The 70,640-nt window shown below is 50.8% G+C and overlaps 1 protein-coding gene across 1 annotated transcript; it reads left to right on the plus strand.

The window, feature by feature from the left end:
* Positions 1-5,416: 5,416 nt before the first annotated feature.
* Positions 5,417-49,276, plus strand: PKP1 (plakophilin 1). The gene is made up of 13 exons (XM_041489536.1): positions 5,417-5,618; positions 13,263-13,363; positions 24,080-24,501; positions 32,644-32,788; positions 34,675-34,882; positions 35,569-35,746; positions 37,864-37,978; positions 39,084-39,239; positions 39,343-39,519; positions 41,857-42,010; positions 42,452-42,638; positions 47,678-47,762; positions 49,205-49,276. Exons 1-13 carry the CDS (start codon positions 5,417-5,419, stop codon positions 49,274-49,276), a joined length of 2,202 nt encoding a protein of 733 aa, XP_041345470.1.
* Positions 49,277-70,640: the final 21,364 nt, after the last annotated feature.

Consider the following 70,640-nt stretch of genomic DNA (forward strand, 5'->3'; position numbering starts at 1 on the left):
GACAAGCAAGGAGCTTCCCTTACATCCAAGGGGGTGTCCAAGCATCCAAGTCATTCCTGCACAATTGGTGCTGATTTTGCAAGTCCCTTTTGCCAGGTCTGTCCTTGCAAAATTCCCTCTGGATTGGAAATATGCTTAAGTACCAGGCTGAACTTCTGCAGTTTCTGTGTGTGAGGGGAGGTTGGGCTGCTCTGGGAAGTTGAGCACTGCCAGTGCAGCCCCTCTCCCTGTGGCTCCACATTCCAGGGAGTGAGCACAGATACCCCAGGCTGGGACAGCCTGCCCGGGCTCCGACCCCTGGCCGGAGGAGCGCGGGGCAGGGCAGGTGTGACCTCCCCTAAGCCTTTCTTTAGGGATTTATTCCACCTCCCAGGCACTTGGCTGAGCTCCTGCTCCACATCCCAGCAGCCCCAGGCACCGCAGAGGGAGCTGGTGACACTCGCTGGCAAATCCAAAGGGGAGCCAGAAGCAGAGAAGGCATTTGATCCTCAGGCAGGGTCTGGTGTTTGACCATGGCACAAAAGCCAAGGAGAAGAGGAGGAGGCTGATGCTCCAGAGTGCATCCCTGCCCTCCTGCCACACATCTCTGGTTGGAATGGAGGAGACTGATCAAGTCATCTGTGCAGAAATGTCCCACACAGCCTTGTCCTGGGGCAGGGAAAGCAGGTGGTGCTTGGGCCATGCTCAGCTCCAGGCTGCCAAAGCCAAGGAAGAATTGTCACTGTTAGGGAACATCTCCCTCTCTTGTGTTTCCTGCAGGACACAACAAGTTCCACGTATAGGAACTGCCCTTCAGGTCAGGGAAACCAGGAGAGTTTGGAAGGACTCCGGGAGGACCTGAGCCCCAGGTCATGTTCAAAGCAGGACTCAGTGCAAGGCCAGCTCAAGTGACTCCAGTCCTTGCCCCAGTGAATTCTCAGAGAAGATCCCATCCCAAAGCTGCACAGCTCTCATGGGAAAAGCTTTTTCCTTATGGACTGTTGGAATTGTCCTTGTTGCAGCTGCTGCACGGTGTCACTCGTCCTTTTCCAGAGCATCCTGTGGGGCTCTGGGCCTTCCCCAGAGGGACAAGGAAACCTCTGAGGAATCTCTGAGGCACTTTTGAGGAACCTCTGCTTCTCCAGGCTGGAGTCACCTCCTCACTCAGCCCTGGGTTTGGGTTCCTCTGGCACCAAAGGTCTTCCCTGAGAAGGGAAAAAGGGGGTTTTAAGCAAATTAACCAATAACTCCATAGACTTAGAGCTTACATGCACAGACCAGGAGTGAACATTATGCAACCAAAACTGGCCAAGCAGAACCATTTTAAATTCCAAACTCACAACATCCAGGGGACTGCAAACCTCAATTTGAGAGGGGGGATTTAGGGGTCTGACAGCAAAACATGGGTGATTTGGGGACTTACTGTGTTTTTTTGCCATTTCTACAAACTCAAGGCTCCTGCTGGGCAGTGGAAGCTGCCAGAGGAGGCTCACCCCTTCTGTGGCATCAAGGAGCTTTACAGACACTGCAGCTGCTGATGTTGGAATACACAGGTAATTCCATCAAAATCAATAGGGACTGCTCTGCTTCCCCATCCCTGGCTACGGCCAAGTTGGATGGGGCCTGGAGCAACCTGAGATAGTGGAAGGTGTCCCTGCCTGTGGCAGGAGGTGGAACAGGATGAGCTTTGAGGTCAGTTCCAAGTCAATCAATCTATTCTGGGATTCTGTGAAGGTGGAGTCACACCTTCTGAGGTGCATGGGGAGAGGAGAGGCAACGGGAACAAGCTGGGACATGGGAAATTCCTTTTAGATACCTGAAAAAAAATTCACCATGAGGACAGTCAAATACTGGGAGAGAGGCCTGAGAGGCTGTGGAATCTCCATCAAACCTCCACTGGACAACATCTGGAGCAACTGGGTCCTGCCTTGGTTCAGCCCTGCTTTGGGCAGGGGGCAGCCCCTACCTAACTCATGCATTCCACTGTGTTTCTGTCAGGGAACACCTCAGTGATGTTCCCAGGTCTTTTATCTCCCTTATGCAGCCCAGGCTTTCAGCTGGCCAGATGCAGCTGCTCTACCTGATGCATCCTTTTGTTTTGGGGAGAAATCAGGGATTTCCTTTCTTTCCAAGCTTCCATGCACACTGGGAGATCTCTGGGGCTGGAGAAGTGTCCCTGCTTTGCCAAGGGCCAGCCCATGACCTGCTGGGCACTGTTGCCTTCTTGTCCTCCCAGAGCACCACCCCAAAATCCTCTCAGTGCCACATGTGTGCAAGGAGTGGAGGGGAGGTTTTGGTCAAGAACAGCCTTGCCACAAGTCTTAGCAGGCTTCTGCATGGCTTTCCTCACCGTGGCAGCTGCATGTTCCCTTCCAGCTGTATCCTATTACTCTGTTGGGTCTAAGCTCTCCCTCTGCCCCTTTTCTATGGTGCTTTCTGGTCCCACGAAAGAGACACTTTCAAGGCAGTCAGAGTGAAACCAAGGTGTGCAAGTCTGAAGATCAGGTTCCCTCCTACAGAACCTTGCCAGGCTTTGGAAAATCTCAGCTGTGCTGGGGCGAGGATGAGTCACTGCTCAGAAAACGGCATTATTCTGGGAAATACAAGAATTCCCAGCATCTGCACCTCTGCCCCTCCTGGCGACCACCTGTCGGAAGGAAGGGTCAACCCCCGGTGCTGAAGTAACCCCCAACAGCTGGACTTCCTGACACCAGGGCTGGGGACAATGATTCCCCCCAGCAGAATTCGAGCGCGCCTCAGACACTTCCAGCTCAGGAGCGCCCGACAAGTTTGAACAGGCAACCTGCGCCTCTCTGGGAGCACCAGCGAGCGCTTTGATTGCGATCAGGCAGCTGGCAGGAATCCCAGGAACTCTCACAAAAATGCTTTGAAGAGCCCAGATGCACAGGGCGTGTCCCGGAGTGGGTGCGGAGCGTGACTCACAGCCTCGCCATGCGCTGCTCGCCGCGCTCGGGCAGCGCCGGGACCCCCGAGCCCCCAGAGCACCGCCCGCGTCCTCAGTGACACCGATTCCATTAGCGCTCCGACCCCTGTCCATCGCACCCCGAATTCCGCACGGGTTTGCGTCTCTTTCAGCCCTGCCCGCTGCGCCCGTGAGCTCCAGACACAAAGGCAGACAGGGAATTTGCTCGGGGCGCTGCTGGATGAAAGCTCCGCTGCTGCTGCTGCTGCTGCGCCGGGGCTGCGCTGGGCGGGCTGGGATGATGCTCCCGTGCTCCGCTCAGGGACACCCCCAGCCCGATACCAGAAGGCAGTTTGCACAGAACTGCAATAAAAACCTTCGTTTAAGCATCTTTCTTCCAGATACGGGTTTGGAATCTGTTGCAGAATCCCGGGAGATTCCCTCCCTTGGGCTAAACCGTGCGAACTCGCCCCAAGAAACCATTGTTTCATGAAAACTTCCCTAAGCTCCCTGTCCGCAGCTCCGCAGCCCAGCTCAGCAATTTGGGCGAGTTATGAAACCGGGAGATGCCAGAGCGCAGTGACGGGATGCGATAAACACGCGGCTCTCCCGCGGGGACAGGGACAGGGCTGTTCCTCGCCCCGGGCCGAGTGACATTACAGGTTTGCGAGAGCTGGCACTTTGTTGTGCAGGAGCCACCTGACGCTGACAGCCTGTCATTGATTTGCGAAAACACCGCTTGGCATCGATATCGAGCTTTCAGGAGAAACAAGTGGGGCAGGGGAAAACAACAGCCGGGCACTGCTGTGCTGCTCCTGCCTGCGCCGGGACAGCACGGCCTGATCCCCACCTGGGATATGCTCAGGTGCAGCAGGAAAGGAGGGCACCCACTCACCCCATTGGCTCCATCCACTCATCCACTGGGCATCACCCACCCGGCACTGGGCAGCACCCACCCTGCTCCAGGCTGGCCTTGCCTGGGCATGGTCTAAAAGTCCTGCTGGTTGGATGGTGGAGCAGAGTAAAGCCACTGCATCCCTTGGTGAGGGGTCAAGAAAGGTGAGGAGAGGGGACCAAAGGCAAATAAATACCCTCCAGTTGCTCTGCTCCTGTGTCATATTGACAAAACCTGGCTTTCTGCTCCTGGCTTTCATGGGAGGAGCATCCTGGAGCATGGAAAAGGACAATGTGCAAAGCTCATCTTTCCCAGGAGCCTGCTCTGTGCTTTCTGATGCTGCTCTTGTTCCTACAAAACATGAAAGGCAGACACAAACCACCAGGGAAATACAAAACCTGATGGATGGGAGTGAAAGCACCAGGTCAGACCCTGGGCTGATTCTTACTGGAGAGAAACTCCACACATCTTTTCTCCCACAGCTGATTCATCTGGCAGCACAAAGGGCTCTGCTCCTCTGAGTGTTGGCACAAGCATCCAGGTCCTGGTCCTGGAGGACCCAGGAAGCCTCTACCCTGGGCATCCCACCTCAGCCTCCCTCCTGATGGGGACTGTTTCTCTTCTCCTGTATCAGCCTCCTGTGGCTTGGCAGGAGCTTTGTCAGCACTTGCTGTGACCTGAAACTGGTCACACCAGCAGCGAGGTGCTCAGTTCTCTGCAAACAAGTTGCTGCAGTGTGGCTTGGCAGAGGGAGAACTCTCTGCTCCCATTCATAGCCTGGCGTGTCATTTCTTGCACAGCCATTTTATCTCCTCTTCTTGCTAAATTTCCTCTTTTCCTCCCTGGTACCCCAAGATGTGTGCAAAGATTGCCTCAACTGTGCCCCGATTTCTCCATAGGCCTGTCCCAGACAAGTGGGACACCCTCTGGGGGGGTGTCCCTGACTCTGCAGGGCCCCTCATCAGGACCCTCCCTGACCCCTGGAGCTGGTGTTCTGCAGGAATCCTGCATTCCTGGGCTTGGAGGGGTGGGTTTGCAACCTGTGCTTGCAGAGTTGGGATCTGAACAGGCGCTGTGGGCAGTGTTGCTCCTGCAGGCTGGGGCATCTCTTGGCACTGAGACCTGGGGTTGATGCAGTTTGGACTGAGGGAATTGCTGGAACGCAAGAGGAGCCGTGTGGGAGATGCTCCAGCCCCCTGGCAGCACCGTTTCCTACCCAGAGCCACAGAGCCTCGCCCCGACCCCTCGCAGTGCCCATGTCCATGGCCAGCCCTCGAGCCCCCCACCCTGCCCACCGGCACGGCCGAGCCCCGGCCCGCGGGGCTGGGCAGGGGCTGGGGGCAGGCTCGGGCCGGGCAGGCCCCGCAGCGGCTCGGGGGTGCCGGGGCTGGCGGGGAGGCGTGGGTGTGTGCGGGCAGGGCTGTATATCCAGTCTGGCAGAGGGTGTGACTGCTCACACGCCGGGGAGCCGAGCTGCGAGCAGCAGCCCTGAGACACCCTGGGCCAGGGGACGTATGGCAAGGAGGGGTTCGGGGGACTAAGCCCAGCACACGCCGTGTTCGGTGGCCCCGTGTTGTCCGTGCGAGCCAAGTGCAGCCCCGCGCCCGCGGCCTCCAGCCATGCTCCACTCCCCGCTGAAAACGGCGCTGGCCTACGAGTGCTTCCAGGACCAGGCCAGCTCCACGCTGGCCCTGCCCTCGGACCACAAGCTGAAAACCAAGGGCACGGGCAAGCAGCGCGTCCAGGAGCAGGTGATGATGACGGTCAAGAGGCAGAAGCAAAAGTCGTCGGTGTCGTCAAGCGTGGGCCACTCAAACCGAGGTAAGGTCCCGCAGCGAGGGAGCCCTCCGGGGCAGGGCTGGTGCTCGGGGTGCTTTGGTGGGGTTTGTGGAGGGGGCACAGATTGCTTTGCTTCTCTCCTGGCTCACCTCAGGCAGGTGGTGCCAAGATCTCCTGCACTGGATGGAAGGGTTTAGGACAAGACACAGAGCTGGAAGCATCAACTCCTTCCTGGCTGGAGCTGATTCCTGGGAGTGCTGCTCTGCTCCACCTTCCTGAGGCACTTGGACATTTCAGTGTGTGCTATAACCAATTTTTCCCTGGCTCTAAAGCTGGAGTAGCTATCTGGTTTTGCAAATCCTTCCTCTGCAAGTGGCCCTCTGGCTGGAATTCCCCAACACCCCCTCCAGTGGATGGCAAAGCTGACAGTGCTCCTCCTCCACCCTGCTGTGGGCTGGGGCTGGGGCTTTGCTGCTCTTGAGCACTGGGCAGGGGCAGAGCAGGAGGCTGTGCCCACACACGGGACACAAACCTCAGCTCAGGATTCACCTCTGGAACTCCCAACAAATTTCCCGTTTGCAGGCTGAGAAGTGTGGACTCTCTGGGACCCCGGTGGGAGTGGTGGGAAGGAGATGAGTTGGGAGAAGTGTCCCTGGTGTTGGCTGGTGGGGGTGTTTCACAGCCCCCTCCACTTTGCCTGTGTTGGGGTCCAAGCGGCTGCTCCACCTCTGTGCACTGTGTGCCACAGAAACAATCAGTTGAGTCCTGCAGCGGGTGTCCCACTGGAACCCCCTCCTCTTTGGATCAAGGCTTGGCAAATGGTTCTCTCTGCCATCCTCGTGTCTGGAGGTAAAGCCCAGCATTCCCCAGCTGGAGGCTGAACACTGAGAGGGTTGTCACAACCTCTGTGCAAAACCTCCTGGCTCTTGGAGGTGCTTTTTCCAGCAGCCACAGAGCTCTGGCCTGGCTGAGTCCATGAAGGAGAGGAAATCCTGAGGCTTTGGGGGCCATTGGGGTGCTGGAGCTGGGACTGAGCATTCAGCTGAGTCTGGAGTGAGTGAGCAGCATGGAGGGGGGTCCTGGGTGAGCTGCGCCAAGTTCCGATGCCTCCTTTGGGAGCTGTGCCTTGTCCAGCAGCTCTTCCAAGCTGCATTGTGAGGCTGAATCCTGTGCTGGTGAGCTGCCGTGGTCCAGAGACATGTTTAGGGCTGGATTAGCAAGAGAAGCTGGGTGGCTGTAGGCTGCTGGGGGGTGTGTGGAGGTGGTGCTTCCTCGGGAGCCATCCCTGCTCTGGGAATTGCAGTTGCTGAAAGAGAGGGAATGGAGCATCTCCAGAGCAAGGGCAGGTGGGCTCTGCCAGGAACAAATCCCTGCTTCCTCTGTTTTTGTCAACACAGACTCCAACAGGTGAGGGGGGGCCCGGGCAAGGAGAGCTTTCCTCTGCCACCAAAGCGGAAGACGGGAATCTTCTCCCACCTCCGGAGGGTTTATTGCTTAAGGTGTTACAGTGACAGACCTAACAAAATAAAGTACACAGCAGGATGAGCTGAGGGGCTCTGGATGGAGAGGGGAGCGGGCAGAGGGATCCATTGGCAGGAAGAAAGGGAGGCAGAGGGGGATTATCCAGCTTGGAGAGGAGCCCAGGTGAAACCTCTGGGAAAGGAAAAAAAAAAATAGCACATTCCCAGATTGCCAGTTTCTGCTCAACAAGCTAAACCCCTCCTCCAGACACTTTGGGGAATGTCTGGGAATGGGAATTGCGTGGAGATGTGCAGCTTTGGTTTCTGTGTCCAAGGGAAGCTGAGTCACATCCCACTCCCAGGAGCTGCCTCCAAGTACAGGCCCAGGCCCCCCCTCCCCTCGTTCCCACCAGGGGTGGTTGGCCAGCAAAGATCCTGGGGGCTGATTCATCCCAGTGCATTCCTGGATGGAATCCCAGAAGGGTGAGAAGTTGCTGTTTGTTCCCAGGGCTGTCTCCTGGTTGATGTCGGAGTGGGTCAGGCTCAGCTTTCAGGTGTTGGGTTTTACTGCTCTTGCCCAAAGATCAGGTGGGCAGCCCTGAAGAGAAAAATTAGTTTTTTGTACAAAGAGGCTATATGGATCTGTTAAGCATGGATTCTGCCTGTCCAAACTCTCATCCAACTTTAGCTCCCTTCATCCCCTGGGATTTCTCAGAGATGCTCCTTAGAGGCAGCACAAGCTGGGGAATTCCCAAGGCCCCCTGACAAGTGCCTGAGCACTTTGTTCCCTCTGCTCCCAGACAGTCCCAGAGTGGGGCTGGGCAGCTCTTGGGCCAGGTCCAGGTTTGTTGCTGTGTTTGGAGCTGTGGTTTGAGCTGGAGCTGGAGCAGGGCCCAGAGCTTCCCCCACCTACAGGAGCTGTGTCCCGGTGTGTGTAGGATGGGGAACATGGACATGGAGCCCTCATCATGCAGCAGGGTGGGGGTGTTGTATCCCACCACTGGAGTTCCTTTAGTGGGGAGCACACACTCCCTCACTATCCCAGTGATTGATGGAACCATAAATGAGTTGGTGATTTGGAGTCCAGCAGGTCAAGGTGTTGTGGCCACTTTGGAGATCTGGTGGCCAATGTGGGACAGTGAGCAGAAAACTTCTGCCAGCAGAATACTCCTGAACCCAGTGGGGATTGGCTCCACACAGCAGCTACAGCTGTTCCCAAGGGTGGGAACACCTGTAGAGTCTGGGATATGTGGGGTCTGTGTGGGTCTGTCCTCCTTGGGGGTTGGGTCTGTGGGCTCTGCTCTAGGGCTTGTCTGTCCTTCTCCCCATGGCAATACCAAACTAGATGCCTCCCCCTGAATTTGTGAGTAATGCACATTTCCAGGGAAAATCAATTTCAGTAGCATGACAAAGGCCAGGCCAAGCTGAACCAGCTCCTTGTAGCCATCAGCTCTGCTCTACAAAGTCCTCTGGCTAAAGGAAAGTTCTGCCAGTGATTTGTCACTGAGGAGATACGTCCAAGGAGTGTTAGATCCAACTGTCCTATGGCTGAGCTGACTTCTAGAAGTTTCTGTGCTGGCTGTGGCTAAGAGGAGAGTAATTCTTCCAAGGTCTGATGGGACCCCATCTGGCTTTGGTGGGGATCAGGACTCTGATGTGAAAGGAAGATGAGATTTGGGGGATAAAAAGTCTTTTGAAGACTTCTGTGACCTCCCCCAGCATGAGATGATTCAGTGAAAGGTTCCACTCTTCCACAAACCGTAGATTATTGGAATACAAAAAAATCCCCATTAGCTCATAGGCCAGAAGGCAGAACTGGAGTTTTGTCATTCCTGCAGGAATCTCCATGTCTGGGATTGCACTGACACTTCTCTCCTAGAAGGTACCGAGGCTTTGCTTTGTGCCTCCCACAGGCCTCTGCTCTCCCTGTGTTTTTCCTATGTTTAATCATCCTTATTGTTTAAAGCCGTGCATAGTTTATGATTTAACTTGCCTAGCCTGCACTGCCAGTGTGGTTCTTGTCTTGCCTTTCCCTGCCACAGATTAATATTTATTAACAGACATCCTTTTCCACAATCTCCACGTTGACTCTGTGTGTCCAGCTGGCTTTGGGAAAAGGGCACTTGGACCACAGCTCTCTCCTGCCAGCAGTGCCAGCTGCAAGAGAGGAGAATTGCCTTTGAGGAAGAGAAATAACTCATCAAGAGCAGCTACACTGGGTTCGATGGCAGCCTCAGTTTACAGATAACAGGGATGGAGAAGGGGCTGAAAGCAGTGGGAGCAGGGGAGTGGGGCTCACAGAGATGCACTGCAAGGTCTTGCACTTCTTATCTGCTGTAATTGAATTTTACCCTCATGAATTGTCCCACTGAAGATAAAAGAGATTTTAAAGTGTCTAAGTTTTAAAGGAGATGTCATGGGGGAATGATAATTTGGGGAGGGGGAAATCTCAGTAACCTTCAGGGTTGATTTCTACCCACATGGTCACTAAGAGGCTGCACCTCATCTGTGTGGTTCTGCCACATCTTTCTAGCTATGTCCCAGCTGTTGAGGGTCCTCTGTCATGAGGAAAAGCTGAGGGAGCTGGGAAAGGGGCTCAGCCTGGAGAAAAGGAGGCTCAGGGGCGACCTTCTGGCTCTGCCCAACTCCCTGACAGGAGGGGAGAGCTGGAGGGGAGTTGGGCTCTGCTCCCTGGGAACGGACAGGAGGAGAGGGAATGGCCTCAGGCTGTGCCAGGGGAGGTTCAGGTTGGATATTGGGGGAAATTTCTTCATGGAAAGGGTGGTCAGGCCCTGGCACAACTGCCCAGGGCAGTGGTGGGGTCACCATCCCTGGGAGTGTTCAAAAGATGTGTAGATGTGGCACTTGGGGCATGGTTAGTGGTGAACGTGGCAGTGCTGGGGAAACGGTTGGACTCTGATCTTAGAGGACTTTTCCAACCTCAGTGGCTCTGTGATTCCGTGGTTCTGTGTTACTGGCTCTGTGTGTTGGCCCAAGTGCACATGGGCCCTTCAGGGACCTAAAGAGCTGCTTGGGTAACAGCAACTGGGACACAGACCTGTGGACATAGCCAGAAAAAAGCACAAGGTGGGCATCTTCTACTAAGAGCATTTCCACCCTGGCCCAAATGGTCTTTTGTAATTGCCTGGGTTTATCTCAAATTCCAAGGACCTGTGACCAGGTTGTGTGGCCTTCACTCTTGAGGTGTTTGAAAAGAGGGATCTCCTTCCTGTCCCTGAGGGCTGGGGATACTGACTGTCAAGCTGGCTGTCAAGATGAACCAAGCAGAGAAGTGTCCAAACCTGCACAAAGATCAGGTTTTCTTCAGCCACCTTCACCAGAAAATCCCCAGGTTCTTCCTGGCCTTAAGACTGAGCTCTCCAAGAAATAAATCCCAGTTGAGTGGTGGCAGGACAAATATCTCCAACCAGCAGGGTGACTTCAAAATGCTTTGAATGTTTGAAATTCTGTGTAATTCTGTGTTTATAAGCTCTTATGTACAAGTTGTGGGAGGTGAAGGCAACCCTTCCCTGATGGAGAACATAAACTTGAACCAACTGCTTGATCTCCTGAATTTGGCCACATAGCAGTGAATTTTGTGAAGATGGTCACAGATGTGCCTAAACTGACTTACTTTGGGTATCTCCTTGCTCTAAGCCCAAAGTCTGGAATGCATGACAGGAGCAGATCCTGAAAGGAAAAGTATGGTCCCCAGGCAGGACTGGTCAGAGGGACCTGTAAGTCAGGCGCAGAACCCCTTTTTACAGCTGCTCACTCAGGAAAATGCTCCGGGTGCTCACACCTGCAGTTACAGAGTGTTTACAGAGAACAAGAGGCAGATTTGAAGAAGGAATTCCAAGGAAATTATCATGGAATGTTTTTACCTTCATGCTCAGAATTAAGATTATCAGATAACTCTGTGTCCTGCGGAATCACCTGGCCCAAACTCACCACTTCCAGCACTGCCTTGCTGCTGCTGAGGCCCAACACTGATGTCCTGATGTGGAGTTGAAAGGAAATCCCAGGTGGAGAGGGAGCACAAGGTGAAGGACATGACTGAATCTCCCATTGCATTTCCATGACCACTTCCTTGTCTTATCAGCAAGTGCTGTGCAGCTTTATGTGCGTGAGGCACTTGGGGCTGGGGAGATCTGGGTGAGGAGCAGTGCCCACCGAGTCTCCAGACTATGGAAAAGGAGCTCCTGTGGTTTCCTGCACAGGGGCAGGGCTGGGAGCCGACCTGGCTGTTGCCTGTTCTCCATCCAGGGATGTTTTCCAGGTGCAATCCTGCTGACAATAGAAAGCAAATCTCATTATTTACACCACATCCACAGGAATCATCTTCCTGAGAAAATGCAAGAATTTTTAGCCACAAACCAAATCACCATAACAGGTTCTGGGTGCCTCAGGCAGGGCAATAACTAAGGTTTATTCCAAGGATCAGTGGCTGGAGGAGACCTGAGTGGCTCCGGGGCCTTTGTGGTCGAGCTTATCCAGTTTATCTCAGAGATGAGTCTTATCAAACAATCACAGATTAGGATATTTCTGACATTACCCACCAGTTTAGGTGCATAAGTTAGGACAGGTAAGTCCTGATTTTGTACTTTGTTAGACATTCAGAGCTTCCCCTGGAACTTAATTGGAGTGTAAGGTTTACACTTCCTCATAACGGGACCTGGGATGCCACAATTATTGAGTACTTCTGAAAATGAAGTACTCAATCACCCTAAACTCTTTTGGACCATTCAGAGGGGCTTAAGGGAATTCCATTGTGGAAAGAGAATGATTCACTTCATTTGTCTTGTAGTGATGAACATGGCATTGAGTAAAATACTTTTAGGAGGGATCCAAAGATTGCAGTGCCAGAGACTGCTGGGAGAGCTCTTGGAAGGGCTGGTGTAGGTAAATCCAAACTCTGGTTAAAGCACTGAGAAATAGGGAAAATGGCTGATGGGTTCCTCCTGATCCAAGATATTTGCATCTTTAAAAAACATATCTGAGATCCAGTCTCATTTATTCCTCTAGCATCCCAAAAATAATGATGGAGCTCTATACATTGTCAGGAAAAAAAAGTATAGACACACAAAGTGATCTTTTAGAGACAAGACTGGAATTGAAAGAGTGCAGTGAGGTTTTGTAGCGTTTGGCTGTTTTAGATCCCCAGGTGTTAAATAGACTGGATCAACCTTTGTCCATGGTGTTTGTTAGTGACCATTGATTGATTTTAGCAAGCCTCACTCAGGCTGCTCTTGCTGATGGGGTTGGTAGGATTCAGACATGGAGTGGACTGTTGAAAGGGTCAGGGGTGGGTTTTGCCTTCAGAGAGAGAATTTGTATTTACTACAAGTCTTCTATGGCCAGACATTCCGGCACATGTTGCATAAAATATCATCAGGTTCCTCTCATATTACAACTAGGAGGCCATCAGGTTGATCAAAGGAAAGAAACTCCTTGCCTGTGAGGAAAGGCTGAGAGAACTGGGATTGTTCAGCCCTAGAGAAGAGAAGCTTTGGGGTGACCTAATTGTGACCTTCCAGTACCTGAAGGAACTGACAGAAGACATGGAGAGAGATTATTTATTCCCCCTTATCCTGTCTTGGAGGGACAGGACAAGGGGGAATTGCTTCTCACAGTCAGAGGGCAGAGCTAGATGGGATATTGGAAAATAATTCCCCTCTGTGAGGGTGGTGAGGCCCTGGCCCAGGGTGCCCAGAGCAGCTGTGGCTGTCCCATCTTTGGAAGTGCCCAAGGCCGGGTTGGATGGAGCTTGCAGCAACCTGGGCTAGTGGAAGGTGTCTCTGCCATGGCAGGGTGGAACAGGATGAGATTTAAGGTCCGACCCAAATCATTCTGGGATTCTGTGATTCCATGATGTCAGACACTGTCCCCATCTCTGACCCTTTCTGCTCCTCTGCTTTGGGTTTTATGGCACTTGGTCTTTTGTGTTTTCTGGTGAAGGTCTTTTGTGCTCCCCAGCAAACCTTGGGGAGGTCTAGGGAGTCTGTGGTGTGAGGGCTAGAGTTCCCAGCAGTGACAAGTGCTCCCCTTGCTGCCTGTATTCCCTATGTTCCTGTTGAGATTTATAATTGTCACTTTCCCATAACTAAACTTGCTGTTAAAAAAAAAGCTTTGTGCTCTGAAAGGGACCTGCTGGGAATACTTTCTCCTGGCAATGCTCTCTCCTAGGAATGCTTTCTCATGCTGACCATGCCTTTTCCATTTGCAGGTTCCATGTATGATGGTTTAGCTGATGGTTATGGCTACGGGACATCCCGGGGCAGCTACTACACCAAAACCCAGACAGGGAACAGCAACTGGGGATACCCGGTAAGACACTCCTTGATCTGGCATTGTGGCATGGTCTGAGGTCACCTGCACAGGAACATCTCACAGTCACATAGGGAGGTCACAGTACTTCAGAAACTCGCCTGAAGAAGGGATCCTGACTCTCCTAGAAAGGGATTCAGTGCAGTGGAGGAGGAGGAGGATCGAGGGCCTCACAGCTGTTTTATGTGGGGATTTTATAGTGGACAAGATTTAGTTTGGATTTGTAGGTTGATATCCAATGGCACAAGAGTTTGGAAGCTGCCTGAGGGATCAAGGTTGAGTTCAGATTGTCTCAGCTCAGTTAAAGTCTGGAGCACATCCAGGAGTTCCCATCTTTGTTCCTGTGCACCAAAACATGGCTGTGAATGACATGAATACGGCTGGGGAATGTGGTTCAGGGGATTTGTATTAGAACTGTGCTGCTGTTCCCAGCCTCAGTGCAACTGCAGACCCTTCAGATATTCTCTGTGCTTGCAAAAAAGTGGGTCCAGTTCTTCCACACTGATTTCAAAAAAAAAAAAAAATACTGCATATTTCCAGAAAAAGCACAGGTGAGATGGTACCTGTCTTTGTGTGAGGTACCAGTGTGAGGCTGGACATCCCACAGAGCTCCTGGTCCTTGGTGACAGAGCCCTGGTACACAGGGAATCACTCCAAACTACTCCATAATCCACTGGGACACATTTCTGTCTTCTGCTGTTCCCTGCTTTCTAAAGTAGAAAGGAGCAATTCACAGATCTGGGATTTGAATATGAGAAAAGCAAAGGACTCCTTTCAACAACCCTGGGACTGTAAAGCAGCTCCGTGTCAGCCATCAAAGGCTTGAACCAGGAAAGGTTTTGGTGGCTCCAAGCACACAGACAGGACTGCAGCTTTTCCTGGTGGTTGCCAGATCCTCTGCTTGTTCAGAGCACCAGCATTCCTCAGCTTCAGAAGGATTTACCTGGGTCTTTCCTAATGGCCTTGTTGTAGTATGATGGCTTCAAGGCACTGTTGTCACTTGGTGAGTTTGCATCACCGGGTGTTCAGTAGGAAATCTGGGAGCACTGGAGTGTCTTTGAAATGTTTATTTCCAGCCTGTCTGTTGGCCCATTTCAGTGTCCTTTCCTGTGCTGGTTAAATTCCAACCAGGGTGGCTCCTGTCCCCAGATGGGAAAAGTGTTTTCAGAGGAGGCACCAAATTGATTGGGGAGATGGAGAATTCTGCTGTTAGGAAACACTGGGACGTTGGGATTGTTCAGCCTGGAGAAGAGAAGCTTTGGGGTGACTGTACTGTGGCCTTGAAGTATCTGAAGGAGCTACAGGAAAGATGAAGAGAGATTATTTCAAGGGGTGGAGGGACAGGACAAGGGGGAATGGCTTTCCACTGACAGAGGGCAGAAGAAATTCTTCGCTCTGAGGATGATGAGGCCCTGGCACAGGTTGCCCAGAGAAGCTGTGGCTGCCCCTGGATCTCTGGAAGTGTCCAAAGCCAGTCTGGACAGGGCTTGGAGCACCCTGGGCTAGTTGTAGGAAGATGTCCCTGCCTGTGGCAGGGTTGAATGAGATGGGCTTTGAGGACCCTTCCAACCCAAACCATTCTGGGATTCTGGGATTCTGTAATGGGTCAGAACACATGTCCATCCATCCAGGTGTCTGGTCTCTATCCCTAAGTCAGTGGTGGAGCCCTGCAGAGGGTCCAGCCATGGTAACCAGGCAGGGTTTCTGTGGCCACTAGAAAAGCCCAACTGAGGCAGCTCCCGAGGCAGAGGTGGAGTATCTGAGCTTCACAACTCAAACAATTGGGATGTTTTATTTTCATGATATGTTGCTCTTTGCTTATTGTGATTCCTGAATGGAGTTTGCTGTGCTTTGTCCAAGCAAAATTGCTCTGTTTCAACCATTCTAAGGGTTTGTAGACGGGGTTTTTTGTTATAGAGGGAGGAAGTCAAGGCCTGGCTCTGCTCATGCTGGTAAGGTGCTGCTGGTGTGAGGGTTATTGTTTCCTCATGTTAGTTCCTGATCTTGTTCCAAATCATTATGGCAGCTGGACAAATGCTGGGTAGGTGGGAATGGTGGGAATGCCCCTGGCTGCGGGGGCTTTTAGTCAGCAGTGTTGGTGTTCTGGGGAACAGCTGGAAGGTGGCGATGAAGGTGATGAAGTTCAGGACCTCCGTTAGACACCAGAGTCCCATGGACGCAACAGTTCAGTCCTTCAGGCTCACGGGGGATTTAGGCACCTCTGTCTGTTCCCTGAGACACTGCTCTGCACTTACTGAGAGAAGATCTTTCTCCAAATTTAAGTGTCATGCAAGTCTTTAATTCTAAATATTTTTGATAAAGGTCTTCAGGATATGGATTACTTTAGCGAAAAGGACTGGGACCTGTGAAGGATTCACAGTAAACTTTGTCTTACCTGAGTCTATCTGAGAATCAGCCATTTAGTCCTGACAAGTTGTCTGACTCCTCCCCTGGCCAGCAAAGGCAGAGGTAGGGGCAGTGATTCATCTCCTCTACCTGGGAGATCTGTCGGGTCAGGATGAATCAGCCCCCCTGGATCCCTATCTCCTGCCACTGGAGCTGGATGGAGCAGGGAGATGAGTGCGCAGGGAGATGACTGCACTAAGAGGCAAGCAGTCCCAGGTGCCACTGGCATTTTGGAACACATAACCTCAAGCCTAAATGTGCTTAAGAAGCTCAACAGACACCAGACTCCCCAACCACACTGAGCAGCCTCCTCCATTCTGTTTTTTCCAGACAGCATTAAAGGTTCCACAAATCTGCCACCAGCCTCCAGCTTGGGATAACTTCAGCTTTTGTCTACAGACCTGTTTGGGGTCTGTGCAGGTTCTTGGGCTTCCTAAGAAATGTTTCCTGTTTGTAATTCCTGGGTTATAAAACGTGAAAACAAAGATAAAGCAAATCTATTTTTGAAGGCAAAATTGCTGGACTTATTTCCAGCTGGAGCTGGTGCTGTGAATGTGTCTGAAAAGTGGCAAAGTCCTTTGAGACAGGCACAGGCAAACTCAGATACTCCAGGGAAGTGGCCCAGTGTAATGTTGAGGGGAATGACTAGCTCCCAGTCCCCCTGTAGTTAAAAAGGTGCAGTGGGAAATCCATTTCCAGGGTGTTGCTCCACAGCACCCACACCTGAGACGCTGCTCTTGGAGTGCCCTAATCTAAGGCACTGCCTCAAATGGTGACACTAAACGTGTCCTGTCCCACCCACAGCTCTTAAAAGCTGCTATTCCTGACTTCCTCCTTTTGTCTTGTTTTGTGTCTTCCTGGAAATGTCAAACTTTTCACTTCTGTTGTTCAATCTTGTGAGACTGATGTTCAGATATTAGAGTAAGAGAAATGATGGATATGGAGGAAGAGCTCTTTCTGGATCAGTCAGTTTGGAACAGGCTGCCCAGGGCAGTTGTGGAGTCCCCAGCCCTAGCAGTGTTCAGCATCTTTTGGATGTGGCTCTTGAGGATATGGTTTAAGGTGAATGTGGCAGTGTAAGGTTAATGATTGAACTCTGATCTTAGAGGGCTTTTCTAATTTAATTATTCCCAAATTCTTTGTTTCTAAGACTTTGGCTTAACCTCTCAGATTCACCCATTATTACAAATGACATTATTTTCTCTTGCCCTTGTGGGCTGCCTCGTTTGCAGCATCGCTGTCCCCAGCGAGCACCTTCTCACTGCCAGTGCAAGGAGCACTGAGCCAGTGGGGCCTCTCCAGGAGGCACTTGGAGGGCAGTGGGTTTGCTCCTGGCTGCAGCATTTCCTTGGCTCATATGTCAGGGGCTGGCGCAGCTCTCAAGGATGTTCAGCCTTCGGGAATTGCTTTGCTCAGATACCACACTGGGATGCAGTAATGGGAGGATCTGTGACTGCAAACTCCTCTGTGTCAGGGTGATACCTCAGCCCAGGTGCTGTGGAGCCTTGGAGGTATTTGTCACCCTACTGCCACTGTGAGCTGTGAGCGGCCAGCAGTTCCCAAAGCCCTCCAGCCTCAGGAACTGTGTCCTGGTGTGAGCAACACCTCAGGTGCCACAGGAGGGCCAGTGGTGACCACGATTTACACAGACAAACCCAGGGGAGGGTTACGGAAGCTGGACTGGGCACCTAGAGCAGTGCAGCCATGACAGAAGCCTGAGCATGTGCCACACCCTTGTCTCTGACAGCTCAGGTCACCCCAAAAATGGAATCTCTCCAGCAGTGTTGCAAAGCCACAGCCACAGTCAGGTGGTCCATGGGTTGCAGGGACCTTGGTGCTCACCCCAACTGCAGGCACAGCTTTGGAGAGGCACAACCAAATCCTAAACACACGGAGGGCAGCACGTGGAGTTCCACCAGCAAAGACCTCTGAGGCTCAGCTCCCACCCAGCTCTTGCCTGGGTCTGCTGGGTTGGCAGGTCCATTGCTGGCAGGGAGCTGGGGCATTCCCAGGTCCCACAGCATGACCAAGATGAGGCAGGACCAGGACAAGCTGCAGAGACCATCTGGCTCTCGATACTGCTGCTTCCACAAGAAGGAAATCCCCCACATGATGTGGATGTGTCCAGTGTGTCCCCCCAGCACTGCCCCCAGCAAGAGCAAACCCTGGATGTGCTGGGGAGGGAATCTCAGATGTGTCCTGTCTCCAGCAGATCTTTATCCCCTCAGAGCTGAGCTGGGGCTTTCACAGAATCACAGGATCACTGAGGCTGGACAAAACCTCTAAGATCATGGAATCCACCCTTTGACCCATCATCATTGAGTGCAGGGTCCAGTCATTTCTTGAACGTCTCCAGGGACAGTGACCACACCGCTGCCCTGGGCTGACCATTCCAATGTTTAACAACCATTTCCATGAAAAAATTCCTCCTGATGTCCAATCTGAAACTCCCCTGGCACGACTTGATGCCATTTCCTGTTGTCCTGTCCCTGTTCCCTGGGATCAGGACCCAACCCCCCCAGGCTGCCCCCTCCTGTCAGGAGTCGTGCAGACCCAGAAGGTCCCCCCTGAGCCTCCTTTTCTCCAGGCTGAGCCCCTTTCCCAGCTCCCTCAGCCACTCCTGGTGCTCCAGACCCTTCCACAGCTCTGTTCTCTTACCTGGACAAGCTCCAGCCCCTCAGTGTCTCTCTTCCAGGGGGGGTCCAGGTGTTACTTTAACAACAGCTCTAGGAGCAGCCATGCTTCCAGACCAAGGAATATATGGCTGGTCTGGTGGTGCTGGATTAAAGCAGTTACCTGTAGTAATTACATCCGTTATGGCACTAATGAGAAACACACACCGGTGATCCCTCTGCACCAGAGACTGTAGGAATATTTTTAACCAAAACTCCTCTGTGGGACGAAGTGTCAGAGCTTTCTCTCGGAAGAGCATTTCCTGAACAAGAGGTGGTCACTGTTGTCCCTGCCTGCCTTTGCCTCTTTGGACAAAACCTCTCATTGTCAGTGGGAGCTTTGTTCCATAAGGATTTCAGGTCAAAATTTGTTGTTTGTTGTGACAATGCATCCAAGCTTAAAAGAACCCCAAAAGAGAGTGGTTTGAATAATCTTGCCAGAGAAAACAAAGGTTTAAAGTCACTGCACATCATTGCTTGGTCAGAACCTGGTGTCCCTGGGAGATTTGCACAGGGCTTTAGGCTTTGGAACAGCAAGTTGGACAGTGCCTTCCTTGGCCAGAAAAAATGGAACCAGCAAGACCTAAATCTCAGCTGAATGAGAAAAATAGAGATGAAAAGTCATAGGGGAAAGGCAGCTCCTGGGAGAGGTGGGAAGGAGCATTTCAGAAATAGATAAACAATGTATTTGCTGGTTTTGCAATTTTTCTCCCTGCCATGGAGGGAGCAGCACTCAGAGGGTTTCGCAAGGAGCGTGAGGAGCTCTCCCCACCCAGCACTCAGGGTGGGACCTGCTCAGGTTGCATCTCCTGTGCTTTGCCCTCCAGCCTGGGAGAAACCTGCTCCTGACGTGTTTATACGGAGCCCTCACTTCTCTGTCTGCTGCTCTAGAAACAAACAAATTGCAAGGGAAAAAAAATCCAGGCAGGTAATGAACTGATGGCGTCCTCAGATGCGGAATCAGAAACACCCAGTTCTCTGGGAGGGCTCTGACGTGGGAAGGCAGAGCTGGATCCGGGCGCCATTCCTGGGCTGATGCACCTTGCTCCGTGCTTCTCGTTCTCTGGAAACTAGGGGGAGGATAGACACTTTTCCTGCCAAGAAAAAGGGTTTATGGAAGAAAAAACCAGAAAAGGACTCATGGCTGATGGCTGGGGAAATGCCATTTTGACTTTCTCTCTAGAACCACTTTTATTCCAGCTGACATAAGAGTTTAAAGATGTTTATTTACCTGTCTCACATGTTGGATATTCCAGTTGTTGTTCTAAGAACATACTGCAGGCTGAGAACTGGAGATCCACAAATGCTCATTAATTTAAAGGCAGGTCTGTGCTGCTGCCTGGGAGGGAAGCTCTTCCTCCCTGGGCCTGACAGGAGCAGCAGTGCCACCAGTGCTCATCTCCAGTGCCTCTCCTTCCTCCCTGCCTTCCCTGACTGTGAATGAACAGCTCCCAAGGCCTGGCCTCACACAGACACACTCATTTCACAGTGGGGAGGAGAAGTTCACACTAAAATTCAGAATGTCAGGTGGCCTGGCTGCACCTGAGCATCCTCCTGCATCCTAAAGCTGCAGGGGACTGCCAGGGCCTGATGGAATGGCTGGAAGCAGAATCATAGGATCATAGGGGCACAGAAGGGTTTGGGTTGGAAGGGACCCTAAAGATCATCTCATTCCACCCCCTGTCATAGGCAGAGACACCTTCCACTATCCCAGGTTGCTCCAAGCACTATCCAACCTGGCCTTGGGCACTTCCAGGGATGGAGCAGCCACAGCTTCTCTGGGCAGCCTGTGCCAGGACTTCCCCACCTTCACAGGGAAGAATTTCTCCCCAAAATCCCATCTAAGGCTGCCCTCTGACAGTTTGAAGCCATTCCCCTTGTCTTGTGACTCCAGTTACTGATGAAAGATCTATCTTCCCTGTAGCCCCTTCAGAGCCTGGAAGGTGCTGTGAGGTCTCCACACAACCTTCTTTTCTCTAGGCTGAATATTCCCAACTGTCCCAGACTGTCTCCACTGGGGAATTGCTCCAGTCCCCTTATCAGCTCGGTGGTTTCCTCTGGACTTGCTCCAACAGTTCCATGTCCTCATGTTTAGAGCACCAGAACTGTGCAGAGGTGGGGTGTCACAAGAGCAGAGTAGATGAGAAAATCCTCTCCCTCCCCGCAGCCCACACTGGGGGATGAGCCCAGGACAAGGATGATTTTCTGGGCTGCTCCTTGGCAATTCAAGGAGTTGTGTGATGGAAGGAGACACCTTCCAAGCTGTCCCTACTTCTCAGTTCCTGTGCAGAGAAGCCTCAGTGATAGCCTGAGCCCTTCAAAATGCTTCCCAGATCCTGCAGTGCGGAGGGAATCACTGCCTTCTGTCTCCACCCCACTGTGAGGGACTTCCTGGTCTTTCCCAGCATTTCCCCACACTCCTGAAGGCCAGAGGTGTGGATGGCACACCATGCACACACCCATGGGCAGTGGGCAGGTGCAATTCACAGCATTAGGAATTCTGGGCACTGATGAGATCTGAAGGCCAGAGATTGATTCTTTCCTTTCACTGCTGCTCTTCTGCACAGGGAGAGCTCCCTGCACACAGAGTGGCATCAGCAGAAGTTGGGAGCTGTTGTCAGGTGGCTCTTTAAACCACAGTCTGTGTGACACCTTCCCCCTCAGAGATGGCATCTTTCCAGACACAGAGTGCTTCACTTCTTCCTTGCTGGGCGTCCTGTCTCACTGATGGCTGCAGGGAATTCCCTTCCCTTGGCCACATTTGCTCCAGTGCTAGAAGTGACGGTCCCTGACTTAGCTGGGTCAGCGTGTAACACAGGAATTTAGGTTTTAGTGTGGGGAAGCTGTGCCAGGAACAGAAAGGGATCAGATCAGCCCCGGTCATGCAGGGATCCATAGGCTCAAGGTCTGAGATCCATTGGAGCTGGAAGGAGAATCCTCATCGATCTGGAGCCGTTGGATCAGGCTCCTGCTGCAAAAAGGAATTCTGAGATACCAATTAGGTCCGTGCCACTTGAAAGAGATTAAAATGGGCTCAGCCAAGCATCTTGTAGAATCAGCAATAAAAGTCCTGGACTGCCTTTGGTAATGAGCTTCACATCACACGGGAACGATTTTCCCATGAGTTTGCAAAAGGCTCCCCCGCCCTGCCAGGACCTGCTTGGACTTGCAGCCCAGGGCTCCTGTGTTGCAGAAAGGTGTCTTTGCAAAGCTTCACCCGTCTCAAGGCTGCCAAGAAGGAGGACAACGCTATGGCCACTCTAAAACCCAGCAGGAAACTGAGAACCCATGATTCTGTTCAGCAAACAGAGACTCCCCCCCTCCCCTCAGTGAGCGCGCTGCAGAGCAAATCCCGGCTTTAGATAAACAAGTTCCTCTTCCAGGCTTCCTGAGTCAGTTTCAGCAGATGCCCAGGGGCTCCGCAGCTCTGCCAAGCTTCTGACAGCCCTACAGAATAATCCCAGCTTAAACTGACTCACAAAGAAAACCAGCAGGGCTCACATCTGACAAGCTGCTCTCTGTCCTGCGGCTGCTGCCAGTGGCTCCACTGAGCACAAAGTCCACCCTGCACCTTCCCACTGCAGCCCTGTCCATCCCTCACTGACCCCAGGGTTTCTGAACCCAGGAAAATTAATTGAAATGAAGATTATATCACCTCAGAAGGACATATATGGTAGATCATGACTTCATGGAAGGTCACGTGGCTGTTGCTGTGTGTGTGCTCCCAAGCAAAACTGGGACGGACAGACCCTGTGTATGTGGCCATCCTGCATTTTATCCTGGGCAGCAGAGGGCTTGTCCCACTGCCAGAGAGCCCCCAAGACTCATCACATTCTACTGTGATGTGCCTCACCCTGGCTCTTCTTTTCACCTGCAACCTGTCCTTCCAAACCCTGGGAGCTCTGCAGGGAGCTCTGCAGGAGGCTCTGAACCTGCCCCTGTGCCACTCAGCACCAGGTTTGTTCTGTGTCCTCTGGAGAAGGCACAGAGAGAAGCTGCTTCCCTTTTGTCCCCTTGCAGCAATTCACCTTTTAGATGCACGTCTGAAAGTCTGAAAACTACTCAAATAGCAGTGATCTGGGCATCAGCAGAGCTGGACTAAAGGGTTTAGTCCCACTCGGGTGGTGCAGGGAGCCCCTTGGGAAGGGTTTCAGCCGTTACCTCTGCAGCTCTCTGGGACACAGCCGAGAGGATTCCCTGCATTCCTGAAGATCAGTTTGTTAATGGAAATATTTTGCTTAATTAATTAACATAATGACAATTCTGCAGAGTGTTGGAATGATGCTGAGTGCACTGGGGCTGGGATGGAGTTAGGGCAGAGCTGAGGGACTCAGGGTGAGCCAGCAGAGGATTCCCATTTCTCCGTCATAGAGTGTTTCTAGGCTTGGAAATACGGAATTTTTTTTTTTCAGTGACATGAACCATTGCACCAGGCACAGGCTTTTCACAATTCCAAGGAAATGATGAGGAGCCAGTGTTGACTTTTCTCTCCCAGCCACAGGGACCCTTGGGTGGCCTTTGCAGAAAGCAGCACCCAAAGTGCCACTGCTTAGAGTTGGATGAGAAAAGATCACTTTGATCCAACAGGAGACCATGGATGAGCTTTCCCAGGATAATCAAAGGGAGATGGGGAAGGCAGTTTTATTCCTTAGTTCTTTTTATGCCTGTTTGCTGTATGTCTTGGAGATCTCCTTGCCAGACTGCTGAGGGGATGCAGAGCACAAACTCAGCATCATGGGGCAAACAGCCCTAAAACAGTTTAATTTCTTTTCCTTTCTGGAGTACACACCTGAATGAGTTGTCTCGCATTTGGACATAATCCTGCAGGCTCCCACAAGCCAGCACTGACATCCCAAAGGTTTAACATTGCAGAAGAAGATTGAATTCAGTCGTGGTGTGGCAAACTTGATGCAAATCTGGAGGACTTCTGATGAAGTGGTGAAGGCATTTTGAACTGACAGCAGGGCAGCTAAAGCCATCTTTTTGTTTTGCTAATTGTAGATGGTTTATTTTATCATCTTTTATCCTTTCTTTTTTGCTTCCTGTCTTAGTCATCTCAGTTTTTATTGCATATTCCCCATTGTTCCCAGAGCATCCCATTATCTGAGCAGATACTACACGCCTTGTAACTCATAAGCAGATATTCACTGTCTCCACTTGTTTCTTGGCACAAGAAACAAGATTCAAGAATCTCTTCTTACTCATTTTTCACTCCCTTTACTCCCTTTCTAAGGAACTAATAGATGGGAGGGGAAGAAAAGAGCATAAGGAAATTAAAAATAACTGCAGGGACTGCTGGAAGGTCAGAATGGGGCATCAAGCTCCATGATGGTGGGAGATTTGCAGTGAGATCCTGTAATGACAGGGTGGGTTAGGCCCTGTGTGTTGGGAATAAATCACTTTCTCTATTGCAAGGGTCACGTTTCAGCTTTCAGTTCTACTTTAAAGCTCCTGGATCCCACGTCCTGATCCCAGGTGGGGTTTGGCTCCTTTGTAAGGGCTGCAGGTTCGATAGCCTCCCATAAATTTTGGGCACAAAAATGCTTGAGAGGCCCAGGAAAGCAGTAAACGGGCAGCCAGGCGGGCCTGGCAGTGCCCGGCTCAGCTCAGCCCTAACGCTGTGTTTGGTGTTCGGCAGCTCTACAACGGGACGCTGAAGCGGGACGTGGAGAGCCGGCGCTACAGCTCCTACAGCCAGATGGAGGGCTGGGCCAGCCGGGCCCACGGCAAGGCGCTGTGCAGCCCCCGGGCCGGCAGCGACTACTGCTTCGTGCAGAACATCAAGAGCAGCCGCAGCGAGCCCGACCTCTACTGCGAGCCGCCCCGCGGCACCCTGCGCAAGGCCCACGGCGGCGGCCGGGCCGAGCACAAGGCCACCCTCAACCGCCAGAGCATCTACAGCAGCTGCAGCACCCAGCAGGGAACCAGCAGGATCAGTAAAAAAGTGCCAGCGCGGGCCCTGTCCTGCCCCTCGAGCAACAAGCCCGACGTGGTCTATGCCCAGCCCGTGATGAGCTGCAAGCAGGACGGGGTCTATGGACAGGCCCAGTCCAGCTCCAAGTAAGTGCTGTGACCCTGAGGGAGGGTGGACGGTGCTCGGAGCTCTGTCCCCCGGAGCCAGGCACCTGCGCTGCTGGAGAGCCCTTACCAGCGCGTCCTGCAGCAAAGTGGGTCAGATGAGTCACTCTTAAGGGCTGTATTTCGTTTCCTGGGCTGTGGAGGGGAACTGATAGGACTGGCTCAGTGCAGATATCTCTGCTGTAGCCCTGTGACATTGGGCAACACAATCCCTCAGTCTCTGGTGGCATTAACCCACAATGGTATGAGGATGGGGAGGTGAAGGGCAGAAGGCCTGATGTGCAGTCAGGGTGTCTTTCCTGGCTGTCCTTCTGATTCAGCCTGGCAGAAAACTTACCCAAAAAACCCCTGTCTTGGAAAAAGTCAGTTCCTGAGGGTCTTACTCAGAGCAGAGCTGAGAGCCTGCTAAGCAGTGGTGTTTCAATCTCTTCTCTCCACCCAGCCCCTACTTAAGTTGCCCAAAAGGTCTGATTTGGGTTCCAGAAAAAAACTGAATCATAAATTGAAATAAATATCCTAATTGAAATAATCTGACTACCCAGCAAAGAGGAGCCAGTGGAAGCTGTTCAATTCTTTCCTGTCCAGAGCATCCAGTCCTATTTGGGATAGGAAATATATAAGGGTGGGGGATAGTCCATCATGTTTGATCATCAGATCCCTTCTTGTAGATGTTGCCTACAAGCACAGGGCGTGTAAAACACAGCGGTGAGCTCAAACCCTCCCAAGCATGTACCTGTGAATGCAGCAGAGTTCCCACTGACAGTCACCTGGTTTGGGTGGTGATTGAATGCTGCCCCAATGCCCTGTGCTACCTCCAGCTCTGGAGCACCAATCATGTTCTGTTGCAGTCTTGGGAGAGACTTGGTCTGTACAAGCCATAGTCTTGGAAGCCTTGGAAGACCATGGTTTGCATATTTTGAACTGCAAAACGTTGCAGTGAAAGCTGGAGAAGGAGGGGCTGCAGCTTCCACAAGAGTTCCCAGGGCTACTGCACTTCCTGTGCTGCATCACCATCACGCAGGACTGGCTCTGCACCAGCCCAGAAGCTCTCACAACTCCCTGACAGAGGGAGAATTTTATCACACTAACTGTAAAAGCTCCCAAACTCATTCCTGGTGGTCCCTGGTCCCAAGGAGAAATTTCCTACTGCAGGATGTGTATGAGACTGTTTATCAGGGCTCATAGACTTTGTCAGAACTCCCAGCAAAGGTCTGAAACTGTTGAGTTGTTGCCCCAAGGAATGATGGAGATACTAAGAAAATCCCCTTCCCTTTCAGCAGCGTAAGCCAAACCGTGCCCTTTTCTACATCTGAATGTCCCAGGTTACTCTGGCTAAGCCTCCCTCCTTTGGGATTGAGTAGGAGGGTATGTCCCAGAGCAAGGATGCCAAGAAACATCACTGCCCCAGAATGTTAGAAGGACAGAATGTTATCATGAGCCCTTGGCTGCCCCTGTGCCCAGTTACTCCATGTTTGACACATGCCAGATTAGCCCTGGCCAGCCCAGAGCACTGGTGGCCTTGGCTTGCTGCTGTCAGTAGCTCTGTAAATCTTCTGGAACAGGATCCAGAGATGTTACACAAACTGGAAGTGATCTGTTCTAGGGAATTTCTCATTGAAGAGCAAAAAGTGTAGTGGGGGGGCGGTGGCAGAATGCCGGAACTCAGGGCTGCAGCTGCCTTCTCCTAGGGAGGACACAACTTTGGAGCAATTAGTCCTGGAAGGTGCTGGCCAAAGCCACGGTCAGGAACTTGGTCATGGCTTTGGAGAAGTCACTTGGAGAATGATGGCATTTTCTGAGAGGAGAGCTGCTGTTTTGAGAGGGATCCTCTCCAGCTCTGGTTGCCCTTGGTTAGGGAGTGGCTCCATTTACACACTCCTGGCTTGGGGCACGGCTCATCTGGCAGAACTGGTTCTGCTGTGGAAACCTCGGGCTCCAAGCTGGGCTCCAAGCTGGGCTTCGAGTTGTGGGCTCGGCTGGGGCTGTGTCCCCTGGGTGAATCTGATGTGGCTGTGGCACAGCCCCTGCTCTGCTTGAAGCTCTGCTGAGCTGGGCTGGTGCAGGGGGCACCTGGTACAGGAGTTGTGCTCAGAGGGGAGGAGGTTGAGAGCAGCTGTCCTTAAAGCTTTGGAGACATACAAAGTTGTCCTTTTTGGAAAAATTACTCTTTTGGATTACTCTTAGCCCTCAAAAGTGTCTTGCAGGGCACTGTTGGCCTTGCTCTCAGTGTGCTCTTTTTGGGGAGGGGCTTCTGAGATGGGTCAGGAACATGTCTGGGCTCTCCTTGCTATGTAGGGCTTTGTGTCTGGAGGATTCTCCACCCAGAGATTTCAATCTTCCCTTGGCTCCCCCAATGTTGAGTAAGGAGAGCTTTGCTTGTAGGTACCCCATTATTAACCTCCACATGCAGGGACAGGGCTCAGCTGGGTCACAGCTGCTGCCAGTTCCAATTTTGGGGCTCTGTCCTTCCATTCTGGTCGTTCGCAAGGTGCAGTTTGTGCCTTTGTGACATGGAGAATTCTGTGTTCAGTTTTTGTGCTGCAGATCTCCTGTTTTGGGATCTGTTGGATGTCTTGTCTGCAGGTTTGCCAACAGCCTGCAAGAGCTAGGGGAGGGCTGGATGCTTTCCATGCTTTCTGAGGTGATCCATGGAGTGACTTCCATTGCTGTGAGAGGGATTGCAGTGGGACCTGCGCTCCACTGGGTCTGTCTGTGATACAAAACTCTGTAATGCCCATGGACTGGCTCCAGAGTGGTGCTTCTGAGTCAGCCTCTACTGTGGATCTGGTCTCCCTGAATGGTGTGAGAGGAAAAATGGGTCACTGAGTGTTCTGAGGTGGCAACAGTGGTGTGCAGGTATCAAAATTATGAGTGTTCAAAAACTGTTGAACTATCTGTCTGAGCAGTCCCTCTGCATTTGGTGACAAAGTTATTTCCACAACTCATCTTGATTATGTGATTGCTGCCATTTATTGAACTGGCTTTGGCTGTATGAGACAGGGAAGAGCTGTCTCTGATAACTGATATCCCTCAGAGTCTTTTCTCTTACAGCAGAAACTCTGATCAAAGCCCTTTCTTCCAACTGCCTGCTGAGCAGTGTAACATTGAACTGTTTGTCAGGAAAAGCCATTCTGTAATTCCCTTATAAACTAAATCATGATACAGGGGTTTACTCACCCCATGCTGTTGGTCCTGGTCATGAAATCTGAGTTCTGCACTGTTTGCCAGATCAGGAGGTTGAACACTGTTTAAAACTCCTCATGCAGTTTATTCTCCTCCACCAGCCCTGTTGTCATGATCTTTCCTCAGTGAGCAGAGAGGGACCTTCTCATGTCTGTTCCATTTCCATTAAAAATTTCTTCACAGGAAGGGTTGTAAAACATTGGAAGGGGCTGCCCAGGGAGGTGGTGTAATCCCCATCACTAGAGGTGCCCAAGGAGTGCCTGGATGTGGCACTGAGTGCTCTGGGCTGGGTGACAAGGTGAGAATTGGCCACAGGTGGACCCAATGGTCTCAGAGATCTTTTCCAACCTCAGTCATTCTGGGATTCCAGACATCTCTTCACTCAGAGACTTGAGCCTTGGTAATCATTATGTCATATCTGGATCAACATTTCCAAGCTCAGCATCTCTTGCCTGTGCTCAGACGTTCAGGGTGTTCCAGTGGCTCCTGCCCAAAGGCTGCTCTCAATGAGCAGCACTCACGTTTTGCCAAAATGCAGCTCTCTGGAGTCTGGTAGAACTGGAGGAATTTTCTTGGTGTCCAGGACTCCCTGTTCTCCACAGAACCCTTCTCCTTCCTGATCTCTTGTGACATCCCCCAGAGCTGCAGTATTTCACTCTAGAAGCTGCAGCACCGGTGATTTCAGCAGCTGGTGGAGACCACCCACATCTGCCCACTTTTAACCATTTCCTCTGCTGGGTGGCACTTGCAGCATGCTCCAGGTGACAGGGTAGTACTCTAAGCAGGCAGCTTTTGGCTAAATTACATGTTGTAATGTTATTGATGTTATTGATACTATTTATGCCTACTCAGAAAAAAAAAACCTGCTTGGTCATCAGGGAGCAATGCTAAGAAGCAATAACAAACAATGGGATGTTGAATTCTCCTGGGAAATTTGGAGTCTTTATGCCCCTCCAACTGGTACAAGAAATCTGTGTCCACCAAGGACTGACATTGTATTAGATCTGCTTAGAGCTGTTGTACTCTGTGCTTCAAGGGCCTCATGGCACAGACAGGGCAAGGTGGTGGCCGTGGTGTCTGTGGCCCTGCAGTGGTCTGAGCTGGTCGCACCACTTCAGGAGATGCGTCTCTCTGAGCTGAGCTGCCCAGTGCCAGTGGGGCTGAATTCGGAGACAGGTCCCTGAGTTACCTCCTAACAAAGCCAACACCTCTTGTTGTTCTCAGGGAACCCCAGATGTCTGAGCTGGAGACATGGCTGAGAGCCTAGACTCATCCCACCTCTGGAGAAGAGGGTTTTATCCTTTGGGAGCATGGAACGGGGAGCTGGGTGTCTGCAGACAGTCCCTGGCTGAGGGTTTGCTGATCTGGATCAGGAGCCTTTAATAGCCACCTGCAAACCCACACTTACCTTTGGCCCCATTGAGAGATGTGGATGCTCTTCCCTTTGGAGTTCTCTGAGTGTGGAGAAGGAGACTGAAACACCTCATTAGAGACCATGTGAGTGTCTCTCCAGGCACCTGGGAATCCGTAACATCTCGAAGTTGCTCTGCCAGAGGTCTTGGGTGCCTCAGCTGGCAGCTGTGCAGGTGGCAGTATGGACTGGGGCAACCCTTTGGGATTTCTTAGTGCCACATTTGGCTCTGGTGACACCGACCTGGCCCCAGCTGAGCTGCTGCAGTCTCTGTGCTGGGCCTGAAGCTCGGGGACAGTGTGTCCCCAACAACCATTCCCTCCTGAGCTCAGCTTCTCTGGCAGTACTGCAAACAGAGAGAAGGACAGGAGTTGCTGAAATAGTCAGGAAAGTTGCTGAGGGTGTTTTCTGATCTATCTCTTGTCTTTTGGGATAATTAAAGCTGATCAATGTCAAAACATTAATTCTTCAGGGCTAAGCCATGCAGTGAAAGCAGAACCAAGTACGATGAAAGGCACCTTCATTTTGGTTTGGTTTTATTTGGGATAGAATCCTGGGATGTGCTGAGCACTGTTTTGAGAGTCTCTACTCTGATTTTATTAATGAACAATGGAATTTGTTAATTCCTCCTCTCTTGGGACCTGTAGCCCTAACAAGCAGGAGGGAAACTTAGATGGGAATTTACTCAAAATCTGCTCATGAAACATGAGAGAAGTTGCCTTTCTCTGATCCTGATCCTCTTCAGTATTTGTTTGCCTTCCATTCCAGAATCTGGTCTTTTTTGTCTCCATTGAATAATTTCCAGCTGATGTCTCTTCCTAGTCTGCTTCTTTCTCGTGGAAGAACAACGTTTGGAGCTCTTCCTACCAGTCACTTTGGGCTAACCACCTTGCCCAGGCTGGAGATGGCTGAGTCCAAGAGTTTGTCTTGAAGTAGGTTGTTGTTCCCACAGTGTGAATCTGGTTGGGAATATCTCTGATTGACTGAGGAACAATCTCCCCTTTGCTGGACTTTGCCAGGGTGATTTTATTCTCAGGCAGGAGAAATCCCTGCTGCTTCCTGGGCAGTGTGACTGAGCCTGACTGCTGACCTGCTGTGAATTTCTGCTGAGGAGACAGCAGGGAAAAGGGAACCTTCCCCATCTTCTCCCACAGAACTACACCTGCATCCCCAGTTTTTCCCAGCTGGAGGAGGGTTTGTCCCTCTGTGGAGTGGATGTGAAGAAAATTGCCTTCCTTGAGCAGCTGGACCAAGTGAACATCCTTCTGTCTCAGAAAAAGTGCCTTTGATTTAATAATTATAAAGCAAAATAGATCACTATGATTACGTGGCCACTGACCTGGTATTTTTACCAACCTGCCTCTCTTCCCATATCTCCAGTCCAGGTCCCAGTTCCCAAAGGAGAAGCCCCTCCCTGGTGCAGGATCCATCAGTTCTCAGCTCAATCATCTCAGGAGCATGAAAAAAAAACTGAGAAAAAATCACATCCTGGATCCAACCCAAGGGTTTCTGGGGCTCCATAATTTCTAGTTTACTTAGTCTTTCCAGTTTTGTGTCTCCTTGTTGCAAGTTTAATAGCAGTTCCTTGGTGCCAGGTTTTGATAGAGGCTCAAACTGCTGAAAAGTCTTATGAGGAAGTGATGTTTTATTGCAGTGTAGAAATAAAAGTGGAATGAAGTTTACCCAGCCTTAGACACAGAATGCTTAAGGTCCAACCCCAGACTGTTGTCTTTCATTCCTGCATACCAAGAGAGGCAGAGGTGTCTCCAGAGGGCAGGGCTTCCTTTCCTAGGAAAAATGTACAAGACACAAAGGCAAGGTGGTTTTTGGAAACACTGATTTCTTTCCACTGACTCCACAGGTGCTTGAACGAGTGATGCAGGCTGACTGTAACTTTATGCCAGTGAGGGCAGTGGAGACCAGAGTCCTTCATGCTGCCTTTTGTGTGAAATTCCCAGTGGAATTGTGTATATTATTCCCTGCTCTGTGCTGTGTGGAGGGGAGCCCTTAGATTCATAAGGATAAATGTTTTATCTCACTGTAAGTGCTGCGGGTGGTGACCACATGTCCTTTCCAGACCTGTACATTCTGTACATTTCTTTGGCACAGTCAAAGCAACTGTCTCCATCCCATGTCTGGAAGTGCTACTGTCTTGTGGTGAAATTTAACGTGTCAAATGTAATGGATTCATTTAAAGAAATTACTAAAAATCACTGTTCTGTTGGTCTATGGCATTGTCTGAAGATGAGCAGCCCCTCTACAGAGTCACTCCTGGTATGACATGTAGCAAAAACGTATATAAATAAATGTGGTTCAATCAGGGGCTGATTTCCTGACCTCCAGGTAAAACTCCCCATCAGTCCCAGGGAGCATCATGAGCCAGGCACAGCCACGACCTCAGTGGCCTGGGAAAGCCCTCACACTTTTGGATTCCATCCACTGCTAATGAAGCCTTTGTCATTTGTATCCTGTCACTGCTGACGGTAAAACCAAACAGGAGTTTGGTTTTGACTCTCCTCAGTCCTGGATTTTGCAAATTAATGCAGCCACCACTGCCATGAGCTGAGATCCCTGTGCAGCATCTACAGGATTCAGCTGAAGGGGTGCTGAGAGGAGACAGGAACCTTCAATTACATTAATTTCTATAACTGGAAGCACAAACAAGCTTTGCAGTTCAGACCCCCCTGAAAGTTTGGACCCTTTTCTAATTTTATGTGGTTAAAACATCACAGATGGTACTGAATAAGAAGAGGCCAAAAAGAGCAGGACCTTCACGTTTCTAAACAAGTGGGAGAGCCTCCAGATGTTCGTATTTCTCTCGAGGTTCCAGTCCTGCCACAAGCCAGAGGAATTCATATCCTTCCTTTTGAGTTGCAGGCACATTCTTTACCTCTAACAGGGACAATGACAGTGATCAGCTTTTATAAGAGCTTGGAGACAGCCAGTGTGAACATCCCCTGGGAGCAGGATGTCTCAGAGCTATTATTAGCATTTCATAAACTGCCTATTTGTCCATCTCATCACTCCACACAGGCCTTTTCCTGAGGGATCTGCTTCAGCTTCCCAAGACCATCAACTGCACTCACATTTCTGCTTTCACCACCTCTCACGTCAAAGAATCCCATGCTGTGGGAGAATCACCTGCCTGTGTTACCTTGTCTTCATGACCTGGTTGATGGTTTCACTCCTGTCCACTCACTCCTTTATTTGGGGAACAGTGAACTGGATCTCTGTTCATTAAACTTCCACTTTGGGCATGATCAGACATCCACCACCTCAACCCAGCTTTCATTTTCTGTCTCCTTTGCTTGTGGATAGACTGGATCTAGAATTTATTACCCTTAGTGCTCTTCACTCTGTCTTTTCCATCTTTCACCATCTCTTTTTTTGAGACAGAGAAATCCACTAGAGGTGCACTGTGTGGTCGCAATGTGATAATATTTTATCATTGATTCCTTCCCAATAACTCCCAGTGCTGACATAGCTGTCTTGGCTGAGCACTCACCCAGTTCCATATTTCTCTGACACAGGATCTGTGGTGACGAGATTGATGCTGGCACCATGACGATCCAGAAGGCCATCCAGCTCCTGTGCTCCTCTGATGACAAGTACCAGGCCATGGGGGCTTACTACCTGCAGCACACCTGCTTCCAGGATGAGTCTGCCAAGCAAGAGGTGAGCAGACTCCTCCAGTGCCACACCGGGGCTGATGGCACAAGAGAGGGATGGGGCTGGTTCTCCTTAGTGCCAAGGATCCATAGGTTCCCTTGGTTTTCATGAGGGTGCTTTATACCTCTTTAGTCAGGCTCAGGTATTAATTAAGTACATATTTCAGCTATTGATGGCCATTTTCTCACAAAGCAGTTGGTCAGGATTTAACACCTGGAATAGTTTCTGGGTGGCAGGGAGACTGTTCCTGTTGCCACCACGAGCTGCTGTGGCACAGGGTGATGGGGTTTGACAGTGTGGAAGCTGCCATCCAATGTCCTCTCCTGGGGGCAACTGCACCCAGTTCCACATCAATCTTGACCCCAGTTCCACATCAATCTTGACCCCAGTTCTACATCAGTTTTTCACTACCTCGGAGCTGCAGAGTCAGAGCCAATCAAAGCTGCTTTAAATCCCACTGTGAACTTTGCTGGGCATTGGTCAGTGACCCTGCAGCCCTTTGCCAGCCTTTTTCACAGCCCTTTTCCAGATATTTCAGCCACCTGAGCCAATGGGCTTATTAGTGGCCATGTACAAAGATAATTTTGCACATCCATAATGCTGGCTGCCCCATCCTGGAAGTGTCCAAGGCAGGTTGGGCAGTGCTTAGAGCACCCTGGGATAGTGGAAGGTGTCCCTATGGCAGGGAGTGGGACAGGATGAGGTTTAAGGTCCTTTCTCACCCAAACCCCTCCGTGATTCTGTGGTACCTGACCACAGAGAAGCCCTTCTTATAGCACAGGTTATTTTTCTGATGCTCTTACTCCTCAATTCCTTTGCCAACATGCAGCAAAGGAGGCAGACTGAAGGACGGATTTGCTGCGGCAAGGATGTCACCAAAGTTTATCCCCACCCTGGATTTACTGACATGCCAACCCTTTGGAAGTGGCTTTCCCTATCCTGGCACAACAGTGGAGCTGGAAGCGCTGGCCCGGTGTGGGGCTGTGCCCCTGTGCCCTGGCTGTGCCTGGATGAGTGCAGGTGCCCAGCCCACCTTCAGGTGGCCGATTGTGGGGTGGCCACACCCTTTGTTACCGTTGCAAACCCTCTCTGAGCACTGGGCCGTGCCATCCTTCCCAGGAAGATGTGCCAGAGCAGGTCGGTGACTCATCCCAGCACACGCTTGTTTTCCTTCCCTCCCAAAAGGTGCTCGTTCATTGTCCATTGTCAGCAGCCCTCAGCCGAGGGGTGTTTGTGGGATCACGGCCGCTGCAGAGCACATCCCGCAGTGGGAACGCTCAGCACTGGGAGAGCTCAGCTGCCTTCAAAGCTCCGTGTGCTGTGTGTGGTGTCCTGCAGAGCTGGGCTCCCTCCGCTGCCTGCGACTGACCGCGAGGGTGGTGACACTGGCCATGACCATCCCTCTGAGCTCAGCCTGTGATCTCAGGATGCAGATAAATGACCACAGGATGTTATTAGATGGCTATAAATGGCTTCTGCACATAGGCAAGACTGCATTTCCACTAGGTGCAGACTGTGGAGGTGGGTGAAAGTTTGCAGGAGCACATTTCATCAGCAAAGGACTCTGTCCATGGCCATTACTCACAGATAGCCACTCCTGCAGTTTAAGCTTTTGACTCCAGCCTCCAGTCCAGGAGCTCTGTGCTCATGACCCACAGCCTGAACCAGACTTGTCATCTCTGGCCCTCGTTCCCTGGCAGCTCTGCTTCTTCAGCTCCCCCAGGATGGGCTGTCTGACCGCTGGCACTGCTGGGGCAGTTCTGGGTGTCCTGTGCTGTGTGCTGATGGCCTGTGTCTGTTCTGGTGCCGTGCTCATGTCCCCTGTCTGTCCCATGTCTCTCCTGGTGCTCCATGCTCATGTCCCGTGTCTGTCCCATGTCTCTCCTGTCCAGGTCTACCGGCTGGGGGGCATTGCCAAGCTCGTGGAGCTGCTCCGCAGCCAGAACCAGAACGTGCAGCGGGCGGCAGCCGGAGCCCTCCGGAACCTGGTGTTCAAGAACCCCACCAACAAGATTGAAACCCGGCGGCAGAACGGGATCAGGGAGTGTGTGAGCCTCCTCCGCAGGACAGGGAACACTGAAATTCAGAAACAGCTCACAGGTACCCCGTCTGCTCAGCCATGAGGTTCCTTTGCCTGGGATCTGCAGCCCTGGTGCTGCCCTAGCACAGAGAGGGGGTCTTCTGCTCCTCTTGCACCAAAGGGTGACCTAAATCAGAAAGCAGAGGAGGTCCTGACCCTTCCATGTTCCATAAGGATTCCACACTTCCTCAGTGCCTGTTGGGGAAGCACCTGCCCCAGGTCCCCTCCCAGTTAGGGTCACCCTGCCATTCCCACTCCTCCCTGCACCCTGGCCCCTGTGCTGTTCCCAGGGATGGCCAAGGGAGCTGCCAATCCCAGTAGGGTTGACTGGGTTCTCTCCGTGATGCCTCACCTTTGCCTGAGGAGTTGATGGGAATTTTATGGTGCAGGTCACCCTCAGCTGTGTCCCAGGTTTTATGTGCAAGCCTTTCCAAGATCCCTGGAGAGATGCTGTCCCCTGCAACCTAATAGCAATAAACAGCAATTTTGGGAGGAGGAAGGATGCTTAAATGCCCACCACCATGTGGACCTATCCTGCCTGTCTCCCATAGGGGTGGACAGGGACCAAGACTTCAGGCAGCCTCTATACCCTCAGCTCAGAGTGGTGAAGGGAAGAAGGATTTTGGTGCTGGAATCACCCCGAGCTAAACAAAGTTCCTAATGCACATGACTTTGTGCTTGAGCTTGTGTCCCATGTCCTTCCTAGGACTGCTCTGGAACCTCTCCTCCACTGATGAACTAAAAGAAGAGTTGATACAGGAGGCTCTGCCTGTGCTGACAGACTGTGTTATCATCCCTTTCTCGGGCTGGTCTGAGGGCAGCTGCAACAGGACACGAGAAATTATCAACCCAGAAGTGTTCTTCAATGCCACAGGGTGTTTGAGGTGAGTCACCAGGCAGGGACTGACTGTAGCTTGTGTCTGTGGGCAAAAGCTGAAGCCATCTAAATCCTCTTACAATGAGCTGAATTCATGCTCATTACAATTGCGTTAATGAAAAATTCTCCTTGAGAAAGTTTTTTTGACTAAGAGAAGGTGCAGAAAAAAATTACATATAAAATTCTTTTCTAGTAGCTTTTTATTTTAATAATTTTGTTCTTACGAAGTCTCTTCTCAAAAAAATTGGAAATTGTTTTGTGCACCAATGAAACCCCTCTGTGATAACTCAGACCAGGAAACTGGACAGATTTTGCCTTTAGAGATTTGAGGCTTCCAGAGAAAACAAACTGATTTAGGGTTTAGGTGACAAAAGGACAGAATTCTCTATGTGGGGAAAACAAGCATTTTCCCACTTCTTTTGATAACTGTTTTAGTACAGAACAGTCCCATTGTCCAGGGCTTTTCCTGGCTCATTTCATCTGGAGACTCAGCTACAGAACAGGAGGTGCAGACTGAGCCCAGAGTAGTTTATTTTGTTCACGGGAAACCAGAGTCCTTTTGTAGAGGATCTTCGCCCTGACTTGCTGTTTCTCCTACCTTCCTCCTCCACTTGGATATGAGCTCCTTGTCTCAATGGGAACAAGTGGGGCAAAAAACCTGCCCTGCATAATGAGGTGCTTTCATCAAGGGAAGCTCTCCCCGAGGGAGGCAGCGCTGGCCGCGCCCTTCCCAGACATGCAGCTCACAGGAGCTGGAGCTGCTTATGAAACGAGAGGCTGATCATGGCAGGGCCTTTGGAGACCTGATACCATCAGCTTCTGTGGCTGGGAACCATGTCTGGGAGATAGGGAGTGCTGCTCCCTCCTTGCCTGTCCTGGAAGGCAGCTCCACAAGCAGCTGCGGCTTGGGATATGTGGGGTACGGTGGGTGTGAGCCGCTCTGCTTTAAGGCCATCCCAGCCTACCAACTTCATAAAATATCCCATTAAAATGAGGGAAAGACAATGGCAACAGCTTGTAAAAACCCTGTGGAGTTTAACTGGAGGTAGGCTCTACCTCCTGAAACTGATCCCAGCCTGTGGCAGCAGTGCCCAACATCTCAAGGAAGACTGGCAGCCGCAGGTCAGCAAGGGAGCTCCAGAGGCCTGAGGGAGCAGGACTGGGGAGCAGGGAGAGTGAGGGAAGGTGGGAGTTGGATCCAGAGCCCCTGCTCCAAGGGCTGAGCCAGGACTACTCTGAGTCACTGCCCTGCCACATCAGAACACAGGGATGAGAACAGCCCTGGGTTTGCCCTGGGCCCGAGCCATTGCTGCTCAAGCATTTCTGGATTGCAGATGAATCCATGTTAATGAGGAGGCTGCAAATCACAGTGAACATCAGATCCAGTTCTGGAATGCCTGCAGTGAATATCTCACAACCACTGCCAGCCTCTCTTTGTTTTTCATTTGCAAGCTATAAGGCAATAAAATAGGAAAAAAAAAAAAAAAAAAAAAAAAAAAAAAAAAAAAAAAAAACAAAAAAAAAAAAAACCACACAACAAAAAAACCCCAAAAAACAAAAAACAAAACAAAACAAAAAAAAAACCAAAAAAAACCCCGGAGCAAAACAACAAAACCCATATAAAAACTCCCCTCTCCTGACAGCTGCCAGTGTCCAGGAACCCATTTTGACCATTGCTGCTGTCCAGCATTTCCAGCCCATTTCCCACACAGACATTGCTGCTGACCCTGGGTAGGTCTGTGCTTACAACCCTGTAAGATCACAACAAGCCCAGACAGTCTTTAGCCAGTCTTCCCTTTGGAAACTCCACTCAAGAAACAGTGTCTGTGTAGTGGCACATGCAGAGCCTCTGAGGTAACCTCCTGCTGGTGACTGTCCCTAGGAGGATGTCTTCTATGCAGAGCTCCTTGCAGGACATGTTCCAGGTGAAAGGAGTCCTAAAGAGCAACAAGAGAGCTGTGCACTGGTGCAGTCCTACCAAAGGCCTCCAGAACAGGAGCAGCTCTTCAGCCTTGCTGAACCTGCCAAAAAATCCCAAATTCAGTGACAACCATAGCCAGAACAGAGCCCAACTCACCCTCTCTCCTCTTTGTCCCCTGCCGTGCTCCTCGATGGCTTCCTCAGGAACCTGAGCTCTGCAGACATGGGGCGCCAGACCATGAGGAACTACCCTGGCCTGATCGACTCTGTCATGACTTACACCCAGAACTGCGTGGCCTCCAGCCGCCCCGATGACAAGGTACCAGCTGCTGCCCTGGGCTGTCCAGCCCCACAGTTAACAATTGCAGCCCTGGGAATGCCTCAAAATCCCTTTCCAACAAACACAAGCGGTGGCTGGACCCTCTGGCTGCTCTTGTCCTTCCAAGCCCCAGTGGGATCTGTTGGAGGGTTGTAAGTCCTTGGGCCTCTGGGCCTGAAGTAGAGCTGGGCTTTAAAATTTTCTTTTAACAAACACAGAGGAGCAGTAAAATACTTTGGCTCCTGAGTCCCCAGAATATTTCCCTTCCCTTCCCCTTCCCCTTCCCCTTCCCCTTCCCACATCCTAATCTCCATCTCTTGCTCTTTACCTCCCACATCTTGCCATCCAGCAGGACTCAAGGGTATAATCCCCAGCAGGGCACCATGTTCAGCAGGAAGCCAGGAGTTGGCATCTCTCTTCCAGTCCCCTGACTGTGCCTGATGGCTGTGTGAGAACAGCACTTGCCTTGGACAAAAAAGTGTTTGTAGACAGCTTTCGGATGTAACCCTCAAAGTTACCAAAGTTATTTTGAATTCTCTCTGGATTGAGCAAGCCCTCTTTTGGGGATGGCTTTTGCAGGAAGCCCCTTTCCAGCAGCACACATAAAACACAGCTCTTTGGAAATGTAACCACAGGTTCTGGTGTTGGTTATGGGTATCCAGCCAAAATTCTCCCTTGCTCTTCCCATTGGGTACTCCGGCATCCAGGGAAAGGAGGCTTAAAGCCTGTTCTTGGTAAAAAGTGTCACCTGACCTGTAGCTGTGACTCAGAGAGAGTCCTTGGAAATTACCCCTGGTGAGAAGGGCACTTCAAGATTTGGAATTTCATGGTTTGATCCAACCATTCTCACACTCTCTTTTCCTGTTTGCCAACTTGTTTGTGGCAGGTGAGACCTCCCAAGGTTTTCTGGGTCAGCAGCTCACTGAGATCCTTCCTTCACATCTATTCCAGCTCCTTCCCTCCCATCCCTTGCTCACTGAGCAAGGCTAAAGAGCATCTGTGGTGCTAAAAAGCTGATTATGGCCCAGTCTATGTCCTCTCTGGTGCTGCTCCATAGTTTTCTGCCTAATGTGATGTTTGCATTTGTCTTCTGGTGGTGATGCAGTCTGTGGAGAACTGCATCTGCATCCTGCACAACCTCTCCTACCGCCTGGATGCTGAAGTTCCCAACAAATACACCCAGCTCAACCACATGGCCCGGAGTGTTTACATGGACAAAACTCTCACAGGCTGCTTCAACAGCAGGAGTGGGAAAATGGAGGTAGGATGTGCCGCAGAGGGATTGGGAATGTGATGTTCAGCCCCAGGCAGGGGCTGCAAAGGAAGAGCAGGATCTCAACTCCCTGTTTCTCATGTCTTTGCAGAATGATGAATATGGGGTTCCTCTTCCCGAGGAGGATTTCAAGCCCAAAGGCCCCAGCTGGCTCTACCACTCAGATGCCATCCGTACTTACCTGTCCCTGATGGATCAGAGCAAGAAGGATGCCACCCTGGAAGCTTGTGCTGGAGCTCTGCAGAACCTCACTGCGAGCCGAGGGCTGGTAAGAGCTTCCCTCCCCTCCACATGTGTGCACCCAAATGTGTCAGCACTCCCATGGAATCAGAGAGTTAGTAAGGTTGGGAAGACCTCTGAGGTCACTGATCATCATTATTTCTCAGCCATAAAAAAGGAAAATGTTCTCCTTAAACCTCAGGGCACCACAGCCATTCTCTCCATAGTGTTTGATCCAGTGGAATACTAACTCCAAACTCAGGGTCTCAAGGGGAGCTACAGCCAGCATCCCAAGGATCTATCCCAGACCCATACCCTGGGTTTCCAAGTTTCCCCAGTCTGTTGGTCACACTGCCAGCAGCTGCTGGTATTGGCACCCTCCCCCAGGGCAGCAGTGAGGGTGAGCCCAGATGTGCACCTGTAGCCAGATGTGATGAGAGATGGGAGAAGGGCTGAGCCACCGCCTGTGCGTGTGCTCCAAGGGGAGGTGGCTCTAATGACAGGGTGGGTTGTGCTGTGGATTGTGGCTTGTCCACACCTCAGAGCTACCTGTAAAATAGCTGTGACAGATGTCCTGACCTGTGGGCACGGCAGCGTGGCGGTGCCAGGGGCTGGGTGATGCTGTGGCACCGTGAGGGACGCGTCACAACCGCGGCTCCGCGGGCCCACGTCACTGCCCTGGGCACGTCCTCGCAGGCTGCCTCCCCTGGGACAGCCCTTGACTTGTCTGTTTGTGCCCAACTCCATCAATCCCAATTTAAATAAGATGGATGGGGAGATAAAGAGATAATGATTCCATAGGTAGGAGAGGCGTGTCACATGTGGGGAGTGTCCCACCCAGAGACACAGGTGACTCACTTGGAGCCTTCCCTGCTGGGATGGCATTAACCTGCCAGCTCTGATCTCCTTTTGTCACAATGATATCCATGCTAAATAATTGGGAACCTTGACTTTTGGCAATTTAACTAAGCAGTGCCATGAACCAGAAGGTGGAGAGAGGCTGTCACATATGGGTAGAGCTGGTCAGGGAAATGGGGCTGGAGTTCTGTGCTCCAGGGAGAAGAAAATTTCAGCAATCAACAACATTGCACAAGGGACAAACAACCAAACCCAGCTCTGACAGTGCTGGAGCAACTTAATGCAGCCTCCTGGCATGGAATGGCTGAAATTTGTCTGGATGTGCAGAAGTGGTTCCTCCCCTCTAGGGTCTCATTCCAGCTCAGAGCTGGAGCTGGAGTTGCTGAGTTTGCTGTCATTTGATGGAAAGTGAATCTGGGGATGAGCTTATGGAGCTTGCTGTGATCCTTTAGCTCATAGAGGATAGCTCTGAATATCGTTCAACTACGCTTTACACACCCCAGTCCTGCTGGTGTGAATGTGGAACAGGGCACGTGTTTTCCAGACCCTTCTCTCCACTCCCGTCTCACTGTTGACAGACATGTGTCTCCAGTAGCCTTTCTGGTGGGGCAGCTGAGAAGTTCAGTTTAAGCTCTGTTAATAAGGGCAGTTTACTCAGGAGATATGCTTGAGCTCATCTGCCCTGGCTGCATCCTGGGACCTTCTACATTTACAAGCACAAGATCCCATTTAAGATGAATATTTTTGGTCCTCAGACTGTTTTTTAAAGGTATCCATTATCTGTTCCTGCTCCCCAACAGCCCATTGTGGCATGGCAGGGAGCTGTGAAGGGCCAGGGCAGAGAGCTGCCAGGGGGCTGTGGAGGGTGAGGGCAGCGTGAACATGAAAGCAAAGCTTCTCCAGCTTTTGGAATGTCTGTTGAGTGATCAACTGCTCCACTGGGGCTCCAGAGAACAGCTCCAGCTGCATCACAGCACATGAGAGGCTGACTTTTCAAATGTCACAGAATAATGGAATCATTAAGCTTGGAAAAGCCCTCTAACATCACTAAGTCCAGCACCCATGTTCACCACTAACCCATGTCCCCAAGTGCCCCATCGAAGTACTTTTTGAACATTCCCAGGGGTGGTGACTCCACCACTGCCCTGGACAGCTGTGCCACTGTTTGGCAACTGCTTTGGTGAAGAATTTTCCCCAGTATCCAATCTAAGCCTCCCCTGGGGTAGCTTGAGATAATTTCCCCTTGTCCTGTCCCTTGTTCTGTGGGAGCAGAACCCAGTCCCCTGCTGGCTGCAGCCTCCTGTCAGGGAGTTGAGGAGAGCCAGAAGGTCCTCCCAGAGCCTCCTTTTTTCTAGGCTCCCATAACTGTGGGGAAGAGAGGTAAAACTGACAAAGTGGGATTATGGCAGCAGGAGAAAGGATTGTACAGTGCTCATTTTATGGTACAGTCACGTTCCTCCAGGCCTGACCATCATCCCAACTGTTTCCCCCGGCACTGTAAGTCATGGACACCTCTGTTGTCCCTCAGATGTCCAATGCCATGAGCCAGTTGATTGGGCTGAAGGAGAAGGGGCTGCCCCGCATCGCTCGGCTGCTCCAGTCCAACAGCTCCGATGTCGTCCGCTCCGGGGCCTCTCTGCTGAGCAACATGTCCAGGCATCCTGTGCTCCACAAAACCATGGGTAAGTCCCTCCCCCATGCTGGATCCCAGCTTTCAGCTCTGTGGGGTCTGCCTGCCCAGCTCGCTTTGTAAGAGAGACTTAGCCATGCTCCAGAACTGGGCAGAGCAGTGTCATTTCCTCTGGCCCCGAGGACAGTCACCAGTGCTGTGTGACAGTGCTGTGCTTTATGGACAGTGACAAACCTGCAGGACCATGAGGGTGGTAGTGTTTTGGGAACTGAGTTGGACCCCAGTGTCTGTGGCCAACAACACTGCCCTTCCAAAGACCTGGAGCCCTTGTTTTGTCTTGGGAAAATCCACTGATGACGATGATGCCATTGCTGTCCACACTTCCAGTGTCTCCCTACAGAGATAACTGTGCTTGCTGTTAATACAAATAGCATCATTCAGTTGTGTCAGATTGTGTTTAATTGTTGATTGGAACATTCCTCCACCTCTTTAGCTCACCAGGTGCTCCCAGATGTGTCCCGTCTCCTGTCGTTCCAGTCTGGAAACACCAGCAGCTATGGGGAGATCATGACATCAGCTTGTTACACTCTGAGGAACCTCATCATGTCCAACCCCCACCTGGGAAAATCTTACCTGTCCAGCAACTTGCTAAATAATGTAGTGAGCCTGTGCCGGAATGGGTGAGTGTGGGGCACAAGGCAGGGGCAGGGACAGAGCCAGACTGACCAAAGAGCCTTCCCGGCACCCTTTGGAGTCAGACTAGAGCATTATTCCCTCCTAATAAAGGAACTGGTTGTGTTGGTGGGCAGAAATCCTCAGCACTGGTTTCTTGGAAACAGGCAGGAGCCATCCAGGGTGGGATTTGCAAAGGGGCCTCTGGAAACTTTCTGGCTGAATTTTAGGAAATTCTAAAAAGAACTGAAGCACCAACATCTTAAAGTCTTTTAAAAATAGTAGTTACAGAGCTTATGAAAAAAAGGAGAAGTGACTTTTTACACAAGCAGATAGTGACAGAAAAAGCGGGGATGGTTTCAAACTAAAAGAGAAGATATTTATACTGGATATTAGGAATAAATTCTTCCCCATGACAGTGGGGAGGCCCTGGAACTCCCCACTGTTGGGAGTTGGTTGTCCAGGCAAACTGTGGCTCCTCCATCCCTAGAGGTGTCCAAGGCCAGGTTGGATGGGGCTTGGACCAACCTGGGCTAGTGGAAGGTGTCCCTGCCATGTCTAGGGGTGGGACTGGATGATCTTTAAGGTCTATTCCAATTCAAACCATTCTGGGGTTCTCTGATCTATAAAAAATTCCAGCCCTCACAACAGGGGATGTCAGTGACTTCCTGGCTCCTGGGCTTCCCTCAAACCTTGTCATGAAGGTCAGTCTGAGCTTCAACACTGCAGGTATACATGGATTGTGCTTAAGTTTTATGTACAAATCTGTTCATCTTTTAGTTGAATCATCTTCCTCAAGATGCAGCTCTGGGGCAACATAGGCAGGAATTATTTTAAGTACCTTCCTGGTGTACTCCTGTATTTTACACCAGCTGAGCAATCTCATCATATTTTACCTCTTTCTATTTTAGGACTTGGTTTGGGTTTTGATGGTAGGAATTCTGCCCTATTTGTTATCCATATTCCCTGCAGCACAAGCCTGTCAAGCCTTGCCAAGTTCTGTGTTCATTTCTGGCCAAACTGGTGCTAAACTGCCATTGTCTTTGACCATGTTCTCTCCTTCCTAGGCTTTCATCTCTCCTGCCATCTGTCTTTGTTTTAAAATGCCTTAGACAAGTAACCCATTGTTTTCTGTTGTGAAAATCCATTTGCATGCCTTCATCATCCTTTGATAAAGTTATTCCAATCCACCTCTCGTTCCATGGCAGAGACGCTCTCTGTCATTACACGGGGCCTCCTTGTTTAGTTTGGGCCTGGGCCAAGGAGCATTGCTCTATTTGCTGCTTTTACTTGCTTCCACTCTCCAACGAGCCCAATTACCATGAAACCCAGCCCTCTCCTAAGCCCTCATTGTTTTGGATGGTATTTACTCGTGCTGAAGTCCTGCTGTGGCTCCCTCAGACCAGTGCTCAGTAATTTGCTGCTCCAGCACAGCCTTGCACAACCTGGGCTGGGAACACTTTAATTGCCTTGGCTGTTGGGGATGAGCTTTCTTGGAGGTGACTCACTGAACTGTGAGGAGTTACCAAACTCTGGAGATGTCTCCAGGCCTGCCTGGATCACAAAGTCCTCCTGAGAAACTCCCCAGTTCTTACAATGTCCAAAACTTGAGTTGTTCCTTTGCCTCCATTATTTATTTTTGTCCCCAAAGATTTTTATGCTGTTGACTTCTTAGGGAAAAAGAAAAAGAGAACAATTTCCACCCAGGACTAATCTTACTTGCCCAAGCTGTATTATTTCAGGCTGTTCCAGCAGAGCAGATGTTGGAGAGACTTTTAACTCTTGCTGGGTCCCAAGGTGTAATTTTCCCAGTGTCACATGTTGCCTGTGAAGATAAACAACAAAAATTAGGGTGGGATTTGTCCAGTCCTACATCAGAAAGAGCCTCTCCCTCCCCAGTGGAAATCAATAAATCTCCACCTCTCCTGGGGGCTGGCTGAAGCCCCCAGGTCCCCACTGAGGTTCTGAATGTGGTGAGTCCCACATCATCAACCTCCTCCTTCCCAGCACTGCAGGCAGTAGAGAGAGGGGGGACAGGGACTCAGGGGTGCCCCAGTCACCAGGGAGAACCCAGGGACACCCTGCATGCACCCTGTCAGGATTTTGCCATTTTCTCTGTTAATCTGCCTCAGGTCCCTGTGGACATTCCCTGACCCCCAGGCTGGGGTTGGTGTCTGGGTGCTCCCTCCCTCTGTCTCCTCTGCCACCCACAGATCCTGCCCTGTGTTTCTGAGCTGGGCTCTCACTGCATTACCAGCTGCAAACCAGGAGCTCCACCTGCTCAAACAGCTTCAGAGTCATAGCTTAGAAAGAGACTCCAGGTTCCAGACCAGTGAGTTAGGCATCTTGCCCTTTCCCATGTTCTCCTCCCTTCCCATGTTTCTTTCTCCTCATGTTTCTCATAGCTGGGTTCTGACAGAAAGGCAGAAAGGGTTCAGCAGTTTATCTGATGGATGTGGTTTCTTCTTCTTCCTGGAACGTCCCAATTAAGTAATTGTCTGTGTTTCCTGCAGATGCTCTCCTCTGTGACATGGAGTTCATGGTCAAATGGGGTTCCTTCACTCTTCATTATTTTTAATTCAAGTTGCCAAAATATTGAATATTTCCTTCAGTTTCTGGTGGTGTTTCTGAAAATCAAGCCACTGGACGTGATGGGGTGTTTGGTTTCCTTGTCATTTTTCTTCCCCAGCTGTCTGAAAAACATTTCTCTGCTCATTTTCAAGCAACATTATTTCACTAATTGAATTTAAATTCTCATCATTAATTCTACTGGCTGCACTCAAAGCTTTTCCCAAAATCTCTCCTTGTGCTTTAGAGTGTCACATTTGCAGTTTATCCCTTTACCATGGATTTATTTACGTTTCTCTTTGTTCCTTCACTTTTAACACTTTTGCTATTGCAGTTTTATTTTTGCAGTTCAGTTGCACCACAGCATTTCCCCAAAATTAATCTTTTGAGAAACTCAGGTCTTCCCTTGATTATTCCCTGTGCCTGAGAGTTCTTCTCATCCACACATTTCCAATTTCCCATTTCTGCCAAAGATTGCACCTTGATATCAATTTCATAATCTCTTACATCCTGAAGAAATCCTTGTTCTGGGAGTTCCTTGGCATTCTCAGTGACGCACCTTAAGTTCTTTGTACATTTGTCCTTTGAGGAAGGATTATTTCTCCCCATTATTTGATATCTGTGGACAAAATTCTTGTCTTTTTTGCCCCATTCTGTTTCTCCCCATTCCCCACCATCACCTTTTTATTGTGTTGTTTGTTTTGTTGAGTCTGTAGCTTTTTGGATGACTCCTGCCACTGCCACCAGGGGACATCTCCCTCATTACCTTTCCACAATTTTTCATTAATAATTCTATTTCTAAAAGACAGGCAGTGCTTAAAATCAACTTTGATTTTCAGGCAATTTGGTATTAAGGAATTTCCCCCCCCAAATCGGCTGTCCTTGATATTCTGCTCCATGTTACCCACTACTATATTCAATATTCACACTATTTTGTTTGAGATATGCTGCTTTAGCTACTGAAGTTGGCATCACAGCTTCACCAGCTCATATTGAGCTTTTTGTACCTAAATTATAGCAGTCAATGCTGTAAGAAACAGTCAGTGCCAGTTCTTCAATTGAAGAGTACAGAACAACTTCTGCCTGAATTCATAAATGATTCAGGTACTGATGCTGGTAATTTTGGCTTGAAAATACAAAACTTCTGAGGTGTTCTCTGGAGACATAGTGGCAAAAAGTACATATTTGGCATCATTAGAAGTAATTTTTTTCAAAAATAAGAGAAAATTGCTCTGGTTTAGGAAGAGAGAAACAACTTGAAACTACAAATCTTTGAAGAAGAGAGTTCAGTTCATGCTCTGCGTGTCTGATCGTAGCTACCCTTGGGTTTGTAGGGATTTAATGGCTTTTCAGCTACAGACAACATTTCAGGCAAAAAATGTTTTAAAACATTGTCATTCTGGTGATAGAGCATAGTGTGTTTATAACTACTGAAAAGATTTGGCAATAAAACCTGTTTTTTCTGTCCCAAAGCATTGCTCAGGAATTTCTGGCTGTCCTCCAGCCCTCCACACAACACTAGGAGCTGCACAACACCTTTGAAGTTTATGACCAAGTTAAACTCAATCATTTCTTTGGTAACAGCTGCTGTGTATGTCAGAGAAATGCCTCAAAATTTACTGGATGTGGTTCCATCCCTGTCCTCCCACACTCCAAGTGTGGAGTTGATGTCCCAGGTTCCTCATGATCTATTGGTCCCATTTCTTGTAGGCTTTTGGGGACTATTTTGAGGAATGTTTTGAGGACTGTTTTTGAGGGCATGAGGTTTTGTGGAGCTGTATCAGACAGGGAGGGCCCTGAGCTTGGTCCTGTTCCTCTCCATCATCCTGGGTGGGACAGGCTGGGGCTGCTGCCCTGAACCCAGAGCAGGAGTCTCCCACAGCCAGAAGGAGGCCCAGGAGATCAGGAGCAGCCATGGGAGCTAGCAGGGAGGGGATATCTGGGTATGAAATGTTCCAAAATTATAAAAGGTCCTGCGATGACTCACGGTTTCGAGCTGTTACGTGAGCAGGTATCTGTTCCCTTGTGCTGAGTAAGGGCTCTGGGCTGCTTGCAGATGTTGTTATTGCAAAGGCTTCCATCTCTTGTCCTCTCCAGGCAGCTCCAGGCCCGCTCCTCTGCCCCCTCCCAGGAGATCCACCCACGCTGTCCCTGCAGACTCCAGCAAAGGGCTGGCACTATTTCCCTTCTCTTTCCCTCTCTCAAATTTCGGACTCAGCTCAGTTTTATGCTCATTTTCCCGCTCAGATCCTCCCCTCTCTTTCATTTGCCCTGCTGTGGTGACAGTTGTTGTCACACAACATTGCTGAGAGAGCAGGAGGGTGTTACTGACAGTCTGTTCGTGGCTAGCCAGGCTCCCAGCTAGAGCTGGGTTTGTCCCAGTGGTCAGCAGTGCCTGGGTTTGTCCCCGTGGTCAGCAGTGTCTGAGGGGTGCTGCTCTGTGCCTGCCATAATTCTCCTGTTGCTTTCACCTTCCCAGCTCCTGTCCAAAAGCGGCTGAAGCTGCTCGACTTCTCCTGACAGACCTTTGGTCCAACAGGGAGCTCCAGAGTGTGCTCAAGCAGGTAAGGACAACACTCCTGCTTCTGGGAGTCAGGAACAGCCCTGGGTTGTTCACCTGCTGAAGTGGGGAGCTGGTAAAGGCCCTGATCCAGCAGCGAGTAGGGCAGGGCCCAGGAGGAGCCTGGGGCACTTGGGCACGCGCCCGGGATCTGAGCAGGTGGCCACTGCTGGGACTCGCTTTGGGGACAAAAGCAGATGGTGTCATGCCTGTGTCAGACATGTTCCTCCCTCGGGATGGTGCTGGAATGCTCCCCAGCACAGCCCCCTCACTCTAGGCTGGGACACGCTGGGTGTTTCACCCTCTTTTAGGGGATTCCCTTCACTGCAGTCCATCAGGTCCCAGCAGGTGCCTGACAAGGTCCCTCCTCTCTTTCCCCCCATTTTCTTCTGTGTCCATAGCCCTGCCCTGTGGTTACATCCCCCTGCAGTCAGAGTAAGCTTTCAAACCAAGAGGAGGGGAATATTTAGGATTTGTTTTAATCCTTGCAAGAGAAGCTGGGAAAGTGCAGAGCCAGAGCCAGAGCCAGCTCCAGCTCCAGCTCCAGCTCCAGCTCCAGCTCCAGCTCCAGCTCCAGCTCCAGCTCCAGCTCCAGCTCCAGCTCCAGCTCCAGCTCCAGCTCCAGCTCCAGCTCCAGCTCCAGCTCCAGCTCCAGCTCCAGCTCCAGCTCCAGCTCCAGCTCCTGGCTCCTGGCTCCAGCTCTTGGCTCCAGCTGCTCCCAATTCCCAGCTCCTGCTCCCAGTGGATTTCTTTAAACAAGCTGGGTTTTTCCAACTCAAAAGCAGCAGCACCTGCAGAGAGTACAGGGCCAAATTAAAGAGAAGGAGGGATCCCTACAAAGGGGAGCACCTGGAGGCAAAAGCACACCATCCAAAGTCTGTTCCCATACTCCCGCCAGTGAGGGCTTTCTGCACAGGAGCTCGGGTAGTTTTGTGCCAGGCTCTGCTCACAGCCCGTGCCAGCTCATTTTAGTGTGACTGAGTCACTCTGGTGTTCACACACAGGTTTATTGCATAGGTACCTGTCAGGGGAGGAGGATGGGAGTCTGCAGGGGTACATGCACCATGCAAAGACTTCTGCTCTTTTTTCAGGATGAGGAACTAAATGAAACAATACTCAGTGAATGATTCAATAAGAGTTTCCTCCAAAAACCTGGAGGGGTCCAGCTCTGGGTTGATGGAAGGCAATGCAAGGAAAAGCAACCTGGTCTAGAGGAAGGTGTCCCTCCCCATGGCATGGGGTGGAATGAGATGAGCTTTAAGGTCCCTTTAACCCAAACCATCCCATGGTTCTGTGATTCTATGGAGTTCATCAGTAAGGGTGACAAAGGTACCCAGAGGGCTGGCAGAGGAGGTTGGCTGAGGATGAGGCACATTTTTCTCAGTTACTGCTCTCAGTGTAGAAACTGATATGCACTCACTGCACTTCATGTTTCTGCTTTTTTAGCAAGGGTTTGATAAGAACATGATGGGATCTTTAGCTGGAACAACCTTCAGGACCCTCTCCTCCAGATTTTAGAGCCTCTCCATGCACATTCAGGCTGCAGGTAAGAACATGGCCCTTGTGGTGGATTTGGGGCACAGGAATCATTTGAGATTATTGCTACTTTTGATCACCCCAAAAGTGTGTTTGTGAGATTTTCATCCCAAATTTTCCCAGCCCAGTCTATTAATGTGAGAGGTCAGAGGCTGTGCTTTTCCTGGACCCAGGGCAGATGTTGCCCTCACTGCCCAGCTGTGCATTTTGGAGATGCTCAGCACAGATGTCACAGGACAGACAAAGTTGCTGGGCTCGACTGTGCCTCTCCCTTCCTTTGCCAAGCAATCACTGATTCAGTGCATTTTTCCAAACCCTCACAGGTGGGGCTCTTCCTGGATTCTTCCTGGCACTGCCCTCATTCCTGAACTTTGAGCAGTGTTATTCAGACAGTGCCAGTAATGTGCAGTGAATTCCAGCACATCCACGGCTTCAGCCATTAGCCTTAGCAATTGTTTGAGCCCTTAATCTGCCTGTCAACCTCAGGTCAGAGTTGAGAATCACATTCTGTCAATTGAAAATCCCAATAGAGATTCCAGGGAAGAGAAACCATGGGCAGAATTTCCAGGGCATTGTTATGGGTTTGTAACCACTCAGTGAGAAAGGAGGATTTAATCCATCAGGCACTTTTCACTCATGATTCCCACCGAAGGGAAAAGCTTTAAGCACTTTGAAAACACCAGAGGTCTCTTGGATAGTCCAAGACTATGCAGAGGGAATTACTTGCTCCCTTCCCCAGCATGGTCCTTGTGATCAAACCAAGAGAAAACAGTGCCAAAGCCCCTTCCTTCCCTCTGCCCAGGAATGGATTTCACTTCCTGCTCCCCTTTCACTGGGACTCTGAGGAGGGTGGAAGTCCAGGGTGAAAAGCTATGGGCAGCTGAGAAACTGCAGCCAGGCTCAGAGAAAAGATTAAAAGTTGGGGTTTGCTGTAATGAAAAGATCTCTTGAATGTTTTAATTATCTGGGGTTTTGCTTTTTCTTTGTTTTATTTTTTTTCCATTTCAGAATTTGGAGTTGGTTCGTGTCCAGGAAGAGCAATACTTCCATGATTCCTGAGGATGTTAAAGATGTAGAGAGTTTCTGAGTTCAACTCAACTGTAAAGCAAATCAAACATGTGGATTTCATGTGGATGACACTGATATTTTTAAGCATTTTCTTCTTTTTAGGGGGGAGAAGGGACTTTTATATACTTTCTCGATGTCAATAATTATTTTTTTGCCAAGAGTGTGTCTGTGTAACTCTGGGTGTGATGTAGAGGTGTGTGCAGGCAGCACACAGAGCACAGTGGGGAGCAGGATCTTCCTCCAGCTTAGTCCCCTGTTTTCCACCCAAAGTCAGGGTGATTGTGCAGTTTAACCCCTTGCAGGATTTTATTCCAACTTCACCCTCTCCATGCACCAAATACTGCCGTGCTAAAAATTTGTCACAACGTGTTTTTATCCACAAACACATAAAAAGTCAATTTTAGGTCAAGTTCCCCCTTTGCATCTGTCCATTATTAACAGATACACACAAGGATGCTCTTCTTTCCAAGGCTGGTTATTCCTAACAGTTATGAACAAGGGCTTCTTCTCTGCTTAGGATTTTTCTCTGATAATTGTTAACATTTTCTTTCCTGTCACATGAACTCTTTATCTCAAGAAGCAAATTGACACCTGCAGATTCTCTCCCAGGCTTCAGTCACTCTTCCCTGAAGCTGTTTGTGAGAGGACAATTGGGACACAGCTGCAGAGCTTGAACAGTCTCAGCTCCTGATCCATTCTGAGCACCAAAGCAATTCCAGTTCCTGACTGTACCTGGACAAAGGTGGCATTTGAGAAGCTGAGCAGGACAGGCCAAGTGTTTTCCCCCTGGAATTGACTGCCACAGGAATGAAAGAAGGAGGAATGTGACCTCTTTAATCATATTTTGTTTTTATTGATCAATGTAAAGAACTGGTACTAATGTGCAAAGGAATGTGAGAACTTGTGTGATGTCAGGTTTGGAAATGTTTTATTTTTTGGGGTCTCGAATTGCATTAATCTGCCTGTGATGCTGAGGCTGTGATGAGGGACTGCTGAGCTCATTTCAGAGCAACTCAGTTCTCACAACCTTCCTCTCTCCAGAAGAAAAATATCCTTCCCATGGAGGGGACACAGCTCAGACTCACAGGGAAGGAGCAGCTGAAGCTGTCTTTGCTGCCTGTGCTGGTTATTATTCCTCAAAGGGTACAGGGGCACAGGGCCCTGTTTTTGAAACATCAGGGGCACAGGAGGTGCTTGGGAAGGATGGATTATGAGCCTGGAAATAGAAAAGCAGTCTCATTTTAAGTGTCAGGCTCATTAATTGATGGGACTCAGGATATTGAGTTCACATCCATGGGGTGACCTGTGCCCACTAAAGAGCCCCCTGTGAAGTTTGGGTTTGCTCTGCTGCAGGTCCAGGTGGGCCTTGCTGGTCCCCCTTGGAGCACAGGGAGCTCCTGCCCACAGGGAGAGGTCATTTCCAGCTGGTTTTCCTCTTGGGCTGCAAAGGGTGGCTTCGTCTTGTGCACTTTACTGAGCAGCCACTCTTTGCCCACATTCAGGCAGGAGCTTTCTGTGCCGAGCTGCAGCCAAAAGAGAAAGGGGAAAAAAAGCCCCTTTGAAGTGGAGAGGCAGAAGCAGGAGAATCTGGTCAGACAGAAGTGTTCCAGGAGGGTTTAAACAGAGCAAAGAGCCCCAGTCTGTAGGCAAAGCCCTTCCAGCAGTTCCCTTGCTGCATGTGGATTCCCAGATGCAAAATGCTGGAAATGCTTTGGGCAAGACCCATCTGTGGATGTCCCCGAGGGCTGCAGCATCCACAGGGTTGGTTCAGTTTGGGTGGAAAGTGTTCTGTGCAATTTTGCATTCAGGTTTGATCTGTAATGACATGTCCAACACGAGTCCTAGGAGCAAATGTTTTCCTCTGGAAAACTAACTGGGGAACACAAAACTACAAAATGGAATTATGGAATATTGAGGAAACTCACTCTAATTAGCTGTAATTTAGGCTTTATTTTAAAACAGTGCAACTGCTATCCCCCCTGATGCAGTTACTGAGTCACTGTTCAAGGCACAAAGAGTTGTAGCGTTATGATCATCAGCTCACAATTAAATTTACAGGTGCTGGAGATTTCATTAGTGAGTATTGGACTCCAGGAGACAGCTTCATCATTCACATAAATTTTATTAGAAAAAACATTGTTAACAGTTATTTTTATTGCAGGTTTTTTTTCAAAGCTAACAAAATGCTAAAAATAAAATCTGTCTCCATGCTCAAAGCTCTTCCAAACGTGACTGGGCACAGCCCTGAGCAACCTCACCCAGCTGGGATGTTGTCCCTGCCCTGAGCTGGGCACACCAGAGAGGTTCCTCCCACTGAGCTGTTTTTAGGATGCTGTTTGTCACTGCTTGCAAACCTCAGGGCAGAGCCCACTCAGGAGAGCCATGGGCTGCAGAAATCACAACCATTCTGCCATTCCAGGGCTTTTCTGCAGCTGGATCTTCCCTGGGAAATTCTCTGATACCCTATATTTTCCTCCCAGTCTCTCTTTAAAATCTGGACACCAGACTCCACCCAAATCAGTGAAGTGACTTTGATGCCCAACTCTGAGAAGTGAAGGGAAATTCAGACAGTGGAGTAACTGGTGTTGCTCATAACCAGCAATTCTGGGAGCTCAGTGAGGTTCTCTCCAACATAAATTAATGTGGTTTTCACAGCATAATTCTATATGCTGTGAAAACAGCATTAATTGTAATTTCTCCAGTATAATTGTTTTCATTCTAGGGAGGTATTTTTTTTTTAAGGCAAGATTCCAACTGTGACATCCTCTCTGATGAGCTGGTTTCCTTTTCCTTGCTCCTTGAAGAGCCAGGGTAGGGCACACCCCCAGGACAGGGACAGGGCAGGTCTGTGGCACAGGGATGGAGAATTCCTGAGGAGGAAGAAGGAGTGTGGCCAGCAGGAGCAGTTGGACACCCAGCCATGTAAATAAACACCACCCTCACTGTCCTGGGCACAGCAGGGCTTTTTTGGTCTATTTTCTTATAAATGCTTTGTTTATTTTGTGTGTGTACAATCCCACCCCAGCATTTCAGAAGCCTCATGGACAAGTCAAAGGCAGTTTCATTCCTTTCTGAACACACACCAGTTAAGACCAACTCAGCCTTACCAGTCCATAGCTCTACAGTGTATTCTGTAAGATATAGGTATGTGAGAAAAATGTCTCAGAGTTTTGTTTTGGCTGTACTGTATGTATTTGCTTCATTGGAAAAGCTGAAATCAATAAAAATTGCTGAAATTTCTTCAAGCTTTCTGTTTTGGATGGTTTTATTTTGGTTGTTTTGCTAGTGTTAGGAAAGAAGAAAGGTCTGAAAGGTCTGAAAAATCCCTGTTAACCTGCAGCAGGAATCAGCTTGGACTGATCTGCCATATCCAACAGGAGCAAGGAAGCTGTAAATCCCATTTCCTCCAGCCTGGCACTGCCCAGGCTCCCCAGGGCAGCTCATGGCACTCAGTGACCTCCTCTGGACCCTTCCCCATGGAATGATTTCCTTCCTGAGCTGAGGGGCCCAGCACAGGGCACAGGGCACAGGGCCCAGAACAGGGCAGAGGGTGAGTGAGCCCAGGCTTGTGTTGGGACATCACAGCCCTTCCTGATCTCTGTTCCATCCCTACCCATACCTGATATTCCCTTGGAATATCAGGTGGAGCTTTTGTTGAGCTGTCATTGGGATGGGCTGGCCATGAATGGTCCATGGAGTCACCTCCACGCCCATCTCACAAAAGAAAATATTATTTCACCCCAAATGTATCACAACATTTCACTGTGCTGATGTTTGTCTGTCATTTACCTCCCTTTTCCTGCTGGCCTCTAGCTTCCCAAAATTCCACAGACATTCCTCCATCCTCAGGAGTGTCACTGATGTATCAGGTATAGCAGCTTGTAGGAACCTCCCCATTTTTCACAGGCATCCCAAACTGGAAAAGGTAAATACCTGCTCCTCTCCTTCCTGAATGTTCTGTCTTCTGATACCCACTGATCCCCCAGTCTCCTGGCAGGTCCTTCCCCTCTGCTGGGAGATGCTCTGACTTTTTGGCTCATTCTTATGCCTCCAGCTGGTTCTTCTTTCAGCTGCTTTTGGCACGTTTAGTGTAGTTTATGTTGAACTTGAAAGAGGTTGTGAAGCCTTTCCTATTTTTGTCTTCAGCTGTTTGAAAAACACCTGCTGGTAGTTCCTTCTCCTGCTGCTTACCCAGGCCAGCTGCCTTCTTCTGTTCCTCAGGGAATTCCTCATTGCTGGGATGTGCTGGGCTGAGCTTCAGGATGATGAATGCAGCCCACATTGTCTGGAAACTTTAACTCTCCCTTTCCTTTTCCCTTTAAAAGCATCTCCCTCTAAGTTCCTGTTTTGGAGGATGAGCCTGTGCTGGTGGATATGAAATGGGTTTTGTTGAACCCAGACTTTTCCTGCTGATCAGGACCAAACTGGAAGCTGCATCTGCACCCTTTGGGGACTCCCAACCTGCTCCATGGAATTGCTAGTGACAGAAGCAAAGGATTTGGTCTTTCCATCAGGCCCAGCAGGAACAAGAGCCCAGTGCACTCGGGGAGAGCTGAAGTGCAAGACCAGCAAAGGACTTGGTACTCCCAGGGCTGGGGAGCACTGGGGTGTGCAAGCACTGGAGCAGCCTCACACAGGGGATAAGGAAGCAGCACCTCTTGATGTCCTTCAGGAGACTTTTCGAAGTAGACACCTGGCAAAAGGGAATGAGCTCAGCTCTGAGCTGTGTTTGGTATTTACTCAAGGCAAGGCTAAGGAATAATCCTCTACCACTGCCAGGATCTCGTGAACAGAGGATTTGCAGCCCATCAGACAGGCTGGGCACACTCTGTGAGCCCATGCAAGGGACAAGGGACAGGTGCCACTCCCTGCACGTGGCTCGGAGCTTCTTTCCAGGAGCATCCTCTGCTGCTCTGCTCAGGCTGCTGAAGGGTGGGTGAGCACAAAAGGATTAAGTACAAAGGCAAAGCACGCAAACTCAAATGTCTAAACCAGCTTTGGGTGGACCCAACAGCCCTTCAAAGCCTAATTGCGTTTCAGCTGTGATCACTCAGACTGCTCCTGGGCCCTGGCACAGCAGCAGTGTTTGTAACTGCCTTTGAATGTGGTACATAATAATTGTTTTATAAAAGCCCATTAGGGAGCAGCACATCCAGCAGTCCTTGGAGGATTAAATTTGACATCACAAACATCACCAGCTGGGGATGTCCAGTCTGCAGCTTCTTCAGGCATGAATCCCACCTGAAGTCACATCTAAGAAAGGTCAGATCAATGACAGGCTGGGAGTTGCCTTCTACTCAATCTGGAGTGTCTACAAGGAATGCAGGTGAGTCCTACTGACCATTCCTGAGTAGCTCCATGGACACTGGAGAAGGGCAGGACAGGACAATGTAGCTCAAAACACACCTCCAGTTGGGAAATGAAGTCTTGCTCACCAGTGGAGCCAACATACAACCACGTGCTTGGATCTCTGTCCACGTGCAGCAGGTGAAATGAATCCCAAGAAACTACTGGGTCTTTTTGGGGTCTGCATCCTGTGTGTGGACACATGACAAAAGCCCATTTTTGGATAGGGAAGTCTGTGGACACGCACAAAGAGCACAGGGAGGTTGCAAGGTGGGATTCAGCTGTGCTGTGCTGTCCCTTCAGAGGTGATGCACTGATTTAGCTCACATGTAACAGGACTTGCAGCAGGATTCAGGGGAGAAGATGGATGTTACCGGGAGCAGAGCACCCACAGAACACTCATTGTCCCAAAGAGAGCAGGCACTAAATCCTTGGAAACCATATAGGTTCAACAGCCCCAGGATCCCCAATAATCCACGGGGCTCCACCAGCAAAGCCTCAATCCCACCAGCCAGGCAGCCCCTGGCACAGCCCCTTCCCTTCCCACAGCACAAAGTCTGAATCCTTTTTCTCTGCCTGTGATGCTTCAGGGCAGACCCCACTCTTCATTTTCAGGTCCATGGCATTCTATCCCATGAGTCCCAGGCACCAGAACTTCCTGACTTTCCCAGGCCACACCACTTCCCATGCAAGAGAATTCCACGGCCCAGATTCCACCCTGAACTGTGCAGAGCATCTGCAGGAAGCACCGAGCCCAGGGCAGAAACCTGAACAGCCCCGAGGACCCCACAGCAGCAGCAGCTCCTGCAGGGACACAAAGAGCCCCTGCAGGGACACACTGGCTCAGCAAAGCCCCTCTGTCTGCATTTCCCAGCTGCTGGGTGGGACCACCCCGAGCTCAGCTGCGCTGTGCCCCATGGCCAGACCCGGGGCAGTGCCACAGCCCCACGGGGCGCCCCTGGCAGGAGGCCCTGCCCCACACGGGTGCCTGTGCACCAGAGTTTGGCTCTGGCACCCAGAACCCCCAGCCCCAGGGCAGCTCCTCTGGGAGCTGGGGCTGGCTGGAGAGGGCAGCAGCCCCGCAGGGACTCAGTCCCTGCCTGCCTGCCCTGGGACAGGCAGGACTTTGGGCTCCTCTGTACAACCCCAGTTGTGCCTCTCCCACAGTTACCTAGCCTTGCAGACTGGAGCTTGCACAGTTGTTACAGATCCCAGATTGTTCTTGGGCCCCTTTTTGGTGCTTCCTAAGCTTGTCTTTGTCTCAGGAGATCCTTTTGAGGGACCCCAAAGAAGCACCCCAAGCACAGGGCCACGTCCCTTTCATCCAGCACCAGGAAATCTCTCCTCTGCACTGCTGGGATGTGGAAAACTGAGCCTGAGTCTCCATCAGGGTGGGGGCACAGTGACATCCAGAGCAATGTTTTCCAGATAAAGAAAATTGAGAGCAGTTTGTCAGGATGTGGCATGTACTCCCAAGCCCCAGGAATGCTTCTCAAACTCCCATCCCAACGCTCTGCAGCTTGATCCTCTCGTGCAGAAAAGGCTTTGATGAGAGGTTTTGATGTAATTACCTCCCTCTTATCCCCTCCTGGATGTGGTGGCAGAAATGAGATGAGATCCCTGGTGCAGAAATGAGATCCCTGGTGCTCCCAGCCTCATCATCCCAGCTGATGGAGACAAAGAAAGTGTTTCAGCACAAGAAGAGCACTGCAGGAATCCTTGCAGGATACCAGGGAATGCCATTGGGAAGGTGGAACTGCTGACAGGCATTTTTAGGAAGCAAATCTGATCTTGATCAACACTTTGGCCAATATTTCATGTCCTGGATGAGACCTCAGGTATCCCAAAAGCAGGAGGTGGCCAGAGCTGAGTACAGTTCCTGCAGCAGTCCCAGAGCTCAGCACTGTGTGGGTGCAGAGCCTGCAGGGGCCCTGCATTGGCTGCATTTCTGCAGAGGAGGAGCAAAGCAGCCAAAACCCCCAGGCTGGGCAGCAGGGAAGAATCCCCTCATGTCCAAGGTGGGTCTGGCTTCTCAAGGGAATGCCATGGGAAAAAAAGCAGGTGGAAATTTTCAAAGGTCATAAATCTATTGGATGTTCCTGGTACTGCAAAACCCAAATACTTTTCCAGAGAAGGAGAGTTCCTCCTGCCTTCCCCTGGCACTTGTCACCACAAAGAGCCTTACAAGGTAAGGATCTTACTGAGAGAACTGAGCTCAGGCAGTCCCTGTTACTGCTTTTGGGTCCCCAGGCCAAGTTTCGGTGTGGTAGATGCTGCAGCCTTTGCTGTCCAGTGAAGGGCAGCAGAGATTTGCTTTGTGCATCTCACTGTTTTCTTCCCAATGTTTTTTAATCTTTCTCCAGGAAGCCTCCTTCTCTCCCAGTACAGGTAACTCCTGCTTCAATTAATGAGGATCTCTCCCAGCAGAACAGGAAAATCAGTCCCACTGATTTTCCTAGGGCTGAAAGAAATGCTCAAAAAATGTAAAGGGAAAAATTGGAGATTATCTGGGAGCCTTTGAGCAGAAAATTGATTCCTGTTTCCCTCCAGGGGAGGAGACACAAGCAGGAGGGAGAAAGACACTGGAAAGGATCATTGGAGCAGGGTCATTGGCAGGATTTCAGTGGCACCCTGGATTTCCCAGGCAGCAGCACATCTCTTAAGTGGCTTCTGTCATTCTTGGCTGTACAATGAGAAACTGGCTGTGCCTATCCCAAATATTTTTCTTTTTTTCCCAAGGGTAAGCCAGAAGTCACACAAATGATCTCCCGCAGGACGTGCCAAAGCAGAAGAGGTGCCAGGAGAGAGGGAGCAGGAGGAGATGTCTCAGGGAGTGTTTATGGAATTTGCAGTGGCTGCCTGGTACACGGAGCAGATCCCACACCCAGCACCCTTCTGCCCCTGGAGCCTGCCCCAGGCTCCGGAGAGCAGCAGCAGCACCGCCCCAGGCAGAGCCACTGCGAGCCCAGCTGGGGCTGAGTCACTGCCCCGGCCTGCGGGGAACAGCGGGAGCCAGAGCCCGGGAAGGCTCCAAAAAAGGCAGAGCACGAAAGGGTCAGAGCCACAGGACCCCGATCCCACCCCACTGCCAGGAAATGGGACCACAGCAGGGACAGAGGAGTGTGCTGAGGGATGGATGGACGGATGGATGATGGATGATGGATGGATGGAGGAATGGATGGATGATGGATGATGGATGGATGGAGGAATGGATGGATGATGGATGATGGATGGATGGAGGAATGGATGGATGATGGATGATGGATGGATGGAGGAATGGATGGATGATGGATGATGGATGGATGGAGGAATGGATGGATGATGGATGATGGATGGATGGAGGAATGGATGGATGATGGATGATGGATGGATGGAGGAATGGATGGATGATGGATGATGGATGGATGGAGGAATGGATGGATGATGGATGATGGATGGATGGAGGAATGGATGGATGATGGATGATGGATGGATGGAGGAATGGATGGATGATGGATGATGGATGGATGGAGGAATGGATGGATGATGGATGATGGATGGATGGAGGAATGGATGGATGATGGATGATGGATGGATGGAGGAATGGATGGATGATGGATGATGGATGGATGGAGGAATGGATGGATGATGGATGATGGATGGATGGAGGAATGGATGGATGATGGATGATGGATGGATGGAGGAATGGATGGATGATGGATGATGGATGGATGGAGGAATGGATGGATGATGGATGATGGATGGATGGAGGAATGGATGGATGATGGATGATGGATGGATGGAGGAATGGATGGATGATGGATGATGGATGGATGGAGGAATGGATGGATGATGGATGATGGATGGATGGAGGAATGGATGGATGATGGATGATGGATGGATGGAGGAATGGATGGATGATGGATGATGGATGGATGGAGGAATGGATGGATGATGGATGATGGATGGATGGAGGAATGGATGGATGATGGATGATGGATGGATGGAGGAATGGATGGATGATGGATGATGGATGGATGGAGGAATGGATGGATGATGGATGATGGATGGATGGAGGAATGGATGGATGATGGATGATGGATGGATGGAGGAATGGATGGATGATGGATGATGGATGGATGGAGGAATGGATGGATGATGGATGATGGATGGATGGAGGAATGGATGGATGATGGATGATGGATGGATGGAGGAATGGATGGATGATGGATGATGGATGGATGGAGGAATGGATGGATGATGGATGATGGATGGATGGAGGAATGGATGGATGATGGATGATGGATGGATGGAGGAATGGATGGATGATGGATGATGGATGGATGGAGGAATGGATGGATGATGGATGATGGATGGATGGAGGAATGGATGGATGATGGATGATGGATGGATGGAGGAATGGATGGATGATGGATGATGGATGGATGGAGGAATGGATGGATGATGGATGATGGATGGATGGAGGAATGGATGGATGATGGATGATGGATGGATGGAGGAATGGATGGATGATGGATGATGGATGGATGGAGGAATGGATGGATGATGGATGATGGATGGATGGAGGAATGGATGGATGATGGATGATGGATGGATGGAGGAATGGATGGATGATGGATGATGGATGGATGGAGGAATGGATGGATGATGGATGATGGATGGATGGAGGAATGGATGGATGATGGATGATGGATGGATGGAGGAATGGATGGATGATGGATGATGGATGGATGGAGGAATGGATGGATGATGGATGATGGATGGATGGAGGAATGGATGGATGATGGATGATGGATGGATGGAGGAATGGATGGATGATGGATGATGGATGGATGGAGGAATGGATGGATGATGGATGATGGATGGATGGAGGAATGGATGGATGATGGATGATGGATGGATGGAGGAATGGATGGATGATGGATGATGGATGGATGGAGGAATGGATGGATGATGGATGATGGATGGATGGAGGAATGGATGGATGATGGATGATGGATGGATGGAGGAATGGATGGATGATGGATGATGGATGGATGGAGGAATGGATGGATGATGGATGATGGATGGATGGAGGAATGGATGGATGATGGATGATGGATGGATGGAGGAATGGATGGATGATGGATGATGGATGGATGGAGGAATGGATGGATGATGGATGATGGATGGATGGAGGAATGGATGGATGATGGATGATGGATGGATGGAGGAATGGATGGATGATGGATGATGGATGGATGGAGGAATGGATGGATGATGGATGATGGATGGATGGAGGAATGGATGGATGATGGATGATGGATGGATGGAGGAATGGATGGATGATGGATGATGGATGGATGGAGGAATGGATGGATGATGGATGATGGATGGATGGAGGAATGGATGGATGATGGATGATGGATGGATGGAGGAATGGATGGATGATGGATGATGGATGGATGGATGGATGGATGAACTTTTCCTCCAGTGACTGAGGCAGTGATAGGCTGATGGTGACTTTCAGGTCTCCAGGAACGGGATGGGATGGGATGGGATGGGATGGGATGGGATGGGATGGATGGGATGGGATGGGATGGGATGGGATGAGCAGACACTTTTACTTACGGGCAGGACTGCTCAGCTTTGCCCTGGGACAGGTCAAGCAGAGCCAAGTGCTGACAGAGCCAAGAGCATGGTATATGGGAATATCTTCCTGATGAGTGTCCCCTGCCACCACCCTCCTGCCATGGACCATCCCTGCAGGGGGAAGTGCCAGCACATTTCTGGGACTGTGCAATCCCCAGAAACCAGGGCTGGGGTTTATCCCACACATCTCCTGGGGTTTAGCAGAGGGAGGGACCCTTTTCTCCTCCACCTGAGCTGGGGAACAGGAGCAGATTGTGGCAGGGGACACGTGCAGTGTCCTGCAGCCCCATGGCTGTGCCAGGGATTGTGTGGTGACCGTGATCTGGCAGCAGCAGAGCCACAGGCACCTACCATGAACTATCCAAAGGGGAATGCAGCCTGCCCAGAAGATGTCCAAGGGCAGCCCCTCCACATCTTCCAGTGAAGAGCTGGGCTCTCACCACAGGAGCACCAGTGGGGCACAACCCTAGGCCAAGCCCTGAGGAGGAACCAGGCCAAAACCATTGGTGTGTCCAGTTTTGTTTTGGTAGATGCTGCAGGGACAATCCCCATGTGAAGCACTGTGGCTGTTTCTGTCCGTGTTTATGGATGTGCCACTGGGCTGCTCCTCCTTCCCAGGAGGACCAGGAACGTGAGGTTCCCAAGCCCAGGCTGTTGCCACCTCCCTGTCACCGTTCCGTGGGACCACAGCAGGCAGAGGGGCTGGCACCATGACAGCCTCTTTCCTTCAATTTTCAAGGCCCAGCCAGGAATATGTTTCTCTCCAGGTGCCTGTTTGGGCCGTGGCGTGTCTATTCTGCTGGGTTTGGGAAGGTCCCAGGCCATTAACATGGGGGACCTGCTTTGGTCCTGAGCTGCCTCCACAAATCCCTGCAGGAGAGGCAGCTCAAGCATCCCAGGGAGTTCTCTGTGCCTCCTCCTTCCTGGAAATCCTGGCAGAAAACTCCTCACAAAACCTCAGATGCTCTGTGATACCCTCAAACACCAGGGTGGAGCAAACTGGACTCATGGAAGGTGTCCCTGCCCATGGCAGGGTGTTGGAACCGATGATCCTTGAGGTCCTTTCTGACCCAAATTATTCTATGGTTCTTTGATTCTGTATTTTTGGGCTTGGGGGTATCTCCAAGCATCATTTATTCAGGACAAGTGTGCCAGCAGTGCCAGCAGTGCTGGTGCAGGGCAGGGAAGCCGTGCCAGGTGTGGAAGCAGAGGATGCCCACAGCACCTGCCCTCCCACCTCTGTGGGTGGAGTTGCAGTATTGGCAACTTCGTTGCTTGTTTTTTTTAAGGTGCCACCAACACCTGTCCATAAACTGAGCTCAACAACCACATCTAGGAAGGTTTCCCCACCTTCCTGGCCTTTATTGCTCCTTCCTTGTTAGGAGGAATCTCCAAGGATCAATTCACCCTCATTTGGACAGCTTAAAATTAGACACTGAAGTCTGATATGGTTGCTCTGGGTTCCCTCCACAGCCAGTGGAGAGAAATAAACTGTCCAGCACGTGGTTCACCTCATGGCCAGGCAGAGGTGGATGGAGGGGCAAATGAACGGTTTTCTATTTCCACTGCTGGTTGAGGAAATGCAGATTAAGACAAGCAGTGCTCAGGCACAGGGGGGCTCGAACCTCACCCTTTATCTTCTGGGAGAGCACAGGCACATGCAGCCTGTGCTCCCTGCAAAGGAACAGTCTTCTTTCCAGGAAGCCAGACCAGCTCTGTCCTGGCAGGCTGGGATGGCAAACAACACATTCCTTGTGTCTCTGACAGGAGCTGAAACTGCTGCCAGCCCAACAAAGGAGGCGAAACCACAGCAGCTCTGCAGCGCTCCTGCAGCTCCTGCTGCGCCTCAGGGGCTCCCACCACTGCAGTGCTGCCAGCTCCGGTCTTGCCATCCCCATTCCTCTGAAATTCCCTCCTCCTGCAGTCATTACCCTACCCAGAACATTTGCTTTCTTTTATTTGCAAGCAGAAGTCTTCAGAGAAAAGCTTGGCACACTCAGCACCACCCTTGTGCTTCAGGGTAATGCATCTTTATGGCCAGGATTAAGAGATTTCTCTGTAAATCCTGAGTGCTCTGACTCATGTTCACTGTGCTCAGCCTCTGTGGAAACCCTTCTACCTGCATCTCCTTGGCAATTTGTGGCTGCTTTCCCTATCTCTGGTCAGACACAGCAATGCAAAGAGAGGCTGGGTAGCAAAGGAAGCTTCACCTGATTGTCCAGCCCTGCCTCTCGTGGGCCAGCCCTGAAATGGGAGCTGGAAATTGGGAACTGATGCCAGTAGCCACAAAAGGCAGTGAAAAGGAAGCAAGGAATACCATTAATTCATCCTAGTATCAAGAGATAAGAGGAATTAATAATTTCTGTCCAGCAACACCAAGAAACAAAACTCACAGCAGACTCTGGGAAGGTCTCAGGAGCGCTTAGGGAGTGGTATCAGTGAAACCTGAAGTGAGGAGTGAGCCCTGGGAGCAGCTGCCTATTTAATTCACATTTCTGTTCAGGCCCTTGCACGTGCCCAGGGCTGAGGCTCACTCTCAGCAGGGTTTTCCCACAGACTGGGCTTGTGGTGCTCCTGGAGCACACCCAGGCCCAGCTGCAGCCTCGGGCTGGAGCTCTGCAGGGTGACCAGGACAGCCCACGTGCCATCTCTCCCTGAGAAACAGATGGATATTTCTGCTCAGGGACGGTCTAGAATTAAACAAGAGGCTCATTTTGCATGTGAGACCACTGCAATGGGGCCAGCAGAGGTGAAGCACCAATTCTGACACACAATTCCTTGGAGCAGCCCAAATCCCTGCACACTCCAGCTTTTGAAGTGCCTCTGGTGAGTTCCCAAATTGCCAGGAGCAGCACCAGTGCCCAGCTATGACAGAGTTTTTGGAGCTGCTGCTGCCCAGGGCAGCAGCCTGGCCAGTTCTCCTTGGCAGAAACACAAACAAAACTGTCAATAAAACTGTTCTGCTCTTGGAGCCAGACACACAGGAGCTGCTTCCTGTGGACAGAGCTAATCAGAACTCCTCAGTCATCCCCAGCTGCTCCTTCACGGCTTTCTGAGCTGCTTCGTTTTACTCCTCTCTATAAAAATCTCAGGTTCTCAGATGCTGAACTTGACCCTGAACACACCCACATCAGAGTAGAAATTGTAAAAAACCAAACTGTCTTTAATCTCCCCTTTTGTGTCTGAGTGGAAATAAGTTGAAAAAATATTTAAATTAATGGCCCAAATTCCAAATTTCCAGGTGTTCTGTCACGGTAAGGTTAATCTTAGAGCTACTGTTGCTCATTGTCTGGGCTGGGATGCTGAGTCCTCCAGTTCTGCCTGGCTGGTGTTAAAGAGCTTTAGACTGAAGAGTCACTGAGCCTTGAATAAGACAGAGAGAAATCACAGAGCTGGGTGTGAGGACAATTCAGATTTTAGTGCTGTTCAGCATCTCAGGCTGAGCCTGGACTCCATTGCTGTCACATGAAAAGGATTGCAGATGAGCTAATAACACTTCACCCTCCCGGCCTGCTTTGCATCTTCAAAGCCTCCACAAGAACAAATAATTAATTGTCCAGAGAACAAGCTCATAACTAAGAGCTGAGAAACCAAGTGAGTCAATGTGCTTACGACAGCTCCTTGCAGTTTTCAGTAAAAACTCATTTTGGAGGAAGGGCTTTACTGGCCCAACTGGTCGCCCCGATCCACATTCCAGGGACAGACCCGGGAGAAGCAACTTCAAAAGAGCAACACCTTGGCAGGAAAGCCCCAAACCCAACCGTGTGGCTTTTCCTTTTAATCTGCAGGCTCGGGGTGAAACTGCTGAGCTCACACACAGCCTGTGCTCCGCTGGGCTCGGGAGGGGGCTGCACGCAGCGAGGCTCTGCCTGCAAACAGCCTCTTCCCAGGACTCCTGATTCCAAATGAGAGGAATGACAGGTTTGTCTTTACAAAACAGCTGTGGGTCTGCTGGGAGATAAAACTAGCACTGAGAGATAAAAGAAACAATGGGAAGGATTCCACTGATTGATGAGTGGAAAAAGATATTTGCCTTTACAAACAAACTGTAGGTTGGCTGACAAATTAAATTGGATATTGAAAGATGAAAGAAACAATGGGGAAAAACCCTGAATTCCATAAGAATTAAAAATTAAAAGGGAAATCTTTGGTACCAGGCTTATCGGGAAGTCTGTACCTCTCAAGTACCTCAGCCAATGGGGAAAGAGAGAACGCAAATGCAGCTGGGAAATTGGGATAAAAAGGTGGCTGCATCCTCCAAAAATGTGAGAGACCCTAAGGGAATGCCCCATGGCCTCTCCCTTTATTCAAATAAAGTAAAAGGACTCCTCTGTCTCCTTTTTGGACATAAATCACTGATGTTTGTGGATTAATTTTCCTGACAAAAGTGAACTCCATTCCACTGTCTGTTAGTGCAGAATTAGCTTTTCTTAACATAACTCTGGGTGCTACAAACTCCATACTCCTCCAGCTGCAGGAGCTCTGTTAAGTCCCAGCTTATTTTATTCCTTGCTTTGGGCAAATTCTTAAGTGCCACAAGAATGTGACTTCTCTTGCAGGTCCTTGGCTTTGGGGGAACGTGGGTCACATTTACCTGGGCAAAATAAAGATGAGAACATTGTTTTTGTACATGGATAAATGAAGTCAGAGCCTCAGCCCTACAGAGGAATTTAGGGATTTCAGGCCAAGGATTTTGTCTTGGAGATTCCTGCCTAGCTGTGTGTATTTCCACCAGGAAACATCCCTGCTCTGTCTCTGAGGCAGAACTTTGAAACATCAGTCCAAATTAAACCCAGTTTCCCCAGATCCACAGCAAATTCCACCCAAAGATTGTAGGGGATTGCTGGGGAGGAAACACAACTGTGGGGCTTGCTCAAGGGCAGGGGCCTTTCCAGGGGAGGTGCCCAGTTCCAGGACACCTTTCAGGAATGCCAGGCCCCATCTCACAACCCGGGTCCCAGGGGTGCTGGATGGGCACCCATCCCACCCAGCTGCAGTGTCAAAAATAGGTTAGAAACTACTGTAAAATAGGTGATAGTTGTTAAGTATGTACTGTTAGCTTGGTTATGGTAAAATGGGTTTAAAGGGGTAGTTGTAAGAAATACAGTACTCAACGTACCATTACACCTAAGTGCACCACCCCCCGGCGAAACGAGCCAGCCTGGGCAGAACTGTCATGGGCCAATCAAGCACCTTAAACCTTCACGCAAATGAAGGATCCAAACAGAAACCAATCCAGAGGGACAAAAAGCAGGATAAAAAGGGGGATTCTGACCCACTACACCTGTGCTGCTCCACCTGGAACATCGGGGACATTGCTGCTGAAGCAGCCCCAGCACCGGCGCCGCAGCATCCTCGATGGGATTGCTCCTGCCCGGCCCGCAGGCCCCCCTGCTTAGGCCTTTTTATTATAATAAATGCTGAAATCACTTTAGTACCGGGAGTGTGGTCCTGTTTCTAACAGCAGGATGCTGAGGATGCTGCCACCATGCTCTTGCTGTCCCTCTCTGCTCTCTGAGGACTGGAAAGCCCCAACCAGAGCTGCAGCTTCCCCTGGAGGAGTCAGGTGCCTCAGAGGAACATTTCTGCAACCCTCACACCCTGAGGGAGAACTTAGAGGCTCAGTGCTTTTCCATGGAGCACTGAGGCAGATTTCCAAAATACCTGTCTCAGATAATGGGGTCTGGAACCTGCAGAGGAGTTTTGTGCCTGAGGGAACCTGGTTCTTCAGGAACCATCCAGGGATGGGTTTTATGCTGTACCCACCTACCTGGAGCCACCCTGGTTCCTTGCCTGGTTCGTGGGCAGAAGCCTTGGGGGCATTTGCATTGTTTTCCTTCTTCCCAAAAGAGAAGCTCTTCCTTCCTTCCAAGCCGTTTGTGGGTTTTTGTCCCAGGGGCCTTCAGGTTGCTACTGGGCTTCAAGAAATGCCAACAATCTCCAGAATCCTTTGTTGCTCTACTCAGTTATGCTGTTTGGAGGCTGTAGTTAATCACAGGGCTCAGGAACATCCAGGACCGATTGCCCCATCCTGCAAATACTCAGGAGCTGGTTCCCATCCTACCCCAGTGTGCTCCTGCCAGCCAGGACCCTGTGCTGGCTCTGCCCTGCCAGTCACACAGCACTGAATCACCCTCTGGAGATGTTTATCTTTACCCACTGCTAGGAGAGACCTGGAACTGAAATCAGGTCGTGAGTAGATCCGCTGAGAGAGCTGGGAGCTGGAATAAACCTGAACCTCTGTGCCTGATCCACTCGGAGTGGCTGGAGAGGTGTCAGGCTGAGCCCTGCAGGGGACTGATGGTATCCAGGGCTCGGTTCCAGTGGGGACATCTGGGCCCAGGAGTGCTCAGAGCTCCTCCACACCGAGCCTGCTCCACCCTGGTGCAGCCACCCACCCATCTGGTGGCACCTTGGGCATGTGCTCTGGGACACATGGAGGAGGGACACCCTGGAGATACTCAGCCTGAGGGACCAGACCTGTCCTTCTCCAGCCCAGAAACACTTCTGAGTCTTTGCCAGGATGTAATTACATCAATGGGTCTGAAACAAAACAAAAACCCTGAGGTGGAAAACCTCTCAAAGCCAAACATTCCCTTTCCAGGATATGCTGGTCCAAAAATTTGAGAATTTGAGAATGACAGGACTTAGTTGATTTTAATATTCATTTAAATTTCATATTCAGTTGAACTTGATATTCTGTTGAATTCCGTGTCCTGTCACTTTTCCCTGAGGTGTGGCAGGCTCAGCAGGGACAGGGACAGCCCCTGTGGCATAGCTGCTGCCACACCACGTGAAGAGTGCCCATAATTGCTCTATTTTTACAGCTAATCAGCAGCATCTGACTCACTGGAGAGATCAAAGCGTTTCCCTGGATCAAAGTGTTCCCTCTTTGTCATGATATCAGAGCCGGATCTATTGCTCTGCCGAGGCACAGCCGTGTTTGTTGACAGGCAGATAAAAGGTGTGAGTGGCTCCCAGCCCTTCCCAAACCAGGAGCAGCCAGCAGAGCCCGGGATGGAGCCCTTTCCATCCACCCACTGGGACACCTCAGGGTGGCCTTTTGGTACCTACAGGGGGCTCACAAAGAGCAGCTTCTTACCCAGACAGACAGTGACAGGATGAGAGAAACAGCTTCAAACCAGAAGAGATCTGGATTGGATGTTGGAAATCCTTCCCTGGGAGGGTCTAAGGCCAGGCTGGACAGGGCTTGGAGCAGACTGGGACAGTGGAAGGTGTCCCTGCCCATGGCAGGGAGAGGGACAGGATGGGATTTGAGGTCTCCTCCGACCCAAATCACTCTGGGATTCTGTGGTAAACCAGCACCTCACAAAGATAGGACTGAGTGCTGCAGTTTTTAACCCTACCTCAACTGAGTTAAAATCCAGAGCTCAAAGCCATGTTTGTATCAGACAAAGACATGAACTTGCATTTTCCATCCCATCAGCAAGTGCTGTACCCTCGGACCTGTCAGATAAGGGATGCTTTCCTTTCCTCTGCTGCTCTTCCCTCCTCCTCCTTGTTTGTGGTTTAAGGCTCAGCTTGGAGGCAAACTGGGATAAAACCCCTCTGCTCTGTGCAGGTGCTGAGGCTGCAGCAGCCCCAGAGAGCAGGTAGGGGTGAGGCAGGTGTGGTGGCAGCTCAGGACGGGGGTCAGGCACTTCAATCACCTGCACCAGAGCAGCTGCTCACATATTCATTTCTCACAGCAGGACATCTAAAGCGAATTGCTGTGTAATGAGGATTTTCCCAGCCTTGGGTCATTTCAGGCCTGAAGGGAAAGCCTGTGAGTTCACACTTGGTCATTTCCATCTCCCCCAGCTTCCCACAGGCCCCAGCTGTGGAGCTGGGCACACAGCTCCTGCAGTGAGAACCCCAAGTGCAGGACCTTGCTCTTGGCTACTGAAATCCCATCCTTCACTAAATGTGCTCACGGAGGGGTCTTTGGCCACCAGCAGACCTGGGACCTGAGAGCTTCCCCAGAGAAATCCAAACTAAAACTGAGCATCACACCCACACCCCCAGCACTGCCCACCTGCCCCTCTGCCGTGCCCGTGCAGCAGTGCCCCCGGGCTGCTCCCTGCTGCCAGCCAGCCCCGGCGGCTCTGAACGGGTGTCTGTGAGGGGGTGACACCCAAAGCCTCATCCCCTGGCTCTGGGACAGCCCATGCACCAGGAGTGCCTCAAGAATGTCATGGGGACAGCCCCCTGTATCCCCTGCACCTCCTGTGCCCCCTGCACCTCCTGTGCCCCCTGTACCCCCTGTGCCGTCCCTATGCCCCCTGCACCCCCTGTGCCCTCTGCACCCCCTGTGCCCCCTGTACCCCCTGTGCCGTCCCTATGCCCCCTGCACCCCCTGTGCCCTCTGCACCCCCTGTGCCCCCTGTATCCCTGTGCCCTCTGCACCCCCTTAACCCCTGGTACCCCCTCTACCCAGTGCTGCTGTTCCACCTCTCTCTGGAGGGGTTCAACAGGGACTTTTGCTGGGAGTGTGGAGGTTCCCCTGTGTGTGTGTGCACACCTGGGACTGCACATGTGTGCGTGTGTGTGTCTGTCTGTGTGTCTGTGTGTCTGTGTGTCTGTGTGTGTCTCTGTGTGTCTGTGTGTCTGTGTGTCTGTGTTTGTTTGTGTCTGTGTGTCTGTGTGTTTGTGTCTGTGTGTCTGTGTGTCTGTGTTTCTATGTGTCTCTGTCTGTGTGTCTGTGTCTCTGTGTGTTTGTCTGTGTGTCTGTCTGTGTGTGTGTTTCTGTGTGTGTTTGTGTCTGTGTGTGTTTGTGTGTGTGTGTTTCTGTGTGTTTGTGTGTGTGTGTGTGTCTGTGCAGGGCAGCCCAGAGCAGGAGGTGTCAGCAGAGAGCAGCAGGAATGTCCTGAAGATCCGTGGCCTCAGAACTGCAGAGGTGGGTTCTGAGACCTGTCACCGAGGGGTTTGGCAGAGGTGGCACCTGGGGGACACTGCTAAAGGCTCTGCCTCACGCTCACTGCTCCTGCAGAGCCGTGTGAGTGGCTCAGCCGGGGTGAGTCCCAGATCCACGGGTGAGTCCCATTTCCATGTGCCTTTGGGTGGGGGTGGGTCGGGGGCTGGGCTGAGCAGGTTCCCTGCAGCGCTCCAAATGTGCCATCCCTGCCAGAGCCACCACTGCAGGGATCACCTGGGGCTCAGCACCAGTTCAGCCCACAGGGCAGCACCACCTTCACCTGTCAGGGAGCGCAGGGATCCAGTGCCGGGCACAGGGCAGGTCCCAGCTCCAGGCAGGACTCAACCCCTCAGTGCTCCTGCCAGGGGCTGCTGCCCTGCACCCAGC

This window comes from Pyrgilauda ruficollis, unplaced genomic scaffold (assembly GCF_017590135.1).
Source record: "Pyrgilauda ruficollis isolate IOZ18807 unplaced genomic scaffold, ASM1759013v1 scaffold95, whole genome shotgun sequence".
NCBI classification, from domain to species: Eukaryota; Metazoa; Chordata; class Aves; order Passeriformes; family Passeridae; genus Pyrgilauda; species Pyrgilauda ruficollis.

Coding starts and splice junctions, on each gene's coding strand:
- PKP1 (XM_041489536.1), top strand. CDS start 5,417: ATGCTCCACTCCCCGCTGAAAACGGCGCTGGCCTACGAGTGCTTCCAG. Junction 5,619..13,262: donor CGTGGGCCACTCAAACCGAG/GTAAGGTCCCGC, acceptor TTCCATTTGCAG/GTTCCATGTATGATGGTTTA. Junction 37,979..39,083: donor CCAGCCGCCCCGATGACAAG/GTACCAGCTGCT, acceptor GTGGTGATGCAG/TCTGTGGAGAACTGCATCTG.